The sequence below is a fragment of the Cupressus sempervirens genome, chromosome 10 (assembly GCF_028749045.1).
Source record: "Cupressus sempervirens isolate cs-2001-9-10 chromosome 10, ASM2874904v1, whole genome shotgun sequence".
NCBI lineage: Eukaryota > Viridiplantae > Streptophyta > Pinopsida > Cupressales > Cupressaceae > Cupressus > Cupressus sempervirens.
The window spans coordinates 472,781,114-472,853,202 of record NC_143127.1 but is presented as its reverse complement, the minus strand read 5'-3'; the positions used below and the strand labels follow the sequence as shown (position 1 = coordinate 472,853,202).

The 72,089-nt window shown below is 32.0% G+C and overlaps 1 pseudogene; it reads left to right on the top strand.

The window, feature by feature from the left end:
• Positions 1 to 28,596: 28,596 nt before the first annotated feature.
• On the top strand, positions 28,597 to 52,052 carry LOC149534743 (DNA topoisomerase 2-like; annotated as a pseudogene).
• The last annotated feature ends 20,037 nt before the right edge of the window (positions 52,053 to 72,089 follow it).

Below are 72,089 nucleotides of genomic sequence, written 5' to 3'. Positions count from 1 at the left end.
CTAACATGGTAAAGCTAAATCCGACCCCCTATATTCTCTCCATATGTTTCCCAATTGCTTTCAGCCTTAAAGACCATGATGAGGAAAAAATATGACTCACTTGATTCCTTTTGCATTAATAATAGAAAAATATCCAGACTTATAATTATGTCATTTAAATATTTCTCTTTACATTAACATTTATGCAAAAGGAAAATAAATAAATAAAATAATGTTCTTGTTATTTTGCATTTTTAGAATTAAGAAAATAATATTAAATGATTAGAATCAATCATTTTAATATCATTTCTTTGTTATAGTTATGCAAAAAAAAGTAACATTATAAACCCTTTTTTAAAAAAGAAAACTTCTAAGACATCAAGAATTAAATCCCCTTACTCATCTCAAACACAAATTTTTTCAAAAAGATATAAAATCCCAAGAAAAGCCACAGACTCCAAATAGAAATACAATGTGGAAAAGAGTGTGGATATTTTGAATACCCTAAAATGAGTTCATTTCATCATTTTACTTTGTTTGTTTGGAGTTTTGGAAGATAGAGGATGAGGGTTTCAAGTCTAAAGAAGTCTTCGTATTTGGATTTACCAAAGAAGGAAAAGCTTAAATATGAAAGAGTCTCACTGATTTTGAAATGCCACCATGAAATCATCTACTAGAGATATGTAGGTTGAATGCCTCCCTATTGTCCTTCAATGATCTTTGTTGTTCCTTGTATTTTCTGGAAATAGAGACAAAGCTCAGATTTCTTCGTTCTTTTAGCAAAAATCCATGAGCATACGAGGTTTTCCTTCTTTGACATGCTTATTTCAGATGCCATGGTTGCTTGAAGGTATGTTTTAAAGACATTCTCCATGAAAGCCATTTCTTGCTGGGTGTTATACTGTTTCTTCAATATCAATAATATAGTGATTTTTCCTTTTTTCTTCTTTTTCACATGATTGGGACTCCTGTTGTAACTTGATATTTTAAAACCCGAATTGGGTTTGTTGTTTCTCTCGATGAATTTGCAAGTGTTTTTAATAAAAGCCTGAATGGGCTCTGTTGCTTGCCTCCATATTCTAGTTGTCTGATGACCCACTGTGCGGCCTCCATGTAGATTCATTGCTATTACATTTTTTGGGTTTTCTGAACACTTGCTCTAGTGTGAGGTTGCATCATTTTTGAGTTCATTAGTGTTATATTTCCTTTTTCCCACATACTATATTGCTACATATAACATCCATTTATATTTTTTTTCTAGTTACATTTTTGAACAGATTCTCTAAGAAACCTAGATGGGTTTATTGTTTGCCATCATGTGACCATTTTATCTCTGCTGGTAGTAAAAGGAAATTGTTCTGGGTATGCTTGGATTTTATTTGCTTTGACTAGAAACTGCAAGTCCTTTGTTGTGGAAATTTGGTTAATAACCTCTATATCATTACTTGATGCTTTTTCATCACTAGAAGCTTCATTCTATTGAATATGCAGATATTCACTTATTCTTTCTTGAAAGTAATTATTATACCGATTTTGTACCATTATCTCTCTCTAGATCAATATCTTTGCCTGTCTTAGAAGTCAATACTTCATCTGATATTTGGACATCAAGATGTCGAACAACACGTCTCATGCTGTCAATTTCACGAGAGATTGGATCTATTGTGACAATGGTGGTAGCACTTAAATTTGATGCTATTTCTGGATCTTTTGAATTTCCCAATTTCTGTTCCTAAGATCTGAATGTATTTGTTGTTGCTGGAATAACTTCAGACAATTTTTCACTCGTCATTCCTGATGACTCTATATATTCCACATTTAGAGACTTTGAAGCTTGCTGAAGTTGTTCTGTCCATGTTTGTTTTAGTGCCTGACACATTTCGTAACCTGCATTTACAATTTTTGTAGTTTTAAGTTCTACTTGATCATTTCCCACTGTGAATTCTGTCCATACTTCAGATTTTTTTGGAAATTTCAATGCCTACATCTTCAATATTATGGTCCTTTGGATTTTCATTCATATTTAGGATCCTTGTCTCCTTGATTGAATTTGATAGAGTTACACCATGACTAATGCTGTCCTTGTAAATTGATTTTTCATCAGCCAACTCTATGTTAGAAATTACTGCACTATAATGAGTGTTAGTGGTTGTCTTGTTAATGATTGATGTATCTTTAGTCCTAGAATTGTCTATTTATGTGCAAAGATGAATTGAATTCTTTGGCAGTCCTTCAAAACTCTCATTATTTGGGGTCTCATGATTTACAGTATTTCAAGATCAGTGGATTTGATGAAGTATATCTTTCTGAAAGTTACTCTAGGTGACTCTTTGTATGCTGCTTCCTGTATTGAGCATTCTTGTTTCTTGAAACTTTAGATGTTGGAATTCATTTGAATACTCACTGCCTTTGCACGCTATTTTTATGATGTCTAAACTCTGATCTTTTAATGATATATAAATTGTACTACATGAGGTTCGAGCATGGGCTTGTGACACTCATAAATGACCTTTATATCTTTCAGCTTCTTGTCTTTCATAGTGAAATGCATCAACAGATAGAGTATGTGTAGTGGTAGAAATAGGCAGTTATTTCTTAGATCCTTCGGGATCTAACATCAATTGCTTTTATATTTTTTGCACATGCTGGATATCATGGAGCTCGGAGCTGGATTCTACTACGTCAAGGAAAGAGTTCATAACCAGTCAAAGCAATAGGAAATGACTGGTTATCTCTACTCTTTATTTCTTTCATTCGTATATATATCTATTTGTGTATTTCCTTATGAAATAAATTTAGTACAGTGAGCTATACTCACAGCTTGTGTGAGATTTATTCCTGTTTAGCATATCAATTCATTTCATTTTTTGAAAACATCAATGTATATTTGAAGATAAATAAATACAAGGACTTTTCTATTGTTTGAATAAATTGAACAACACTTCTATACTTTTATTGCAAGTATGCTTAAAATTTTACACATGTGCAAAATTTTAGTAACATTTTTTGGTGACTTCTGTTGTATGTCTGCCTACTTGACATTTGACGAGTTGTTCTTATTTATTGGGCACAGAGTTTGATTATGCATTCCTAGCACCTAAACCTGACACAAAGTGAATTCTAAAGTTGCTATTTTAGTTTTGAATGTATGTTTGTGAGTTTAGTAAGATTGGAAATTCTTATTAAATTGACAGGTATGCAGGATCAGAACTCAAGTATCAACTTTAGGAGTTGAACCATCATAGTTGACCATTTGGTTGGCATATGTGTGGATGTATGGATTTGAATGAATGCATGTATGCAACGTATGCATGGATATGCAGATATGTATGGTTGATAGCCAGACATATTTAGTGTCAGTGATATGTATGTGTATGTTGGATATGTGCATGCATTTTAGCACACATATCTATACATGCGTGAATGAAATGGGCGGATATGACTGCTAAACAACATAAACTAGCAACTTGACTAAACTAAACTACAAAACAAAACAAGACAAAAAACAAAACAAAACAAAATGTAGACACATTTATTGAAAACAAGGGAAACTAACCTAATATGTACAAAGTAGGTCTGAAACTCATACCTCAAAGCATGGTTTGAGGTGGATCCCATTCACAGGGATCGGTAGTATGTCTCCTTCCATGGTAGCAAGCTGGTAAGCATTATGCTATTTACAGTCAGCAATTTGAAATAGCCTAGCTCACATGTGATCAAATTTATTGTGCTAGCTTGGCCTGCTTTTCAAAACATCCCATTTCAGTACCATGTCACCAACATGGAATTATTGAGTTTGAGCTCTTTTATCATAGCTCTACTTTATTTGCAGTTGTTGATACTCCATGGTTTCCATGGCCCTTTTCCTGGTTTCTTCCAACTCCATCAACTGAGCACACTGTACTAAAATAGGGTCACCTTCCTCAAACAAAACTAGTTGTGAAGCAAGATCAAGCATGGGTAATTCTGTCTCAATGGATAATCTGGTCTCTTTCCCATATACAAGCCTATAAGGCGAATTTCCAATAACGTGCTTTGGAGTAATCCTATCAACCCATAAGGAAACTTTCAGCTTTGAATGCCAATCTCTCTAATTTTCTTACAAATTGTGCTTGATGATTCTTATGAGGTTCTTGTTAGAAGAATCCACCAATCCATTACCCTGTGGGTAATAATTAGAACTGGTGCTAAGATATATCCCATGATTAAAGGCCCAATCAGTGACTTTCATTCCAATGAAAGCAAGCACATTATCAGAGATAATGGAATTAGGTACTCCAAACTTGTTCATAGTATCATCATAAAAACTTAGGACTACTGCTTCATTTTCATCCTTTAACGCTGTTGCCTTAGTCCAACATGTGAAATAATCAGTGGCTGTGATAATCCACTTATGATTTGCGCTTGATGGAGGGTTAATGGGCCCTATAAAATCAATGCCCCACTTCTGAAAAGGCTAGTCTGTCTTAATTGGCTGCAAAGGCAAAGCTAGTAGCCTTTCTTTTCCTACATAGTACATTTAGCACATTTTTGACATGTGCATGACAGTCTTTAAACAAATTAGGCTAGTAATAGCTTGCTCTTAGAATCTTATAAGCTGTTGTTCTAGGAGAAAAATGTCCTCTTGAATGCCCATCATGAAATTCGTGCTATATTTGAGCAATCTAATATGAATCTACACATCTGAGAAGGACTCCATTGAAGTCTTTTTGGTATAGAATGTCATTAATCACCACAAAAGGAATCGACTGCAAGCGATAATATCTTCGCTTTGTTTGATCTAATGTGGCTGGACATTGACTGGTTTTCAAAAACTGTATCATATCTTGCAACCAACTTGTTGTTCCATTATCGTTTCCAGCAACTCCAATCAAAAAAATTGTGTTTGCTTGTTCCTCAAGCTCTGAAATATCCTTATCTACGATTTGCTCACATAATCCCTTTCCTCTAACCAACTTGGTTATCTGAATATCTACATCATACTCCATGACACGTGTAATCCAGCTAGCTTTCTTCTCATTCAGGTCCTTACTTAGGAGGAACTCCTTGACACTTGGGTGTGTGACACACAAAATAACCTTATTATGTGTCAATAAATGCCTAAATTTCTTAAGGCTTTTAATCACATCAAGGACATGTTTTTCCACAAAATTGTAATGTTGTTCATACTCCTCTAGTCCTTTGTTGAAGAATGCTATTGGCTATTCCAATCCCTCTTCATTTTGCTGTACCAGCATGGCTGAAATCATGTCATAGCCCCCATATGCATAAAGAATGAAATCCTTACTAAAATTAGGATTGATTAGGACAGGTGCTGATGCTAATGCATTTTTTATGGCCTGAAAATTATCTTTGGCCTCCTTTGTCCATGCAAAAATGGAATTCTTTTTAAGCATAGCTATTAATGGCTTGAGAAGTGTTGCAATATTAGGCAAAAATCTTCGCACGAAATTGATGCGGCCAATGAAACTTTGAAGGACTTTCTTGTGCTGTAGTAAAGGTAGCTCCAGAATTGCTGCAACTCTTTCAGGGTCCACCATGATGCTTGACTTAGATACAATGTATCCAAGTAATTTCCCCTCATGTACAAAAAAATACTCTTTTTTGGGTTTAATGAGATGCCAAATTCTTTACAGCACTCAAAAATTTGCCTTAAGTGATCAATATGATCTGTTATTTTCTGTGAGTAAACTGTGATATCATCTAAATAAACCAAGATGAACTTGTACATCAAATTGCTGAAAGCCATCTCCATGGCTTTTTGAAATGTAGCTCTAGCATTAGATAATCCAAATGGCATTCTTTTGTATGCCATTGTTCCCCATTTTTTTGTAAATGCTATTTTATATTGGTCCTCTTCTTTTACCAGTATTTGATTATAACCCAAATAACCATCTAATAAAGAAAACCTTTCAGCCCCTGATACACTTTGCAAAATTTGTTCCATGGCTAGAAGCGGGTGCTTATCTTTCAGTGAGACTCGATTCAAGTCTCTGAAATCTACACACAACCGTAATTCCCCATTCTTCTTCCTTACCGGGACCAAATTAGCAACCCAACTTGTGTGTTTAATAGGGAAAATAACTTTGCTCTTGATCAGTCTGAGAACTTCTTTCTACATCAAGGGTTCTAGCTTTGGATTAATAGACCTTTGCTTTTGCCGCACTGGTTTAGCTGCTGGTTCCAACTCTATTGTATGTTGTGCAAGTTTTGGATTAAATCCTTTCAAATCATTGTATTGCCAAGAAAGCACATCGTTGAATTCTTGGAACAAATGAAGAAAAGCTTCTTTTTCTTCAGCTGAATTTACTTTGCCAAATTTCAAGCATTTACCTGGTGCAATTTCTAGGTCTGCATACTAGTTTTCTTTAACCAACAAATTAGCCTTTCCAGATTTGAGCTGATCATCTGAATTGAAAATGCTTTCCAGTGTTACTAAACCCTTTGGCAACTTGTTTTTTAACTGTATTACCTAATCACCATACTAATCCTTATACCTCTGCTGGTTAACATTAGCAAAAACATCTTCTTCCAGCAAAAACTGTAAAATTTGTTCATCGCTGTCAAAAACTTTCCAATTAGTATTATTATTAGGAACTGAAGGCTTGGTAATGATTTTGATATGCTGTTGATCAGTATGTGCGGACACGCTGTTAACAATATCATGGGCTCCTATAGCTGCTAGCTTATCAACATGTTGGTTTTTGTTTTTGGGAACAACCAGTATGTTAAATGCATCAAAATCTTCAAGTAAATTCCAAACACAATGTCTATAAGATTTTAAAATATCATTTTTTATAGCATTCAGACATTTGATTTGATTTACTACTAACTCAGACAATCTTGATCAAATTTATTCATCTGTTGTGAATCTCTCATGTGAATGACTTTAAATTACACATCATGTACTACCATTGCCAATTTGCAAGAAATGAAGATCCTTATCAGTTACAAAAATAAATTTTTGTACTTGCCTTGAAGAATAAAGGCCATAGTCATTATAGTTGCCAAAGTACACAACACTAAGCTCATGACATCTACATAATCAACCCATGAATTTAATCATTTACAATACGAAATAATTAAAACCAAACCAATTCTTTTGTGCGGCCATCATGAAGTAATAAAGGGAAAATTGAACTGGTATTAAATTTTTTAAAATTATTAATGATCTTAAATAAAAAAGAAAACCAAAAATACAATTTTTTTCATTATGTAGGAAAAGGAAGAATGACAACGACAAAGAGTGGAATAACTATTACAATGGAAAAAAAAAAGATTAATGAGAACAAAGGGCTAGGAATCACTACACAGTATAGGATAGGGCAATAGATTTGGAGTTTTTTTTATTTAGTTCATCTCTAGAGCTACATCTATGCAAGCCACCATTTGTACAAAGCAACAATGGTGTGAGAGCTACACATCTATTATTGAAAATGAGAGGATCGTATAGTTCTAAATGGATGTTTTCATGTCATGGTTGCAGAGAATTCATTAATAAAGGTAATATCCATTGTAGTTTTCAAAGTTTCTATTCATCTTCATTGATAAATTATAAGGTTTTCTTATTTCATTGGTTATGAAAATTGAAAATCATTGAAGGGCATTCTTTCATTCCCCATGGTTGACAGAACTATGTGCCTTCCAAATCAACTATGCCTTACAAGGAAAGAACTATGCAAGTGAAGCACGAGAAGGATCTACATATGATATTTAATTTACCATTGTTGTTGGTGGATCTACTATTATGTGTAAAGTGTTGCAATCGAAAAATTTGGATTTCAATCTCAATTGTCACATTTGCTTGGTAAGTCTTAGAAATCTTCTATTTTGGGTTTTCATCTCTTGTTTAAGTTATGCCCTATTTATTAGGTCCTTTTATAATTCTAAATTAATATTAATGTAGAGTTATATTGAGATTATCTTCTAGGACACTACATTCGAGCCAATTACTTTGGGATTTGGACATATTTTCTATAATAGTTGTGCATGTACTAGGTAAATTAAGGTCCAACTACTAGATAAATAAATGTATATTTTCATGTTAGAAAGAATATCTCTTTATAGAAATTTGATATGTAGAATTTGAGGCTAGTTGTAGAAATAAAAATGATGATTATGTATTATGAAATTTAGATTAAATTTGTATTTGTGGTGACTTAAAATGTGTGATCTAAACATCATATGTGGCATTAAATTGAGAATCCTTAGAATTTTGATATTTGCAATAAATTCTTGTCAGTAGGGTATTTGTAAATTGAAAAGTTAGTGATACTAAAAATCATTATTAGAGCTTGCTAAAGTTTGGTGTGAAAGTCAAGTAAGTCCCTTCTAACACCTTGGTCAAATGGTGTTGATCAACTGGTGTTGAACTGGGTCATAAGCAATGAGTTGCCTTCTCTAGCACATGATAGAGCAACTTCTAAAGAACAATATTAAATTCAAAAATAATAAATTTTCGTCAAACTAGGTAGATCACCAAAATACTCCTATCCACCAAGGGTCTCATCAATTACTTGTTCCTCCAATGTATATTTACTTGCCATGAAACTTAACTCCTTTCTACACATAATAACACTCATTGTGATTTCATTAAACTATGATCATAGTCCAACCAACATTCCCTATTTTCGATTATCTTAATTCAATACTTTCCCCCTCGTTTCTCATATATCTTGCTCTAGATTCTTGGTTTAGGTCAACCACCTTGGACTCTCAATATCCCATCCACAAGGAACCCCTATTACTTCATGCCAAATTTTCCCATCCAATAGAAATCATGACTATCTATATATTCCCCCTATCTCCTTTTCTTGTAGATTTTCCCACACCCACCTTAGTTATTTGGTAGTCCCTATCTTCATGTCATTCCTTTTTCAATCTCTTATTAATTATCAATTTCTATACCTATTTCCTTCATCATCTATGGGCATAGAGATCATGTTGATTTTCTTGGGTTGTTGCATAGAGGTAAGGAAATATGCCATGACTTGGGGGTCTTTTATGATAGGCTTGGTCATCCATGGTCCCTCTAATGTCCGTAGTTTGATTTATTCAAATGCAAAGACTTCTTTCTATCTATATTTTTCACCTAGTGATTGTTATATAATTAGAATACTTGATGGATTATTCTACCATGAAATGACATCATCACTTGCTATGTAGTTTTGAGAATTTTATGGGTGTATATTTGATTTATACACAAACTTCCATGAAAATGTGTTAGTCTAGGTTCCATTGGTGAATGATGGATAGGGGCACAATTGATAATGAATTCCTTTGTATGCTCTATATAAGATTTATTTTAGTGTCATTGATAATAAAGAGCTTATAGCTTATAAGGACTATAATATTTATAACTAATCTATAAGAAATTATTATATGAGTATCAATGTTTTAGGAATCATGCCATTAGATTGAATTTTTTAATGTTTCAAACAAATATTTAAAAATTTCATGCATTAATAAATTTATCCTCTAAATCACTTGTACAAATACTTTTGTATTAAGTATAAAAATGATAAATACGTAAGCCTTCTCCTTTGTAAAATAGATATACACAAAACAATAACAATAATTAAGATTCTATTTTATTTTATAGTTTAAATAAAAAACCCATCTAATAGATCATAAGAATAAGAATAATGATTCCACATTTCTTAGAGGACAAGCTTATAGAGAGTCCTCTTTATTAAGTCATTCTCTTTGTCACATTTCTTTGTAGAAAACATTCACATTGCCCTAGTCATGTTGAAAAGAGTAAGATCTAGTTGGGAATGTCTTCATGCATCTAAATTCAATAGTTAAATCTAGTTCTACATAATTTAGGGATTTTTTTGGTGCCTTCTAGATGACCTTTGTAACCTTGCACCCTAATTGCCTCTCATTTTCACCCTAATTTTTTCTTGTTTGCACACTACCATGGGAAAGGTTTTCACTCAATTTGAAGTAGTTTAAATCCACTTTGTACATGCCGTGTGGAATAATAACTATAATTTGGACGTTGTCTGTGACCTTGGAGGGCCTATCATTCACAGGTATTTAGCCAAATCGCCAAAAATAACAAACAATAACTATTGAATTTGGTTTCATATGACTTGTATATATATATTCATGTACATTAATTACTTTGATAAAATTCATATATATTAATTACTTTGATAAAATTCATATATAGAAAGCCATGTATTGTGATTTTTTAGCTGATAGGCTATCATAGGTGAGCATTTCAGAAAAACCTGTCTATTCAAACAGATACCATTAACTATTTTAGTCTCAATTGAAATTACTTTTGCAATCTCATCAAACAGATACCATTAACTATTTTAGTCTCAATTGAAATTACTTTTGCAATCTCATATAAAATCAACCACATTAAAGTTAAAAATTTCAACGAATCTATGCATGATCCTTGAAATCTTCTGATGGATTGCCTTTTAGGAAGATATTTCTAATTAGTCGATATATTGGCTATTAGAGTTGGGGATTTCACTCAAGACCTGTCCGTTCAAACCAAATAGTTTAATCTTTGCTGAAAACTACTCATCCAATAATAATTGAAGGCATTGGAGGCCCTCTGGCGACGTTTGTTACACAGATTTATTGACAAGGATATTATAGGAAACTCCCAGTTGAAAGAATTTGGATGCATAAACAAAGCATGTGATATGTTCGGAAGAATGCTTCAAGAATGTGTAATTTGGTGCATACCTTTCAGTCCCATGGATGATATAGAAAATAAAAATGCTGAGACATTTTCTCTCAATGTAATCATTTTTAGTCCATAGTTTATTATAGGTGTGTACCGTTTAAACATTACATACTTTGTTTCATTGCAAGACTATGTAAAGGTTTTCAAACATCAGGTTTGCATGCAGGCGGACTACAACCTGCCATTTTCAAATTGATTCAATTCATCATATTTTTATCTCTAAGTCATTTCTTGAAACTGCAGCAATGCAAATATACCACAAGACAATAACTATCTGGATGCCCAGGCTAAATTTTGACATTGACGTTTGTAAGTGGCTTAAATGCAATGAGTACCATGCAATATAGCACAGCCACCCATTTTCCTTTAATGCAATTGGCTCTGCTTGGTGATTGTTTGTTTAAACTGTTTCTTGGTGTACGTTCTTTGTAATCCTCATTATCGCTGACAGGGCAAATTTGTAGATTTTCCATCAGCATTTTCTTCTCCGGCTTACGAAATAGAAGAATGTAAAAGTTGAAAAACTAAATTAAATCAATGAGTCTTTTATATTGTTCTCCAATGGCGAGAGCACAATACTAGAGGATACAAAGTTTCAATTTAGACTTTGTATAAAGTTTAACTCCATTCATATTTAACTTTTCATAAACGTTAGTATTTGAATTTACCAATCCCATCTATGTTCTTGTTAGATCAAAATGTTCTTCCCATAAATGTTACAATTTGCCTTCATGCATATAATCACTTGTTAGTTATTTTTCTTTAATTCCAAATATCATGACTTGACAATAACATGATAAGTCACTTTACATGGAAATCATTATTAACTGGTATTCACTCTTGACATTAACATCCAACAATCATGGAAGTTATTATTAATACGTATTCAATTTGGACATTCACATCCAAATATCTCTTAGTCTAAGTTCTTATAGTGCTATTCAATATTTTATCCATGTCACTTGACTCATTCTTAGGCCTTGGTAGTTTTGCTTGGCTGAAAACATGATATCTCTAAATGTTATCACAAATTAAGACAATTGAGACTACTTAAGGCAACCAGATCTATTGTCAATACAATTCCATATGAACTTGTTAGCTAGTGCACATGCTAACATTAAACATTTGTTATATACATGTATCATATACATGTGTTATATATTGATTCAAATCTAACCACTTGACAAATTTCAGTATATAAATTGTCAATTTTCTAAAATACAATGACTGATTGGGTAACAATTGTATCTTCATGGAAAATTAAAAAATAACTTCAATTTAACAACTTTAACTTCTTTTTAGCATATATAATAAATTAATTATATGTTTATTTATTTCTTTATTCATTATTCAATTCTTCGCATATGCTATGATTTTCAAATATTATGTTCAAGTTATCTATTGATTTGAATGTAACACTAAATTATAAAATACTCATAATGTGTTGATGAGTTACTCATCTAGATAAAGATATTTGCACTCTAGCTCATCAAATTTGTGATATTACAACTATAGGATTGCTCCAAAAAATGTGGTGTATTTTATTTCCATCATCTATATTTGATTCATGCCTTTTATATTCCATTCTCATACTTGAGAATTTTATTTTTCTACACAACTTTCTACCATTACTTCCCTCTCCTTTCTTCCATTGATTCTCACTTTATTATTTACTATCTTAGATATTCTTGGACATTAATATAACTTTTTCTATTCACTTCAATATTTTTTAGCATTGCTTATATCACACTACTACCTCTAAATGTCAGATTCTTTGATGCATCTAACAAATATGAACCCTACTAATAAAGGCTTTTCTAAGTTTTTTTTTCTTGTCAGTACTTGCCGGTAGGCTCAGTACTATTGTGATGCTTTTTGAATTTTATATCTTAACTAGTGATTAAATTTCTTGGTTTCTATAGAGTTAGTATTAATCATTTAAAAATTTTCTTATGAGTAGGGATATCAACATCTTTAGAGTGAGAAACATGACCAAGGTTACCAATAGGCCCATGCATAGTTGGGAAAGGATAAATATCTTAGACATGAGCACTTGAATTTTGATGGTACTTATTCTTATGCAATGGCTTAAGATGAATAGGGGATTTATGAGATGGATAAGAAGAAGTAGATCAAGGCAATGAGGGAATACTTTAATCTTGACAAGGATCTTTGGATAGCATAGGAAGAGAAATTTTCCCACAGTTTTCTATAAGTTCAATTGAAGTGATATCTTGATCTTGCTTGGGAGATGGACAAGACATATGACCCTAGAGGGATATTTTTTCTTGAGATGGAGAAATGATAGCTTGGAAGGATACAAAGGGATCTTTATCTTGATCTTTCTTGATAATAAATTTTCTTCATCAATTTGATAGTCCTCTTGACATGAAGCCAGCTCTAATGACAAGGGAGTATCTTGGGGTTGCATAATAATCCTTTGAAGAGGCAATGAATGATTTCTTGAAGTAGACATGATAGGTGTGTTAATACATAAAGGTTTAGGATCTTTGATATTAGAAGCATTGAAAAGGTTTGAAGCCAAATGCAGATTCGCTTGGGCTTCTTTTAGAGGTGGCCCTTGAGGGTACACATAGTCCATAGGAAAACCATCAGGTTTTTTGTTTCATGGATCCATGATGGAAAGCCTTGATGTTTTGGGAGATGCATGAATATTGGAATAAGTGGAGGTTGCAAGGGAACTACTACTAGACATAAGTCCAACACTTTGAATTCACTCAAGAATAACATCATCATCACATCATTCTATAGTACCATACCAATTAGATAAGTCTTTAGAGGTTTCAACATAAACTATCCCATCATCAATACTATCTTGGACTTTATGCTTTAATTCTATGCAATTTTTAGTTTTATGACCTTTGTTTCTATGGTAGTCATAATAGTGATCATTGTTCTGTTACTTAGATTTTACCTCGAGTTCATAATGTTTAGAGATGTCTAGTAAAGTGATGATATTTTTTGTAACTAAGGTTTCTAGCACCACATCATATGAGTCTCACAAAGGTGTGAAGTTAGACTTAGGTTTAGACACCCAATTAGATTTTCCTATGGAGAAATTTTATTTATTTGATTCACTAGCCTTGGAAGCCTCTTTTTTTTCATCATAATCTTGATCAAAGATACTTGTTCATCATGATATTGTGACAAACTCATCAAAGGAGGAATCACTTTTTTTTCTCTATGATATTTTGATTTTTGTAGGGATTTAGAGCATTTAGGCCTAGAGGAAGAAAATGAATGATGTTTTGAAGAGATGGGGAAAGTAGACCTAGAATAAGATACAATTTTTTTCTTGAATATTTCTTTGAATTCATGAATCATGTTGTCTTTAGCTTCATTGTATGATCCAACATACCACTATTCAAAAAATATTTCTTACCCTCTTTATGAATTGATTCTAGCTTAGTAGGGAAATCAAGGATACCCTAATATACTTCTCATAATGACCTATGTATTCAAAAAAAATGATCAAGGTTGCACTTTTACCCTTTTGTAATTTAGAAATTAGCAGCTTTAGAGCCACTAAAAATTAGTTTCTTACAAGTAAAAATTTCCATGAAGAGATTGAGGCTATCATTAATTGCCTTATTTTTCTTTTCTTTTCATGTGAGAGAGAGGCTAGAGATTATCAAATTCTCAATCTAGATGCTAGATGGTGTGAATATATTGACCTTTCCCTCAACCTCTAATTATTGAATTCCTCCTATTCCAAAATTCCCAATGCATGGATTTGGAATGAAAAAAGAACCTTCATGAAAACATATATTTAAGAACATACAAATAATTATGTAGCAAGTGATTTAGCTTTTCCAACTCCTCAAAGTAAGAGTTCCTTTGTGGAGCCTATGGGCCAAAGTGTGATATGAGATGCATTACACTATGTTCAACAACAAAGTAGTCAAATAATCCTCTTCTATAAAATACAATTCAATTGTATTCTTAGTCACAAGAAAAAAATTACATCCTAAGATCATAATTTCATAATCAAGAACATGATAGTTTAGGCATTCATTGTATAATTGAATTGTTATCAGCAAGATAGACAACATTTTACCTATAGTAGAGACCAAAATCCCTTGGTCCATGACTCTTTCCTTTATGACAGTTGCATCTTTATCATGTAATAGTTATTATCATATCTTCAATAAATCTCATTGTCATTCAAAATCTTAACTAGAATAATCTAGGATATGTAGAAATTGACACCTTAATAGATACATCCTTGTATTAAATTATGTGCCTACAATTATTGGGTTCAATATGGATGGGGGTAATTGATAGAAAATCCATAGAATATGATATTTGGACTCATTTTCAATCTGACATGTGTTTTGTCTCAGGTACTTTGGTGGCTCAAGAAGAAATGTTAATTATTACATACTAGTCACTATTTTACTCTTTTTGTGTGCCCTTTTGTAAGATCGATACTTTCTCTTTGAATGTTCATCCTTTCCACAAAATCAACACTTTACATGTTTGCCTCTTGACTTTGATCTCTTTGCAAATCCAGATTATCTCTAGTTATGGGACAAGTTTTCAAAAATCTATGTAAAATTGAATAGATTGTTTTTTAAATCAACTATAAATATATTGTATCAATGTGGATCACACCAAACAATCCATCAATAAGAAGCAAGTGAAGAATAAGATTGTAGACATGGTTTATAAAGAAGCAAGATGTAAGACATAAGGACTCTAAGATCAAGGGACAAAGGAGAGGAAGAGTGGGTGAAGGAGAATAAAATCAAGGAAAATGAATGATTTAGAACAATACTAAAACAAAGTAATTTAAAAATTTAAACCTAATAAATAAATATGTTGAATATTATTTCAAGGCAAAATATCACAATTTTATTGATTTGGTGAATATTACTACCATTAGAGTTGACCTTGATTCCAAGTTGGACTAGCAGTAGGCATAAGTATTGAATTAACATGTTCAAAGTTATTTTTTTCCTTATCTAAAATACTTGTTAAAAATTAAGTAGAAACAAATGATTAAACTGAAGATTTTCATAATATCATGTCGAAAGGGTAATTTTTTGAAAAGTTGTTTTATTAATTGTATGATATCTATGGGGCTTATGAGTGTGTTATCCCAATTAAGTGTGTGGTTGTGTCTAGGGATTCTCCAAGTACAAAAATGAATCTGACAAAAAAATTATGTAATATTAGATTATATTTTTAGACCCACCTTAGAACCAAGATAACTCAATTTTTTTACCTATTACACCTATATCTTTGGGATAGTGTAGGAAAATACCACTATCCATGACATGGGCACTCACCATACATAAATCTCAAAGATTAACACTTCAGAAAACAACAATTGAAATTAGTAACATAGAACATGACAATGTTTGAATTTTATGGCTATATCAAGAGTTAAGTCATTAAAAAAACTTCATATAGAACCACCATTCTCCTTTTATCGATATGTAATCTAATGAAAAATAAATCCACATACAATTATTAGGCAAAATGAAGAGTCACAATTGAAGCAACTATCACTGTAGTGTAAAAGGATACAAAATATCATTCTTTCCCTTCTGATATATGACTTTATGTGTGTTCCCTTCATCACTTTTTAATTGGCTACATTTAGCTTGCCTTTTCAGGTCATCTTTCCCTTTTGAGTAAAGTTTTTCTATTACATGTATGGTGAAAAGATTCTCATTGTCGTAAAGTAAATCACATTTTTTAAGAATTCATTTCTTTTTGTTCAAGAAACAACCTAGTCATTTCATTTTACTTCATTCATTATATTAAACCTGTAAACAAAAAGTAGTTATAAGAATAGAATATTTTTTGTCTAATTTAGTTTAGTTTGTGAGCAAAACATATACCAATCAAACTATCTTTGTGTTTTGTATACCTCTTCTACATTTATTTTAGTTTTATGATTATTTATGTATATGAATAAATGATTAATTTATTTTTCAAACTTTAAAGTTTCCTTTCATTTTATATTAAATGTTTAACAAAAACAATAATATGTAGACAACCATCTTATATAGATGTGCACCTTTTGCCACTATTGGCATACCCCTTGCTCCTTTGGGTGCAAGTGCTAGTTTAGTTCTTCAAACTCATTTGTTTCCATGGATTGAGTTCACAGTGCCCTATCTTTTCTTGATTTGGGTATTTTTTCATCATTTATGTGTTTTTTTTGCATCTTCATATTCTTTATAACATTAGACATATTATCTTCTATGAATTCTCAGTATTGCAAACTACAAAATGACAGGTTTCTTAAATATATACAATTTTTTTTATTACCTTGCAATATATTAAGGATTTTATGAATCTCTTTCATTGTGGATCATTGACTTGTGTTATTTTTGGTTTTTGATATTGTCAAAAGAAACATAGCAAATTGGATAAAGCTAATGTTTATGGATGAGTTTGTATCTAAATGTGTTTCAGCTAGGAGGAACAAGCAATAGTTGGGAATTCTTAAGCTAGATAAGGCTTTCTTAGATGTCTAATTATATGAAATGATGGATTTTTTATTAGAATTTTGTAAAAATATCCTCATTCATTTCTGATATACTTCCTCAAATGTTAGGAATGTGAAGTATGGATCCTATCCTAGGATGTGTATGTTATAATTATAAATTTTGAGGAATTTTGAAAAGAAATAATGATTTCTAGGATTGGAAGTTTGATACTAAAAGATGCACTGACTTCTACCTCCACTGCTACACAATACAAGTGTGACATTTTAAAGAGACTAGTTCCTCTCATAATGTATTTCAGAATATCCTAAAATCATAAAATAATAAAGCATGTAGGATTGATTACTCCTGTAACAAATGATATAGAGAAGGCAATAATATTTTATCATTAATTAGACTAGCACCTTAATCTAGTAGAATAGTTAATGCTTCCTAGTTGCAAGAGTTTGGTATAATTATTTTAATTACATTTTAGGTTCTCAAATTAAAATAGTTTCTACAAAATTACACCTATAGAATATTCAAGAGCCTCAAATCAAAAACAAAGAAATTTAACCCCTTTTAGAAAACCCAATTCCATGTATGTCTTAAACTTGTTGGAATCAAACTTTAATTTTGACTTTATGGACAAAATAACCCTTCTTACTAGCTTGATGCCCATAGGAAACTTGCACAAATCTAGCTACAACCCACTTCCAATTTAAAATAATTAGGACAAGAGTTGGATAAGTAATCTATGCACATTGGGCACAAGAGAGAGAGTACATAATTACATTGGAGAAAAAGATAAATTCTATTGTCAACTCTTTAGTGGAAAACATTTGCCAAGCCAGAAAGACATAGCGACATATATTGTAATCCATCACAATTTTTTTTAACAGATAGACATCTAATAGCAAGTTCAAATTTTCAAATCATCACCCAAGCAGCTTATCTTAAAAATAAGCATCAAAGATTAAGTTTCATAACAAGAAATGAGCATGGTTGCCTATGTTTTTTGGTGCAATAAGGATATCTACCATATAAGAAGTATTCCTTTAGAATTAACTTACTACTATAAGACAAATATTCCATACCTATGATCTAAGATATCATGAATAAGATATTACCTACAATTTTTAGTCATCAAAAACATTGAACAATAAAAGATTTTTGTCCAGAAGAAAACAAATGCTAAGCATGTTGTAACTATTTATTTATTTATTTAGCAAATATTACTCACTACTTTACTCATTGTGGATCCATATTAGGATCAACTAGTTTTCCAAGTTAGGAGTTAGTGACCTCCAAATTTGAATTTGTGGCATTATATGCATCTTGTTCTTGTGGCTCTTCCTCTAAAATTGCACACATTATATCATTATCAGTATCTTGTGTGAGTGATGATGTTCCCAAGTTTGTAGTTTTATGATTCTCCCTTGTAGAGACTTCCCATCTTCTAATAGGTGGATTTTTTGTCTTTTCCTCATAAGAGTTAGATGCCTAATTCTCCTTATCAAATCTATTAAAATTTGAAGAGCTCCATGAAGGTAGAGATGATATTTTGTTCATATCAAACTCCTCTTCTGCAATGTTTTCTATTCTTGAAGATGCAATAGGAACTTCAAAAAAGATAGTTGAATCACTTGTAAAACATCAATGTAAACTCTTCTTGACCTTCGTTTCAGGTTCATTTATTAGATCATCAAGCTAGAAAGGCTTCTCTTCAATGAGAAAACATTTTGAAGAAGTTTGTTGATGTTGTTTATATCATCAAGTTCCATGTGGGAAGCATGACTAGGACCATACTCTACAAAACTAGGCTCCATTCTTGGGGAGGGACTCTTGGGAGGAAGTGTTGGAAATTTGATTGAAAAGATCATGATTCATTGTTGAAGATCAAGAGGGAGATTTTTGCAAAGGAGGAAGTTGGTTGATAAAGAGTGTTTTCAATCATTGTTTTGCCATTGATGTCAAACCTTCTATTTGTAGGAATGACAATTGCTTATAATATCCTAGCACTATCACTTAGTTGATTGATGAAGAGGATTTAATCAACAAGATGTAACAAAAGCACCTAAGGGAAAGGTTGAGTTATGGTTTTTAATGAAGTGCAAGGATCAGTTAAGACAATGGTAAGATGATGTATTGGTAACATACTATAAGATACAAATGTTGGCCACACTTAGAAACATTGGAGAAGTAAGTTGTAATAAGGTTGGTTGTAAAGCTTAAATAAGTTCATCAGTGAATGCCGAGCAAGCTAGTTCAAGCTGAGAAAATTTTTAGTTGGAGCTAAGCAAATGCAAAACCTAGTGTGTGCTGAGTAAACTTTAGGTACCGAGTGATATAGAAGAAGCCAAGTGTCAAAAAATCTTAGTGGGTGCCAAGTGAACTTTAGGTGCTAAGCATCAGTAAAATGTAGTTGATGCCGAGTAACACAGTGTGTGTCGAGCACCAGAATTTCAATAGTGCCGAGCTACTGCATTATTTTAAAAGTCAAAGATTCACTAGATTTGAGTCGACATAGTTGTTACCTAGAATTTTTTGAACTAGTTGGAAGATAAGGATGATGAGCTAGTAGCATAGAATTCTATGTGAACCATTTTTGTGCGATTTCAAGAGGATTCTTCAAGATGTTTCTAGATGAAACAAAATGTGGGTTAGATTCAATGAATCCTACCTAATGCATTCAAACCAAAATCAAAGGAGAAAAGAATTGAGTGGGAAAAGCAATTGCAAACTTCTATTTAAGAAGTCACAGACCAAGAAGCAAGAGTTGTTGGTGTGCCAAATTGTGAAGTGGTTGAAGGGTGTCAAGGAGAAGGAAGAATAGAGTACAGAGACTCTACTTTGATAAGAGGTTAGAGAGAGATGATTACACTAGTACATTGAGCATGGAGACTCAAGGAGAAAAAGCTTGAAAGGAGGGCAAGCTATTAGAATTGGAGAAGATTGAAAGGTAGGCAATGTTATGAGTTGAAGAGTGATCTAAAATCTACAAGATAAGTTGTATACTTTAATAAGATCAAAACCCCTTATTGTTACTCTCTAGCAATTGTATCAGTTAGGGTAAAGGAAAATCCTATGGACTTAGGTTGGTTTAATAGCCATTTGTAAATCCTTTAACAGGGTGGCATTCCAAGTGAATGTTCTAAAGTCCTCTAACCAGGCCCACTTCTAACAGGGTGGATAAATCCTTTAACCAGGTCACATTTAACAGTGTGTTGTAGCCTTTAATAGGACATGCCTTTCACAGGGTATCACTTCAGTAGAGTGAGAATTGAGTAGCATGTTACTGATGGTTTTTCTCAAATTGGGTTTCCACATAAATCATTGTGTTTTGTGTTGATTCTTTATGTGTTATGCTTGCATGTCCCCCCCTCTCAGTTATTCTAAAAACATTTCTAACAATTGGTATTAGAGCCCTTTGCTGATTTAGTTTAAAGGTACTAGAAGCATGGAGATCAAGATGTCCAAGAGAGAAGTTCCCAAGCTCAATAGAGACAAATTTTTTGCATGGAAAAGCCTAATGAAGTGGCACCTTGGATCAATAGGTGACTATGCAAAAACCTCAATTGGAGTGGAACATGTAGATCCAACTGGACCCCTCTCTGCAGATGATTTAAACAAAAGGAAGGAGCACAATCAGGCAATGCTGGAGATTACCTCTGTACTCAACTATGTTGAATTTGATGACATCAAAGAATGTGACATTGCATTCAAAATGTGGAAAGCCCTAATAGATATCTATGGAGGAGATCAGAATGTTCAGAGAGCAAAAAGAGAAAGCCTTAGAGGAAAGTTTGATGACATGGAAACAGAGGAAGCTAAAAATGCTGCTCAATATGGTTCCAAAATGAAAGAGGTGGTAAGTGCAATAAGAAATTTGGGTGCTCAGTTGGAAGAAGAGATTGTCAATAGCAAATACTTAAGGACCCTACTCCCCATCTATGCTATTAGAGTTTCAACCATCCAAGAGCTAAGGTGTGTACAAGGAAACACACTAACCTTTGAAGGAATATTGGGAAGACTTATTGCATTTGAGTTATCCAACTTTGATAACTACAGACGTGAGAACCTTGAATCTACTTTCAAGGCCAAGCTGACATTGAAAGACACTGAGGAGGTGAAATCAAAGAAGATGAGTAGAAAAAGGAAACATGTATCCAGTGATAGCAACATAGATGAGGAAGATGTGGAACAGTTGGAAGCACTACTGGAAAGAAGATTCCACAGAGGCAAAGGTAAATTCGAAGGTAAGCTGCCTATTATTTGTTTTAATTGCAATGAAGTAGGACATATTTCTGCAAGATGCACATAGAAGAAAAACTACAAAGAATGAAACAAGTACAAGAGCAAGAGAGAAGATGATAGCAAAGATTACAAGGACAAAATCAAAAGATGCTACATTGTTGAAGAAGATTCTGATGAGAATAATGATGAAGTAGTCTATGTAGCCATGAAGGAAGAATTAGATGAAGATGAAGCAACATCATTATTAACCTATGTGAACAAGAATGACAAGTGGATCATAGACAATGGATGCTTACATCACATGACAGGAGATAACAGTAAGTTTATTACCTTTACTCAATATGATGGAAATAGTGTAAGATTTGGAAATGATGCTCCATGCCAAATCAAAGGAAAATGTTCAATTAAACTTATAGAGAAAATTTCATTTGATAATGCATACTATGTTGAAGGATTGAACTATAATTTGCTAAGTGTATCACAGTTAGGCAATGTAGGTTGCAAAGTAGAATTTGGAAATAAATCTGCCAAAATCTATGACATTGATGGAAATCTAATAGGAAAAGGTGAGTAAACTAGGAGTAACCTATTTTATCTAGATATGGAAGATGTAACCTATCTTGTTGTTAGACTTGATGATGTGTGGTTATGGCATAAAAGATTGTGTCATGTCAATTTTGGCAATCTAATTAGCATCAGCAAAAAGAAGAAAGTCAGAGGTTTGCCAAAACTAAAGAAACCTGAAAAGACAATGTGCAAACAATGTAAGCTAGGAAAGACGACTAAATCTAGTTTCAAAAAGAAAAATCTACACTTTTGAAGAAGTACTAGAACTAGTCCATACAAACTTATGTGGTCCAATAGAAGCACAAAACTACCAAGGAGACAGATACATTATGCTATTTGTGGATGACTATTCCAAGATGATGACTGCCATATTTTTGAAGCAAAATTTGATGCATTTCAATGTTTAAGTGGTATTTGGCTAGAGTTGAGAAGGAAATAAGAAAGAGTTTGAAGTGCCTAAGGTTAGACAAAGGAGGAGAGTTTACATCAAAAGAATTTGAGATATTCTGTAATGATAAAGGAATCAAGAGACAAACATTAGCACTGAGAACTCCACCTCAAAATGGTATGGCTGAAAGAAGAAATAGATTAGTGATAGACTATGCTAGAACCTTGATGATGGAGAAAAATGTTACTCTCAAGTACTAGAGAGAAGCTGTAAGCACTGTTGTTTACACTTTGAATGGATTTCAACTCAAGAAAGGTACAAGTGCAACACCTTTTGAACTATGATATGGTCACTCACCTAATGTAAAAAATTTCAAAGTATTTGGTTGTAAATTCTATATTATTAAAGATACTAGAAATGGAAAGTTTGATGCAAAGAGTGATGAAGGCATATTCCTTGGATACTCCACTATAAGTAAAGCATATAAGTGTTTGAATACTAATATTAACAAGATTGTGGAGAGTGCGAATGTAAATTTTGATGAGCATGTAGAAGTCCAGGTTGATGAAGCAAGGAAATCAAAAGATTATAGATCTTTTGTATACTTCTATGAAGGAATGACTTTTGAAGATAATGCTACAAATCAAGTTGGGAATCAACAACAAATCTCAGTATTAGCCGAGTCACAACCAGTGAATGCCAAGCTACATTTAAAAGCTGATTTGTAGAATGAAGAAATTGCACATTCTGATTATGAAATTAGTACACATGGAAGAGTTGATGAAATACTAGAGGGTGAAGTGCAAAGTGACTCTAAAGCTAAAGGACCAAACATGGAAAGAAGGATAGAACCAAGATTAGCCAAGTATGTGAGAAGACATCATCCTGCAGAACAAATTATTGGTGACAAGGATGCTAGACCAATGACAAGGAAAAAACTAAGAAATGAATCATGTCTGATGAGTAAGATTGAACCTAAAATAGTGAAAGATGCACTACAAGATGATGACTAGTAAAATTCATGAAAGAGGAGATAGACTAGATTGAAAAGAACAAAACTTGGACCCTAGTCCCTAGACTAGCTGATAAGAATATAATTGGTACCAAATGGGTGTTTAGGAACAAACTTGATGAGAATGGTGAGATAACAAGAAACAAGTCCAGACTAGTTTGCAAAGGATATACACAAGAAGAAGAATTGGATTATGGGGAAACATTTTCCCTTGTTGCAAGAATGGAAGGAGTAAGAACACTACTTGCATATGCTACTTACAAAGGTTTCAAAGTTTACCAAATGGATGTAAATTCTACTTTTTTGAATGGAATACTAGAAGAGGAAGTCTACATAGAACAACTAGAGGGATTTTTTGATGACAAGAACAAGGATATGGTTTGAAAACTACAGAAGGCACTCTATGGTCTAAAGCAAGCACCTAGAGCATGGTATGAGAGATTGCAAAAATATCTTGTGAAGATTGGATTTGAGAGAACATATGACAACAACAACCTACACATCAAAGCAGAAAAAGGTAAAGAAATTTTGATATCTGAAATCTTTGTTGATGATATAATATTTGGAGGAAAAGATGTCTTATGCAAAGATTTTTTTGATCAAATGAAACATGAGTTTGAAATGTCAATGTTTGGAGAAATAAAATTCTTTGTTGGATTGCAAGTTCATCAATTGAAGCATGGCATATTTGTGACTCAATTAAAATATATCAAAGAGATACTCAAGAAATTTGGATTAGAAGACTCAAAATTAGTCAGCACACCAATGGTAACAAGACATAAGTTATCCAAGAATGATGAGTTTGCTGAAGTGAACCAAACAATGTATAGATCAATGATTGGAAAGTTGCATTATGTTGTACATAGTAGACTAGACATTGCATTAGCTGTTGGAATAGTAGCAAGATTTTTTGCAAATCCAAGACAAAATCACCTGATGGTAGTAAAGAGAATACTGAGGTTCCTAAAAGGAACTGATGACTTTGGTTTGTACTACAAGAGGAGTGAAAAGTTTGAGCTAAGAGCCTACACTGATGTAGATTGGGGAGGTAACATTGATGATAGAAAAAACACCAGTGGAGGAGCACTTTTCTTAGGTAGAAGGTTGATCACTTGGACCAGCAAAAAGCAAAGTTGTACATCACAATCTATAGTAGAAGCTAAATATGTTGCAGCTGCTATCAATTGCACCAACATTGTATGGATCAAACATCTATTTCAAGAAATGAAGGAAGAGGTAATTGAACCCATGATACTTTATTGTGATAATACAATTGCTATCAACATATCAAAGAACCCTGTAATGCATGTCAAAACCAAGAATATTGCAATTAAGTATCACTATGTAAGAGAATTGCTAGAAGATAAGCAAGTGAAGATGGGATATGTTAGCTCAAAGGAACAGATTGCTGACATCTTCACAAAAACACTACCTAAAGATGCTTTTGAGTATCTTAGAGGTAAGTTAGGGGTAATACCCCTAGCTAAGGCTACTTAAACAACAACAAAGATTGCCCTACATCAAATGAGTTAATCATTGACATATTGTGAATTGATGCAGAGGATACTTAGTTTAGGATTCATGCCCGAAGTAATCAAAGTGTAGAAGTTACAAATCAGTCACAAGCAAGTTGACAGAGGGAGAAAGTGGAAGTTTTAGAAAATGTTATACTTGCATGATAAGATGTTGAAATAATGTGTCTTTCACATCGTTGTCAAAGAGGGAGAAGTAGCTAGAAATTGATCAACAAAATTCAATTGGATAAAGGGAGAAGGTAAAGAATGAAAAAGAATGAAGATTGAGGGAGAGAGTGTAGAAATTGATCAACAGACAAAGAGGGAGAAATATACCTAATCACTAGTATTCAGTTGAATAAAGAAGTAGAGGGAGAAGTGAGTAGAACTAATCAATAGAAAAGTATGGAAAAAGAGGAAAGGATACAATAGCTGAGAAGGAGAAGAAAAAGTAAAGCAATCAAGATGCATATCACAAAGGGAGAAGTAAAAAATGATGGTAACATAGATTTCTTTTTGGTATTTGACTTACTGTTTTAACCTAGTTAGCATTTTGAGAACTTGGTTGAATAGTTTGGTCTGATGATGGATCAGTTTGATTTGCCATCAATGCCAAAGAGAGAGATTATTGGAAATCTGATTGAAAAGATCATTGTTGAAGATCAAAGAGGGATATTGTTGCAAAGGAGGAAGTTGGTTGATAAAGAGTTTTTTCAATCATTATTTTGTCATTGATGTCAAACCTGCTATTTGTAAAGATGACAATTTCTTATAAGATCCTATCACTATCACTTAGTTGATTGATGAAGATGATTTAATCAACAAGATGTAACAAAAGCACTTAAGGGAAAGGTTGAGTTATGGTTTTGTAATGAAGTGCAAGGATCAATTAAGACAATGGTAAGATGATGTATTGGTAACATACTTGAAGATACAAATATTGGCCACACTTGGAAATATTGGAGAAGTAATTTGTAACAACATTGACTACAATGCTTAACTAAGTTCATCAGTGAGTGCCGAGCAAGCTAGTTCAAGCTGAGCAAATTTTTAGTTGGAGTTGAGAAAATGCAAAACCTAGTGTGTGTCAAGTAAACTTTAGGTGTCGAGTTAAGTTCAAGTGTTGAGTGATATAGAAGGAGCCGAGTGTCAAAACATCTTAGTGGGTGCTAAGTGAACTTTAGGTGTCGAGCATCAGTAAAACATAGTTGATGCTGAGTAACACAGTGTGTGCCAAGCACCAAAATTTCAATAGTGCCGAGCTACTACATTATTTTAAAATTCAAAGATTTGCTAGATCTAAGCTAATATAGTTGTTACCTAGAATTTTGTGAACTAGTTAGAAGATAAGGATGATGAGATGGTGGCACAAAATTCTATGTAAACCATTTTTGAGTGATTTCAAAAGGATTCTTCAAGATGTTTCTAGATGAAACAAAATGTGGGTTAGATTGAATGAATCCTACCTAATCATTTCAAACCAAAATCAAAGGAGAAAAGAATTGAGCAGGAAAAGCAATTCCAAACTTCTATTTAAAAATTCATAGACCAAGGAGCAAGAGCTATTGGTGTGCCAAATTGCAAAGTCGTTGAAGGGTGTCAAGGAGAAGACATCAAGGAGAAGGAAGAACAAAGCATAGAGACTATGCTTTGATAAGTGGTCAGAGAGAGAGATGATTTCACAAGTACATTGAGCATGGAGACTCAAGGAGACAAAGCTTGAAAGGAGGGCAAGCTATCAAAACTAGAGAAGACTGAAAGCTAGGCAATGTTATGAGCTAAAGAGTGATCTAAAATCTACAAGAGAAGTTGTATACTATAATCAAATCAAAACCCCTTATTGTTACTCTCTAAAAATTATATCAGTTAGGGTAAAGGAAAATCCTATGTACTTAGGTTGGTTTAATAGCCATTTGCAAATCCTTTAACAAGGTGGCATTCCAAGTGAATGTTCTAAAGTCCTTTAACCAGGCCCACGTCTAATAGGGTGGATAAATTCTTTAACCAGGTCACATTTAATAGTGTGTTGCAGCCTTTAACAAGGTAGGCCTTTCATACAATATCACTTCAAAAGAGTGAGAATTGAGTAGCATGTTACTGGTAGTTTTTCACAAATTGGGTTTCCACGTAAATCATTGTGTTTTGTGTTGATTCTTTATGTGTTATGCTTGCATGTTGATTTACAGTAACTTGTTAAGTATGAAAGTTTAAAGCTTGGATAAATGAATAGTTTTATGGGCATACTTTACTTGATGAAAAGTTTGATTTGGAAATTTGGACCTTGAATAACTGATTCACACCCCCCCCCCCCTCTCAGTTAATCTAAAAGCATTTCTAATAGGAAGATGGGCTTGGCTTGGTGCATAAGTTTGGTTTACAAGTTGTGTTTTACCTTTCACATGACTCCCCATTGTTTATGTATGTTTCTCCTATTCAACCAAATTAAAAGAACAACATGTTAGTCCAATATTATCAATAAAAACCGGCCTTCACAATATTTTCAAAAACATCATCCTTCAACATCATACAATATAATAAAAATGAACTTAAAAGAGATGTATCATAATTAAAATAGAAATTCACTATCATTTATCTTTCCTTTGTTTTAATACCCAACATCAATGGAATTTCCATGGTATGCAATTACCCACCCCAAAATATTATAATCCATTTATATCAATAAAAGATACAAAAAAATATTCATATACCTCTCATGTGCACACATGGTACTATTAAACATTACAAGAAAATCTAGAAAAAAGTATATGAAGGACATAATTAAAATAACAAACATATACAAATAGGATGGAAACATTTGTATCTAACAAATAGAGCATATCTAATACACATAACATCTATATTTTTCAACCTTGATATGGTGTCATCTTCCTCCACCTACCACTCCCCCACCACACACACAAATCAAATAACTTATATTCTCGCAAGGTAATGCAAGTCTTTCTGGTTTGAATTGTTATATAATTAAAATCTAAATTAATAAGGGACACTTACATTGGAAACACCTTTTGAAGGACAAGTTAGCATCAATGTAAATGACATCATATCCATAGAGAGTTCTTTAATAGGAAAGGAAATAAGAAAATAATTCCTCTAATTTTTCATATAAAGAGAACTTATCACAAGACCGATGAAGTGATTTTTAAGGGACACCCAATAGTAATGGTCTCAAAAAATAATCTTGTCAAAAAAATATAACAACACACAAAAAATAAGGAATGATTGAACAACCTAATATAAATGGTATAGTTGTATAAGGACTAGACATGTATGTACATCCTAATACAAATGGTACTATTGTATAAGAAGCATCACCAATGATGCCAAAAACCAATCCATAAACACCACAAACATAAATATGTTGCTTGTACATGGGTAGGAAAAAAAGAGTGGGAATTTAAAAAAAAAACACCACAAACATGATCAATGGAGGCATTCAGAAACTTTGTACAGATTAAATACATCAGAATTCATGTGACAATGCTAGCTAGCCTTGATGGCCCTACACCTCATTGATTTGCTTTGTCCTACTTTTTGTTTGTTGATTTTTTGTCTTTCATATCGTTCATGATTTTTAACTTTTTTTTTTGCATTTATCTTGCCATTAGGTTATGTGTGGTTTTTCTTCTTTGCCCATTTAGTTAGGCTATTTGGCTCCTTCGTTGGCTTATGCATGTGACATAGAGCAGATGGGTGGTAATGATGAGGCTGCGACAAGTGAACTGTCAGATGGAATTCCATTTTGTAAAAATGATGATAAAATGGTGGAGGAAAGCACTTTAGGCAATGATAAACCAAAGAATTTTGGTAATGATGGAAAGGAAGGTTTCAATGAAGATATCATGGGCACTACTAGCTTTGAGAAAAAGAGTGAGAAGCCTTCCTGTAAAGTAGTTCTTATTGATATTTTAGTACCAGTTTGTCTTGAGTAAGCTTATTTTGAGAGTAAGTTTGAAAGGAAATTAGTTTTAGAGTGTTCTAATGGAGTGGGAAGAACCACAACCCATGGAGATAGATGAGATGTTAGAGATGGTGGTGGAGTCACTCCTAGACAAGAAGATGGTAGGAACCCTTCTGATGATTTGAAAACCCTAACCTTGTCTCCCAATGAGGATATGGTTAAAGTTGTTAGAGCAGAGAAGAGTTGGTTAAGAAATATTTCCATTTTCTTTGTTTCCTTAGATGTTAATGCTTTACCTTCACATAAATTTCTTGATGAATGGTTAAATTCTATTTGGGTAAAGAAATTTGGTTTACATGTTAGTTTTTGTAGAATGCTTCAAAAAGGGTTCTTTTTTATTTAAAAAAAAAAACCATAATATGTAGGAGAGAATCCTAAAAAAAGGGTTTTTGAATGTTGATCATTCTTTATTTAGAGCATATGCATGGTCATTAAATAGTAATTCTGAAAAAGTCATAAAAAGATCCATGCTGAATTGGGTGGAAATTAAAAATTTCCTAGCTGAATTTTGGCCATTTATTTTGCATATCTTAAATCCCTCAGGGTCTGTTTTGTAGATTGAAGAATCTAGAGTTACTCTCCGCCATTTGAATGCACATGTTCTTGTGGCCCTTGATCTCAATTTAGTTATTCCTAATATTATTTCTCTAGACCTAGAAGGAGAGAATTTCTCATGGGAGGTTTATTTGTTAGGTAATTTGCATGCTTGTTTTCATTGTAAGCTTAATAGACATATAAAGAAAAAATTTCCAGCTCTTAAAGTGCATTTTGATAAAGATAAGATGAAAGTTAACAATGTTAAAGAATTAGTTCCAGAAATGGTCAATAATGTTGAGGCCATGGCTAAGGATGGTTTACCATTTACCCCCAATGAAAAATTGGATAACTGTATGTCTAATCACTCTTTGTCATCAAAAATTTCTTCTGAAGCTGATTCATTGGAGTGTGGTGGGTTTATTTCCTTAGATAATCCTTTATATGATAAAGAGTTTGAGGTGATCTTGGCTATCCATGCCATACATCTTCTTGGTAAAGTTCATCCCATGACCCTCACTATGACCTCTCTAGGTGATTCTGTTGAGATTAGCCTTGGTGAGATCCTTGCCAGATTGAATGCTCAATAGCTTACCATCAGATCCATTAAGGAGAAGGAATAAGTTATTAGAAGTAAGGTTTGTAAACCTAAGGAGGTTAGTACTCCCTCACTTGTGATTTAGAAGACTTTAGAAGAAGATCTATGGGGTAATTCATTGATGTTGTTAAGAAAAAAAGAAAGACATATGAGAAGAGTTCTATCTTTGGTAGTGTTGGTGGCAAGAATGCTATCCTGAATTATTTTAATAGACTTTATAAGGCTCCAAAGCCTCCCTCTAATTAATCCCCCTCATGATCATTAATATTCATAGTTGGAATTTTAGAGGACTTGAAATGATAGGAAGGAAATATATCGTTAGAAAATGGTGTAATAAGTTTAAAGACAAGGAAATCATGTCTCAAAGAAATTAAAGTTGTCAATTTTCAAGCATCTTGTATGAGAAAATTTCTATGGGACAAAGCTATAGGGTTTCATTCTGAACATGAAAAAGGATAAGGTGGAGTGGCCATTTTGATTGGTCCCAATTAGGCTGACTCCATCTTGCAACATGGTTGCTCATGATATCAAAGAGTACTTTGGGTGACATTTAAACATGAGGAGGAAATAATAGGGATATGAAACATATATGTTGCAAATGATTATAGAGAAAGAGCTATTTTATGGGATTGGTGTTCATATAAATTTCCTAAAGCATACTAGATTTTTATAGGGGACTTTAACATGGTGGAAGATGGATGTGATAAACAAGGTGGATTGAAACATTCTTGGAAAGTTAATGAACAATACTTTTGGTTAAAATTCAAAAGATGTTTTAATTTGATTGACCCTCTAGAAAATAATAGGGAGAATTTCAAAGACATTTGGTTCACCTGGTGCAATAATCAATGACGGTAGAACAAAGTCTATTGTAGATTGGACAAGGTATACTATGAATCTTCTATTTTCTCATTTTAGACTAAAGAGGGTCATTCTCCAATAATTGTGTCACCTTCTACAATGTCAGATCATTCTCCTATTTTTGTGAGGATTCTGATAAATAAAGATGAAATTATTAGTAGTAAGAGTAATAGATGCAAAGTATTTAAGTTAAATACCTCGTTACTCAAGGACCCTGATAATAAAGAGGCTATTAGAATGGTGATATTCTTGTTAAAAATGTGTAATCAATCTTTAAGGCTAGTTAAACAATGGTGCCAACTAGTGGAATCTTGGAAAAAAATCTATCAAATTATTGGAAAAAAAAGTGGCCAAGGATTGAAATGAAGAAGAGAATGACCTTCAAATCAAATTAAATGAAGCAAAATTTGCTATCTAGAATAAACTAGATGACCCATTGCTTTTGAATGACTTGGTTTATATTAAGCATCAATTAGGTTTTCTTCATAGATATAAGATCCAAGGGCAAAGGATTCAGGCAAAAATGAATTGGCTAAGAGAGGGAGATATATGATTGAGATTTTTTTAACATCATTAGGGCTAAGAAAAAGGCAAAAAAGATAGAATATATTTAGGTGGAGGGTGGCAAAACAAATGATCCAAAAGTTATTAAGGAGTTTTTTTCAATTTCTATTCTAAATTGTTCTCTTCAGAGTTTGTTCAAGATCAACATAAAGAGTTGAAATAATGCTTGAAGATGATCCCTAAGAAGGTTTCTAAAATTGAAAGTGATAATATTAATAGAATAATCTCTTTAGAGGAGATTCAATAGGCTATCAAAGCTATGGATAATGACAAATCTCTAGGACAGGATGGATTGCTTGTCAAATTTTATAAAGATAATATAGAATGGATTGGGGAAGAGATTTTTCTATATTACAATGATGCCTTTGAATTTGGTTCTTTGGGTAGTATTGTGAATAGTGGGGTCATTAAGTTGCTCCCTAAAGTTGGGGATAGATCCCTAGTCAAGAATTGGAGGCACATCACCCTGCTTAATTTATCCTATAAAATTATTGCTAAAGTGCTAGCTAGAAGAATTGCAGAGATTATGAAAAATACCATTTTAGTCACTCAAATTAGTTTCATAAAGGGAGGATAGATTTTGGAGAATCTTATCACTAGTTGGGAAGCTATGAATTTGGCTAAGGCTAGTGGGCAGGATGTGGCTATGATCCTTCTTGATTTTGAGAAGGCTTATGATAGAGTTGAGTGGCCTTTTGTAATTGGAATGTTGAAATCTTTTGGCTTTCCTCCTTACTTCTACAAATGGATTGAAATTCTATTTCAAGATTCATCTACTATTATTGAGGTGAATGGGGAATTATCAAACCCTATGATCCTACAGAGGTCTATCAGACAAGGTTGTCCTATTGCACCCTCCTTATTTGTGATTTCTGCTAATGTTCTTTTTTTTGTACTAAGGGATTCTTCTTTAGGGCATCCTGTTAAGGGCATCACTCTCCCTAATGCAGAGGAATTGATCAATGCTCAGTTCATGTATGACATTGCTCTTTATTTGGAACTATCTGAAGATAACTTATATGTGGCTCTCAATAGACTTAATTTTTTTTGCATTATTTCTAGAGGCAAAGTGCCCCCCACAAGTCATCTATTATGGGATGGAAGGATGTATATGTGTTGGAAATGGAATGGGCCTCATACTATTACTAGATATTTGGGTATTCCATTTTCTCTAGAACCTCCCTTTCCTGATATGTGGGAGTGGATGTTCAAGAATATTAATAGAAAACATATTAGATGGCAAACTCACTCCCTTTCATTGGCTGGGAGAGTTTAGGTTGTGCAGAAGGTCCTTTCTTCCCATCATGTTTATTTTTCTTTGACTTGGTTGTTTACTAAATCTCATTTTGGTATGCTTTAAAAAATTCTTAGAGACTTTTTGTGGTTGGATGGCTTGGGATCCAAGAAGAGACATTGTGTTACATGGGAGTGGTGTTGCCTCCCTAAACAATTTGGGGATTTGGTATTAAAGATATTAGAATTCAAGGTATCTCTCTTGTGGATAAATGGATATTCAAATCTTTTTGGGGGAATGAAGCTTGGAAGGTTCTTGTGAGAAACAATGTTGAACAACTTGTAATTAAAAAAGGTAGACACTGGGCTAGCATTCTATTTTGGGATATTATCATGGGAGACTTTAAGATGAAGATGTTTGGGTCTAAAGTGTTTAACTCCCTATGGCTTGCATGGTCACAAGTGAGGGAGTTCATCTCCTATAGGAATGTCAATGGGGGACCTCCTAAATATATTGTTATTGGTAGATCAATCTGGTGGGGTTTGTATTTGAATAATAAGCCTCTTTCTTTTACTCAAAATTTCTCTGCAAAAAAATGGAATGAGAAAGGTATTTCTATGATTAGTGATTTAATGGTGAATAATAGGCTTGGGTCATGGGATGAGATATCTAGTAAGTTTGATATCCCAAAATCTCAAAGGAAGACCTATACTCTTCTGTCCAAAGTGATAAGCAAGGAGAAAATTGGAAAAATCATGGATAGTGATACTTTTATCAAAAATATAAAATGGAATGATGACACTATTATTGACAACACTTCTACTAAATAGATCTATGGAATGTTTAAAATTGATCACTCTGTGTTATGGCATATAGTTAATTGTTGGGGTTTAGATTGTCCTTTCTCAAACTAGCATTTTTTCTTTGATTATTTTTGGAAGGGACCCTATGACCCTAAGGTTATTCATTTTAGATGGTTGTTGTTGATTAAGAAGCTTTATGTTGGGTTAGTGCTATCATCTATTAATGTTGAGCTAGTGACCTGCAAAGTGTGTAATAAACCTAAAAGTTTTGAGCATGTTTTTTTTTATTGTATTTATGCAATTAAAGCCTAGGCCATTTTATTTGGATCTCCAATTGATTGGAATAATATTATTGGTTTCTCTTGGTGTGAAATTTTGGTTGGTTATGTGAGATCTTTTGACTTATCTTTTAAGAGATTTTGGTTTTCTCTTACTGGTGAAGTACTGTTGTTTCTTTGGAAGGAAACAAACAAGGAGATATTTCAAAATGTTAGAAGGTGCCTCGCTAAGTCTAATCTTAAACTCATACATGTTTACATCATGTCATAGGTATCCTTATACTTGGAGATTCCAAAGTCTAGATTCATGAAGCTGATGCATGATGGAGTTCTGCAAATCTACAAAGATGAAGTCAAGGCAATACAATACATTGAGAAATATCAAAGTTTTCTTACACAAACAAAAATTGATGAGCTTAGCATTCTTCTTGAAAAATTTCATCTAGATATTGATAAGGGGGAGAATACATGTATTATATCTGTAACAACACCTATTGGTACTATTGTTCAGCCAGAGCATGGTTATCAAAAGTCCTAGTTTTTAATTCTTTTCTTGCTAATGTCGAGCTTTTTGAATCTAATGCTATTTTCGATGCTCATGTAAAAAAAGAGTATGTGTAGTCCCTTCTAGGTTATTGTCCTTTGATAGTTAAAACACCTCCCTTCATTTTTGTATATTAATGTTGATTTCAAGTTGAAAGATATCTATATTGTTGATTAAACTTATTCAATATAAAAAAAACAACAAAAAGATATATATGTTGCTTGTACATGGGTACTTAGAATTTTTAAATCATAAGTTGGATTTCTATGATATTTTTGGGTTTGGCTAAGTATGTGAGTAAAGAGATTAAAGTTAAAGTTTTAGTTTTGTAGTATTTACAAAACCCTTGTAGAGATCATTCAAAATTAAGTGGTCAAAAAGTGACATTTTCAAAAGTGTCACCTGATAACTATTATGTTTTACATCATAGTTATTTACTTAAAAATGTCAGTTTGTAGCCAAATGTCACAGTGGTTTTTATAAAATGTTTCAATAGGGTTGCACAATTTTTAAACATATACAATAAATAATGAGCTAAATTTTGAGCCACCACATTTTTAAAGAGGATTCATATTATTACACACATTTTACATGTTGATATTATTTGCTAAATATAATAATAATAGTACTAAGATGTTGCATTTCCAGAATTGATTATAAGATGTGTCAACTATAATAGAGAACATTACTTCAAGCTCACCATATTCTTGATCTTATACCTTGATCTTTAATTTATTTGGATGGCTTATGAGATTTCTAAGATTTCATATATATATATATATATATATATATATATATATATATATATATATATATAAAATTAGGTTTTCATAATTTGATCTTTCATTTATCTATCTAATTCAAAAGATTTCATACGACTTCTTTTCTTGGAAAAATTCATCACATTATATTGAATTATATAAAATTATATATTCAAATATCAGAGCCTGTGTTTCAACACTAGGAACCTTAAACCATTGTGCTTCCTAAACTTAAACTAAACATTAAATTGTGTAGGATGTCTCCTGTTACTCGAAGCAACTGACGAGGTAGAGGTTGTAGGGTGGGAGGTGGTAGAGTAGGACAGGAGGATGGACCACCTCCACCACCACCACCTCCACCTCCACCACCACCAAACCCAAACCAGGACATTTTGGATGCACTTTAGACATTGATCAATGTAGTTCAGCAGAGAGTAGTACCTGTGGTTCAGCCAGGTCAGTAGATTCCTGTAGTGGAAGCAGAAGGTCTTGAAGGAGGTGGGCCTAGAGGCAAAGAGAGGACTAGGAGTCCCCCACTGAGACAGTTAGAGGGGCAGGATGAGCATGAAGGTGAGTCAATACACCAAAGAAGACCCCCACTTGACAGACCTCCTAGACATGTAGGAGATGATATCAGGGAATTGATTCGACTTGGGCCACCATTGTTTACTGGTTCCATCAAGGGAATAGTAGTAGAGGCATGGTTACAGAGCCTACAGTAGTGCTTTGGGTTATGCCCTTATGGGAGTAATCTAAAGGCATGCCTAGCAGTTCATTAGTTGAGAGGAGATGCCTCCAATTGGTGGCATGAGGAGGAGATCATAGGTGGAGTGAGGATGGATACCCTCACATGGGAGTCTTTCCTAGAAAGATTCTGAGAGAGGTACTTTTCAGAGCCTTTCCGACAGAAATAGATAGAGGAGTTTCATTCTCTTTATCAGAGAGGTCTTACAGTGGCTCAGTATGAGAGCAGGTTTCTCAAGTTCCTTCCTTATGTGGAATACATGAAGGACGAGAAACTGCGAGTGCATCAATTTATTATGGGTTTGAATTTCTCACTTCAGGGTCTAGTTTGGATGGCCTTCCCTACCACCTTTAGACAGGTAGTGGAGATAGCACTAGTGGTAGAGGATACTTGAGGTAGACAAGAATCACGGGATCGGTCTCAAAACTGAAACTCTACTCGGCAGAGACCCCCTTGGAAAGGGAATCAGAACTATACACTAGGGTCCTCTAAGGGCCAATAGTCTCAGCGGCAGCAACAAGAACCTTCACAAGGTTATCAAGGCTCTAAGCCCAAGTAGTGGCATTCACAGTAGGATCAGAAAGTAGATACCCCACAGTCATAGTCAATGCAGACTCAGCAGTCTTCCATGGGTGGATATAGTGGGTCTAGTAGGTCAGGAGGCCCACAACAGTTAGGATCACAAGATACATGATCTTATACCTGAGGGCCATGCTACACTTGTGATGGCATGGGTCATATAGCTAGAGAGTGTTCGCAAGGATAGTCATCCAGTGGTCAGAGAGGGGCTTTTTCAGAGCCAACAGTTGGAGACATGGGCAGGTCCCACAAAGTTTTCACAGTGGTTAACAACCGCCAGATTGAGCATCAAGCTACAGTTATGGAGGCTACAGGTGGAGTTGGTTGGCCAGTTAGTGCTAGAGCCTATCCATGTTATTGCTCGATAGACCCTAGCTCCTCGAGGTCGAGAGCTAGACCAAGTTAGGGTTTAGTGGGAATGTTATGATGAGGTCACGATTTCTTGGGAGGATGTAGCACAGATGCAATCTCAATACCCTTATCTTTTGATGAACTCTAGGAGGAAGTTCATGCCTAGTGGGGGAGGATGTGAGGCCTTGCACTGACCCTTTGTAGCCTTAGTTGTTACACTATTATTTTGATACTCACGACTCAAGATGTCGAGACATTATCTGATGCTTAGAACATATTATATTATTTCATGCTGTGTGATGTTACTTCCCAATATTTGATGTTTGTCATTTAAGGTTTTAGGTATAAGTATGTTGATGAATTAAGTAAAATGTAGGATTAACACATTGATTTTGGAATCTTTATGATTAAGGATATAAGTAGGATCAAAGAAACCCAGATTGATGTATGTTTCAATTTATGTGAATTTCTGATACGTATATATATATATGTACATGTGATTTTACGGGACTACTGATGTGTGCAATCAGTGTACAGATATATTAGCTGAGAAACTCGACGGAGGAATAGAACTGACCTCTATGTGCTAATTTTGGAAACCTTGTTGTTCGTAATTCAAGTATTGTATTGTGAGATGTATGTCTATGATTAGTAAATGTTAACGTTCGTAAACTATGTTCTTATAGTGTCACTTGACACTCATGAATTGTGTATGTTCTTCAGCATGCTAGTTAGGGTTAGATGTGTAACCTTTGGACCTAAGTTGGTTTAAGTTAGTGTCAGTTGCTAATTTGGTTCTTAATCGAGTTTAGTCATTCCTATCTGGATTAGTACTTAATTTGCTTTGTTAGAGTTGTTAGATGGTCCTATTTATTTCCTAGCCTTTGTTTAGCTCTAAACCTATTCCTAAGGCTTAAGACAAGAAATATTTATACCCAAGGGGTATGGGTATGGGTTGGGGGTCTTTTCCAACCCCTAAGCCCCTTTTATTGACTTTTGAGGCCACTCAAAAAGTCTCTTTTTGCTTTTGTGCGAAAATTGACTATGGCTACCATGAGTTGTCTCACCTCACCTCCACTTAGTGGTTAACCATAGTATGGGTTGATTTAGGAGCTTCTAGATTTGTAGGTGGGTGGGAGAAGTTAGTGATTCCTTTGGTGGTTGAGTTGGAGGCTTATTTAGAGGCCCTTCTTGGACTAGTGGAGGTTGTTACCCAATCTCTACATTTAGAGAGAAGTCTTGGAAGATTGGAGAAAGGAAGGGAAAAGCTCTACTCAAACTTATTCATTTTCCATTACCTCTTTGTGAAGTTAGGAATTCTCATCTCCCTTGTTCATATTTTCATGTTTGTTTCATGCTTATGTTACCTTGTTGTTGTTTGAATGCTTGTATGATTGTGGGTATGTTGGGAAGGTTTGAAAACCATGCTTTTTGAATGTTTTCCTTTCATGTTTATGTTTGAAATTTTGAGATGTTCTTGCATTGGTGTTTTGGCATTACTCACCCTTGGAGAGGGCAGAAGTGGCCAATTTTGGGAAAGGTCATTTTAGTTGGACTCCAATAGTGTAGAGTCTCTTCTCAGGATGAGAAGAGGGAGAGAGGGTAGGGTGTTATGGGCCCCTACCTGTCAGCACAAACCATGTATGAGTTTTGGCATGTAAGAATGGAAGAATGAAAGTTCTTGATTTTTAGCCCCGATTGGGCACCTAGTTTGGTGTTGTGTCTGACATCTCTTGTTGGAAAAATCCACCTTTCCCTAGTTTTGATTCATTGTGAATCCTATTGTGAAAGCCTTGTATGTATATGCATGTTTGAATTGTTCTTGGTCATGCTTGTGGTCACCTGATCAGATTCTATTCCCTCCTTGGTTTTTAGAAATGTGTTGCAGAAATTGTTATGAATCCCTTGATGAGGGTCATGAAGAAAATTCAATTAAAATTGATGAAATTTGGGATTGATATCCTATGTAATTTGTATTTCAAATTTTGTTGTAATGGAAATGAAGTCGAGTTTTCTTCCTGGTTCTTTCCCGGCTGAGCCTTTGAATTAGGTTTGCCAATAAAATTGGTGTTTGAGTATATTAAAAAAAAAAAAAGAAAAAAGAAAAAAGAAAAAAAATGTGTGTTTTGCCCACGTAGTTTGGGCATGACATCAAAATGGAAGATGTTGTGTAGAAGAAACAAATCAGATTGAAAGAGAGGAGTAAATAGACTTAAAAATTGTATGGATTGATTGCACATAAAAGGTTTTGAATTGAACTTAAGACGTATCTGGTACAAATATATACAAGACAATTGGATGTCTTAGGGGATATTAGATTCACTAATCTAGCAGAAACATTATTGACTCTTCGGAATGCATAAATGAAATTAATACTAAACTCACTATTAAAAAGGTGTCAAAAACTCTAAACAAAAATAAACGCTAAAATGTTGCCTTGTGATGATATGTTCTAAACTATTTAAAAAATATGCTACTACTATAACAATGTGTTCAAACAACCAAGTAACTAGGTCAAAATAGTAAATGGAAAACCCACAAAATGATCATTTTATTAATTAGTGCACTATCTTATTCAAACACACATAGTACATAGAGGCTCTACTTGATCATTTCTTTTAAAAAATTGAAAACAACAAAATCCTTGACTAGATAGAGGCCTCACTCCCTCCATTTCACTTGTTCCTTAAACTAACACATTAGTTGATGCAATTTGATAACATTTTTTATTATAAAAGTATTCCCACTTGAAATTTATGTAGGATTGCTGAATTTCTAATTATCTAATGTGGAAAATCGTTCTCTATAAGTTTTGAACATTTTAACAATATTGGTTTAAACTATTGTTAGACCAAATCCATGATAAAAAAGTGGGAAAATGAGCCATTTCTAGATATATTGAATCATTGGTAACCAAATCTAACTTCTAACTTGTTCTTGTCATTGTTGGAACATATAGTGCAGGATATTTTATAATAAACTTCTATAACCCCAGACCGTCAAATATTTAAAAATCTTGGTTGTAGAATACAAGCTACACACATTCTCAAGGCTTTGAATTTTTTTTAGCAAAATCGTTTAATAAAAAAAATTGACTCATGTTTCACATTCAAGCCTCAAAAATAAATTCTCAAAAGAAATTACATCTGAAACAAAAATCTTAGAATTAACTTTACAGGAGAAGTTAAAATTTCACAGATTTGGCTGACCAAAATTATTTTCTGTTTAAAAAATAGTGTTATTTAGTGAGGCCAAATGCCTATTTTCTGAGCTTTCTAACATTTACTTACAAATTTTTATGTGTTCAAAACCTTGCAACTACAACCTTGCTACATAAGTTTCCATTTATCTTCAAGGCACACTTCATAATTTTTTCACTTTCTACATGCTACATTCATGTAAATGAGAAAAGTGAAATCTAAAATGTAGCTCTTTAAGTAGAATAGTCCTCCCCTTCTAGCTGGTGCGTACTCTTTTTTCTACTTCTTGCTTTCTCCACTATGTTCATCTTTCAACTCTTCCTTCAGTTTGGCATGTCTTCAAACCAACATGTAAGGGAAGTTAAATTTATGTGTTCCAGTGATGTTTCAAATTTCCTACTAGCTCTCTTTCTCTAGCTAACAAAAAGTTAGTTGTAAATATAAAATGTATCTTTTAAATATTTCCATCTCACAGTTTTTAGTTTTGCAATGAAAGATATTATATGAACCTTTTGATTGTATGATCAATGTTAAGTTAGCTAAATAATCAATTAAATGATGGACAATAATTGCGTAAAGATAAAATCCACCACATTATTTTCTCATTAACAATTGTCAATAATAATTTTCCTTCTAAAAACTATTCAAAATATTTTTAAAAAGACCTTTTATAATTATTTTTTAATAATCACTCATTAAAATATGCATTTACACTAACCACAAGTTTCATCCATAAAAAAATAGAGTTAAAAATAGTAAAAAAATAATTGCAAAGAAAATGTTAGTATGATTTTATGAAATTACATTTTTAAAATACAAGATGTTTTGTAAAGAAAAAAAAATCAAAGTAAAAGAAATGAATAAATAGATTTAAAAATAGTAAAACTATAATAGTAAAAATATAATGGTAAAAACATGATTACAAAGAAAATATATATGTTTTGTAAAAGAAAACATTAGACTAATAAAAAGAGGAAATTAACTTAAAAAGAGTAAAAATAAAACTACAAATAAAAATTTTAGTAAATTTTTTTATTAAAATAGTTAAAACATTACAAAGAAAATATAGATGTTTTGTAACAAAAAAATTAGATTAAAAGAAAGGAGTACATAGACTTAAAAATAGTAAAAACAACGTATAAATAAAATAGTAGTGTGAATTTTTAGTAATATCTTTTTTATAAAAATATTAATAATTAAATTATTTTTTCATATATTCTTATTTTAAAAATTAAATAATTATCATAGATTAAAATCTCATAATTATTATATTATGTAGTATTAAAAAACTATGTGAATTATATTAGAATAATTAAAAATAATTAATGGATTATCTTTTAGAAGAGTTGGAAGAACTCTTTTATATAATATAGTTTGTGGAGGTAATATATAGTATTGTCATGTAGTTTTAAATTTTTTTTTTAATGAAAGTAAGGTATGATATCTTTTAAAATTTAAATTTTTCATATTTTAGAATTGTTTGATACATTTTTTTTTGTCTTGCTTTTATTTCTTTAAACTCTTTTAGGTTAATCAAAATTAAACATGATAATTAAAAATTTTTTCCCCTTAAAATGTAGAGAACTATGTAACACCAAAACTTATCAAAACACAATTATTCTTATTGACTAAGCTTAAAGCTGACAAAGTTGTAAATATATCTCATGACTTAAAGTAAATTTGTCTTATTTAGGCATCTTCTCTATTGGTGTTTATGTAAATTATGATATTTTAATTTATATTTTTATAGGAATTTATTGATTACTTGAACTAGTAGGTAGTGGTGACATTTCTTGATTTGTCAAATGGGGCTACTAGTTGGGAATTAGCTCTAGTTACTACTTCAAATTCTAGTCCAAGTGTCTAAGTAGAAAGCAAACTCGTAATGTCAGTTTTTCTTATTAATGGTTTTTGTAGTTTCTTGGATGGAGATAGGACTTAACCTTTGATCTAATTGTTTTTTGTTATGCTTTTGCAAATTCTCAAATAAAGAGTTCAATGAAAATATCTAGCTATTTAGCTAATCAATGCTTAGCAAATTCATACAGTGGATAAGAAGAGATGACTTGATGAAAGCTAATCTTTATTGTTTAAAAAAAAGCTACATTTACAACCTTCAAAACTTTCAATGTAGATCAGTTATAAGCCTTTGAATTACACTACTCTCAAGGATTACAATTCAAATCTTGTACTAATTATCCATGACTTCTAACTAAAGAAAACTTCTAGAATAGTTCCTCTATCTCCAACTTGATCCTGTAATTGGGGTTATCAATAGGTGAAGAATAGCCATTGCCTACCAGACCTTACTAGTCCATTATTTCCTTTTGTTATAGGTTATTTTAAGCAACTTATCATAAACATATTATTTATTTCTTTGTTATATTTATGAACTGGTACCACTTTCCCTATTACTAGGAATAACTTAATTATAGATCATTAATAAAAACTTTCTTTTCATGTTGCTTAGTTTTATCAAATTCCTATTTTTATGTTGTTTGAGACTAAGGTTCAATAAATGTCAACATCAGGTATAATATTGAACACTTTTACCCACTTGAGCATAACGAAGAGGAAATATTTGATCCTTTAGCACCTCGATATGTTAAAAAGTGAGTATTTCAATTAATTGTGTTTTGTAGTTTTTAATAGATGTGATTTTTAATGGGGTTTGATGTTTTTATTTAATACAAAGGTATATTTTCTTGACATAAATTGCATAATCATTTGTTTATTTTCCTGAGAAGTTAGCACAAGAAACAATACTTGTGTGTGACCAAAGTGCTCCGAATTATATTTTATAGGAGTCTATCACTACAATAATTTAGGGAACTATAATTGACATGAAATATAATTTTAAACTACTTGAAAAAAAGAATTTAAAATTGTTGAATTGTTATTGATAAAGATTTAGATTATTGTTTTTCATAATAAGTAAAATTTATGTTCTTTGAGAAGAGTATATCATGTTATAGTGACCATGATCATGGTAGATCTAATGTTGGGAAGACAACTTTGTTAAATTTTTGCGTTATTCTTTAAAGGGTACTAGCTCAATGGAAGAGCACCTACTTTATAAGTAGGAGGATAATGGTTCAATTCTATAGTGCCTTAATATGACTAAATTAATGATTAAATAAAATACCAAATATATTACCAAATATACTACCAAATATACTACCAAATAAACTACCAAATATACTACCCAAAAAATGCCAAATATACTATCAAATCAACTGCCAAATATACTACCAAATCAATTACCAAATATACTACCCAAAAATTACCAAATATACCACCAAATAAACTACAAAGTAAACTACCAAAATTATCAAATAAACTACTGCATAAACTATCAAGTAACAACAATAAATGACTAAATCAATGACCTAATCAATGATTTAAATAGTTTAGTCATAAATTTGGTTGGGAGATAAATGTCTGACAATAAACTACCATTGGTCATGTGATCAAGATTAGTCACATATTTACAATTTTTAGTAGTTTATTTAGTAATATATTGTTGTTTTTGTACCAGTGAATTCAAATATGAGGACCTATTAAACCCATTATTCTTTGGAAACAAACTTTACAAAGAGTATTGTCAACTAATTATACCAATGTTCTATATACTTCTATACAATATAAAACATGCGTCTATTCTTTACAAGAAGAGTCAAGCCAATATGACTAAAATTTGTGTAGACTGTTATACATTCTAAAACATGTGTCTATTCTTAACTACACAATTTGCATGCAACACACTTGTGTTAACCTAACTTTGACATTTTTGTTAATGCTTACAATTCCTTGTAGCATAGTTTGAAGAAGACAATTAGTTTTTGGGAAGTGATATGCAATTACAAGGGACACCAATGTTGATGATTGTGATGGAGGAGAGCTCTAACATAATACAAGTGGTTTCAAATTTCCAATCTTATAGTTTTGAGAATGCAACATTTTTAATGATTGTGAGTGTTGTAGGAGAACTTTTGGGGCTTTTGCCTATTCTTACATGGTTGCCTCACAAAGAAATTTGATAATCATGACGTCTAATCTTGAGGTGACAAGACATGCTTGGTTTGGAGTTGAATGTCTTGCAAATCTGAGAATGGAGTGTTTCTCCTAGTTTGTGAGAGTTGTAGGATAGTGTGTGGGTATTTTGTACATGATTATTTTATCAAAGACATGGGGCAAAGCATCTCCTTATATGTAATTTTCACATGATTATTTTATCAAAGGCATAGGGCAAAGTGTTTGCTTATAAGTAATTAAAACAAAGTGCAGATATCATGTTCTCTTCATCCAATACTTTTTCATGTAAGGGATTGTCTATGTCTTTGAAAGTCCCAAGTCTTTCACTTTAACTTTACAACTAATTTTAACATGGGCTCATTGAACACTATCAGACTCTATTTATTCAAGTGGTAAGTGGAAATCTCTGAATGATTCTTTGTAATAATAGATTAAAAGTGGGATGAACTTTTAGGGGAGGTAAAGTTCTACATCAAACTCCCATTATTTTGGCAGTGTGTATGCATAGACATGACATGTAGCTCAGGGTCAAAGGATATAGTAAATGAATATATGAATGCCTTGGAATGGGCGTGATATAGAGATGGAGTAGGGGATTGTGTTTGTCTTGTAACTTAGTGCTATCAAGAAGTCATGCTTAAATGCGACACAGGTTACAATGTTCTTAAAGGCATAACTAATGGTGTTTTTGCATAATATTTTTTGTGGTCTCAAGGGGTACACATATTATTTCTGTACAGATTTTCTTTCAATCCTTGATAAGCATGAGAGGAAAAAATATTTTTGGACTATATGGGTGTCCTTGTGATAATTAAAAAGGCTGGGAGAAGAAGAAGAAAATGAAGAAACAACAAAGTAGATTAGAATCTTCTTTTGAGAAAGTACACTGTTTGATGTTATTATTATCATTTTATTTGTTGTTGTTTTCTTCTAGGGCTTTATAAGTAGTACTACTTGAGATTGGTAGGGTAAGGCCCTAGAATCTCAAAAATTAGCTAGGATAATTTTGTTTTACTCATCATAATAACTATAGTTGTTGATCATATAGTCTCCAAGTATCTCCTTGGCTTCAGAGTATTTTGAATTCCTAGTGTGCTCTTTCCCTCTTGTTTTCTGCATAATTAGAAAGGACCTATAGACTATTGCAAAAAATAAATTACATTCATTCAAGAAGAGTACTACAAAACTTAAGAAAAAGTCAATTTTGATTTATGTAGTGAAGAATTATGGCTTTAACAGAGTGATAGATGGAGATTCTTAATTTATAAATTTGTGAGCTATATAGTATGGAGAAATGCATAGTGATCTATTTATGTGCAGACTTGTAAGGATCCTCATTTCATATGTTTATAGATAAATACAATGTTTGAGATAGTATTCTAAAATTCTATAGAGGATGCACACAACTATTGAAATAAAAATATATAGAAAATAAAAGTAACACCATAATGATAAAGCATAGGGAAATTGTGGCATTAAAAATCTTAGTTTAGGAAGTATTGGAAAAAATAATATGGAAGTACTTCTAGGAAAAGTAGTTTATTTTGGACACAAGAATTTCCATTTTCCCTATCTCTATTTCTTTTATCCGCATTCCCCACCATGTTTCTCTTTGGAAATAGAAATGCTAACTACAATGATGCAATAAATTTAAAATGAACATTTTGAGTTATGGGTGTAAAAGATTAGTCCTCTAAAATTAATGAAAGATGAACAACATAAAAAAACTTAAAGAACAATATTAAAAATTGACCACCATACTGCATCATCAGGGATTGCATATGAGTTTAGTTTATTTTGATGTAATAAATGATGTGTAAAGGCATTGTCCATGTCTTTACAAAATATGGTTTGTAGAAAAAGGCACACATGCTTAGCATCGTGTCTTCTAGTTTGGGGCTTTGAATCACTCTTTCATGTTTTTTTGGATGTAGCTAGATTTTATCACCAACCATTATGACTTAAGAAATGTCAATCATGTCATTTTTTCCCCTTCTTATAGTAGAATTTGTTAAACTTGCCTATGAAACTAGTGAATGTGCTACTATAAAAGTCATCGCCTTATCATTTTTTTATCTTGTGTACATTACTAGGTGCTTTTGAATGTGTGACTATGTGCATGTAAGTATATGGAAGACTAACCAAGCACCAATAACATCTCTCAAATAGATTGTACTCTATATAACCTAAGCTACTAGAATCATTTAGGCTTAGGTCCAAGCACAATAACATGATATGGAGGTTTACTTTGTGATTTTATATAATCCCTTTGGTACTATTTGTAGAGGTTCAAATTCCAATCTAAAGAGATATTGAGTCTTAAATAAAATTTTGAAACTAAACTTGTAATCCTCCTCTTCCTCATATTTTCACATCTTCCTTTAATTCCCCACACCCTTATAATCCTACTCTTTTCCTTTGGCATCTCCAAAGCCTAATCCCCCCTCTTTCATTGGGCATCTCCAAAGCCTAATTTTTGAAGTGAAATTATTTCTCTACTTCTCTACCTATCTGGGCCCTAAGGCCTTTTATTGTGTCCCCAACCTTCAATTTTAGACTTCAAAAACTAAATAACAACATTCCTTGCTTGCAAAGCCAAATGTAGTTATGAGATAGAATGAAGCTCCTACTGTAATGCTTTCATGAAAGAAGGAATGAGCATCAATCTTCAAAGGAAAAGTCAAATGCCAAAGAAAAATGAATTTAGAGTATGTAATATATATATATATATATATGTTTAACTGACCACCTCTATCTTTTGTCTTAGTAATAACTGTTGAATGTTCAATATACTAGAGTAGTTATTGATAGATTTATCAAGAGATTGTGAACTCGTGGAAGGACTATGTCAGTTGTCTTAAAAAACACCCCTAACATGACATATCTAGTTAGAATGGTTCATATTGAAATCACTTCATATCTCTCTGATATGTACCCTAAAGTGGAAATTAAATCTCTATTTAAACTAATAATAGATGAGCTAGATAGTTGCATAGAAAGTTACTTTGCATTTCATTAGGATCATTGTATGTTTATGATTAATCAAGTATTCACATTCCATAGAGAAAAATAATTCCCTTTTTTGAGTGCATTAAGTTCTTTAAGTTTGTGTACACTAGCTCATGTATCCAAGAAATTGTTACCAATTTTGTAGGTTATCCAGATTTATTCTTCTCAGAATAAACTTCAATCTATTGTGTATAGTGCTACCAGGTGAATCATGTATTAATATTCACATATGTATTTGGTTGACATTTTGAACCTAATTTTTTTTAGATTTTATTATTATTTGTTTGGGATTCTATTCTTTGTTACTATCAAATTATTTTTATGAATCATATTTTGTAAATAATAGTTCACAAGAACTGTCCTTCCACAAAATTGAATATTTTTCATCTATAAAATCATTTTTATGATCCATATTTCAAGAATAATAGCTCACAAGAACACTCCTCTTGAATGCTTATCACTTATAAAATCTAGGTAAATTTGAAATTCCAACTAAATCACCAACAACAGTAGTGATCTTATTGAACTATGCTAAGAGTTTCCCCTACATTTAAGTCCACTTCATTTACTACCACATATGAAAAATATTCATCATTCATTGTAGATCTCCTTAGCTTGTTAATTTTATAAATTTGACATTATACCATATCATTTTCCATTTTTCTAGCATCCATGCTTTTCTCCCAAGGTTACCAATCATTTTTCAGAACTGATATGTACCAAAAAAAATATTGAAAGGAAGAAAGTATTAAACAAGTTGTAAAGAATCTCAAGATAAAAAATGTCTTTTCTACTCTATTACAAGAGTTTGAAGCTATTGGCCACTATCCTCATGTTCCTAGTGGGGCAAGTGTAGTTGTTCCAGTGAATGCTAATGATAGAAGCCCTGTGCTACTTCTAATTGGAGGTGGGATGGGTGTTGGAAAGAGTACAATGGTCAAAGACATAATGAAAAGGTATTATTTGATTTTGTAATCATTTTTCATGGGAGTGTTCAATATCCATTGTGGTTATCTAATTCAGAAAACTCCATAGTATATATTTCCAGTTAAATGTTTCATTGGTCATGAAACACCATATTCACTTTTAACATGGACCATGTTTTTCTCAGATGCATCAAGAATGGAAAGAAGCATCTAGAAAATAAGTCTTTGGAATATGTGGAAAATATGTTCCCCGCACTGAAAATGTGAACTGGTTAAATTTTTTTTTGATTATTCTAGTTTGGTGCAAAGAGGGAGAAAACTGGACAAAGATTACCTTCAAACTTGATTTGGCTAAGTTTAGCATGAATGACCTAGAACTTGATGTGGTTTCTTTGATGAAGATTAAGAGAGTACTTGATCTTGTTGGATGACTTGGAAAGGGAGTCAAAGTTGAACTCAATGGAATTTTTTAACCAATAAAGAGATTTGAAGACTATGTGGATCTCTACCTAAATCTAGTTAAAGATTCTAATTCTAAGAGAGGTTTTAAACTAATAAGACCTACAAAATTTGTAAAAAATGTCTTGTAACTACTTTATGCTATCTTTATAATAAATCTAATGCTTTTCTTGGCTCTTTCAAACATTTTATAGAAGTAAATGATAGATGGAAAGTTAATGTGACTGCAAGTGATGGGCAATTTCAATAGACAAGATGAATTATCTCATGTTTATGTTCTACTTTCTTTGAATTTTATTGAATTCCCTTGAAACTATTGAAGTTGTTGCCATTAAATTACTATATTCTTTAAGAGCTTCACTAGGTTACTATTGTTATCACACAATTGTGGTTTGTGGCATCCCTTAACATTATTTAATGACTTCTTGTTCATGTCATCTTTGTAAATGGGATCACTACTATTAAGGGTGGATCACATGTAGACTATATAGAAATTCAAATAGCCACCTATTTATTAAACATTGTAAAGAAGAAGAATAAAAATGCTTCTGCTTCTCTAAAACCACATGCTATCAAGAGTTGTCTATGGGTCTTCATCAATGCTAAGATTGACAATCCTACTTTTGAATCCCAAAAAAAGGACACCCTGACAACTTGTCAGAATAGTTTTGGTTCAATGTATAAGCTTATTGATAAATAGTTAAAACAAGGCAGGTTTAATTTTTGTCATGGATTACACATCTTTAAGCACATGTAATTTTTACATAGGGTCTAATTTAGATGTTATATGACTTGATGACTATAGTATCAAACTATGCACTTGAAAGTATACTAGCATGGGTAGATTTCAAACAAAGAAAAGAACTTAAGAAAACTAATGGAACTAAGAAACAATATTACCATGACATCCCCAAACTTAAATATGAGAATAAAGTAGGTGGAAAGGAATCTGAAAAGTGCACTTTAATTTTAATAGAGGGTGACTCAGCCAAGGCTCTTGCTGTAAGTGCATGTTCTTTGTTTGAAAAATGAGTTGTATTATGACTTGTTTCCATCAATCTATAAATTGGAATTTCTTAATCCTAGGGCTTTTTTTTAATATCAGTTAGTAGGAATAACTGTTATTAGTCAAGATCATTATGGTGTATTCCCTCTTAGAGGTAAGCTACTTAATGTGAGGGAAGCCTCACATAAATAGATTGTAGAAAATGAGGAAATAGAAAAAAAAAAAAAATCATTGGTCTTAAACATGATAAAGTATATGAAAAAATTAAATCTTTAAGATATGGCCATTTGATGATAATGATAGATCAAGTACATTTTCTATGTCCAAGACTGCATATCTTATGCTTAAATATGATAGAACCTATCTGAGTGAGGATCTTTTTTAATTTGTTCTTTGATTGATGTAGGATCATGATGGTTCCCACATCAAGGGATTGCTTATCAACTTCATACACCACAATTGGTTTTTTTTGCTCAAAATTCCTTCATTTCTTGTGGAATTTATCAGTCCTATTGTTAGGGTAAATGGTACTACTATACTTACTCTAATATATATTCCTTGTATCTATTGCAACAATTTGTGAGCATAATATTCTACATCCCCAAACATTCATCTTTTTGATATAGGAAACACACAAAAATGGAAATGTACTATCCTTTTACACCCTTCCTGAGTATGAATCTTGGAGAGAGTCAGTAAGTGGATCAATATTAGGTTGGACCATAAAGTACTATAAGGTAATTTTGGATTTTTTTTGTTTTATGTTCTGAATTTTGGCTCTTTAATTAGATGTCTTACTAAAATTTTACTTGCTCCATGGATTACATAGGGTCTGGGTACTAGTACATCTAAAGAGAGTAAGGAATATTTTAGTAATGTGGAAAAGCAAATTTTTTTTTTATATGGGTTAATGAGCAAGATGGAGATGCAATTGAATTGACCTTTAGTAAGAAGAAGACTAAGGCTAGAGAAAAATGGTTTAGACAACTTGAGGTGATGAAGGAAGTGTTGAGCTATTGGGATTAAAATTTTAACTAAATGATATTATTTTTTTCATAATACTAATAGTGAGTTTACCACATTGTTAGCTTGGGATGTATTTGGATTAGAGTGAAAAACTTATCTCTTATAAGGATTTTGTGAACAAGTAGCTCATCCTATTTTTGAGAGATGATATGAAAAGATCTATTCCATCAATGGTTGATGGCTTGAAGCCAGGGTAAAGGAATTTTTTTTTTTGTTGTTTCAAGAGGAATTTTTTCAAACAAGCAAAGGTTGCTCTTGTAGCACATGTTTCACTTGTCTTCTATGTACTGACTGACACTTAGTTTTTCACATGACATTTTTATTTCTTGTGTAGGTTGCCTAGTTCTCTAGATATCTCTTAGAGCATTCTGCTTACCATCATGGTGAGTAGAGCCTTGCAAGCACAATTATTGGAATGACACAAGACTTTGTTGGAAGTAACACCATCAAACTTTTTCTTCCGGTTAGTCAATTTGGAAATAGGAATGTGGTAAGAATTTAAAAAATAATAAATGCATCTTTTTATTGTGAACAAAAAATGACTAATTATGATTCAATGCTTTTATTTTTAAGAGGGTGGTAGGGATGCAACAAGTCCTTGGTATGTGTATACATGCTTGTCATCTATAACATGCTTCTGGTTCCCAAAAGAAGATGATTTTCGCATGGATTATTTGGAAGAAGATGGAAAATCTATTGAATCGATATGGTAATGATTATTTATTTTTATCCTTCTGTCTTTATTTTGATTATTCTTTTGTACATCTAGAGGTTTTCTGTCATGGCAACAAGGCATAGAGTGCTTTTTGTCCTCTTATTTAACTTCATCTTATCATTTGTAGACTTTGTTTAATTGCTATTTCCTTTATTGTTTAGGTATGTTCAAATCGTACCAATGGTACTTGTGAATGGAAGTGAACGGATTGTAATAGGTTGGAGTACCTTTGTGCCAAATTATAATCCAAAAGATGTTGTTGCAAATGTAAGACACTTGCTTAATGATGAACCAATGCAGCGAATGAAGCCTTGGTACAAGGGTTTCTAGGTAATGTGCATTCCATATGCTATTTGAGATTTTGCTGGTTTGTTTAGACTTGTATTTTGTTGAGAAATTGGATCTATTTTGTCACTGTTATGCTTTTAGGGAAAGATTGAACAAACAACTACAAAGGAGAATGGTGTGACCTATACAATTAGTGGTATTATAGAGTAGATTAAGAACACCACATTGAGAATTATTGAATTACCTGTTCACAAGTGGACTGATGATTACAAGAGATTTTTGATGAGTATGATTACCAATAAATATAAAGATCTGTTAATAATGGTATACTAATTAAAATCATATATTAATACACTATGCCTAACAAGGATAATTTTATTAGTTTTAACATGAGAATATCTATCTTCCAGGAACTTGATAATCATAGTATAGATACCAAGGTCCATTTTAAGGTAGCATTATCAAAGGATAAGATGAAAAATGCTCTTCAAGAGGGCCTATCAAAGAAATTTAAGCTAACCACTATTATTAGTATCAACAAAATGCATCTCTTTGATGCAAATGGTGGGGAGGAGGAGGTGGAGACCAGTGGAGAGAAGCCCATGTCCAAGAATGCTTTTCTCAAGGAACAAATATTGTTGTTTATGGAGGTGAAGTCAATTGAGTGATTTGGGTCATATTGGTGCTGGGGACTTTGTCAACGTTATGTTTTTTCATGACATTGAAACATTAGAGCAGAGTAATGTCCTTAATGATGCTGATGATAGAGAGGGAAAGCCTCATCTTTGACCTCATGGATGATGCCAACTGAGCAATGACAACAACAACTTGACATGTTGGTTAATGAGACATCTGGATGATTTACTTGTGCATGTTGTTCAAAAAACATGATTATAGACATATGTTCATGATTCACTCTAGAGAAGAACACTTTTCTTATGAGAATATTTCTTCATACCTATTAAAAGCATTCAAGAAGATCATCTTTTATTATTCAAAGGATATGGAACCATCAAATTATGTAAAATCACCATAAGTGCAATAAGGAGACTAGTAGACTCGTTTCCTCAATTTTGATCTCATAGCTAGCAAATTATTTGAGGATTTAAGGAAGTTCATGTTGTAATGGGAATCTACCTCTATATATGGAGGAATTTAGAAGGATCTTGTGCACTTGGAGTACCTCTATCCTTGAGGAAAAAATGTTGATAGATGAGTTGCCTACACAATTGGGAAACTCCACTTAGTTGAGATCTTCTTTCTCAAATATAATATTGACAAGTACTGGAGTAGATATTAATAGGCTTTAGGGAACTCAATTATTGTAGGATGTGTTCAATATTCAACATAATATAGATAATTCTTTGGAGTTATTGGAACCTTATTTGAATATTCTCTTCCTTTAGAGCACAACATAACCTTCCTTGCTGACCTACATTAGAAATAAAGGATCTCAAAGTGAGAGTCATTGGTGGATATCTTGATTCATACTTAGATGGAACATTGTCCCTATGCTTGGGCTAGTCTCAACTAATAAGGAGATAGGAACATGATCATGATCAGATGTTATCACTTTGAAATGTTGTGGCCAATGATAAGGATAATATTGATGCCACAACTTGAGTTTCAAAGGGAGAACATCATGTAGAGATTGTGAGGCCTCGCCCCAACCCATCATAGCATAGTTGATACATTATTATTTTGATACTAATGACTCAATATGTCGAGACACTGACAGATACATTGAACATTATTATGTTATCTTATGTTGTGTGATTTTTTACTTTTAGATGTTTAATTATGTTATTTAATATTTTATGAACATGTATACTGATGTAGTAGTGTAGAAAGTGAATGCATAATTAACACTATGGTTATGCAATGTTAATGATTAAGAATATGAGTAGAAATGAGATAAACAACTAGATATTTGAAAGATGGATGTTTTAATTTATGTGATTTCCCTGATAAGATATATATGTATGTATGTATGTATGTGATTTTCTTAAGCTAATGATGTGTGCAAGATATTTTAGCCAAAAAATCTAATGGAGAAATGGAACTAAACCCTATGTACCAATTGTGGAAACCAAGGTTGAGTCCAACAAGAGACGCAAACCTCGTTGTTCGTATTTTATTTGTATTGTGGATTTACTGAATGTATCATTTTGTAATATTTAAGTGTTAATGTTTTGTAACAGTGATTTTTTAGTGTTGCTTGACACTTGTGAATTGTATATGCATTCCAACATGATAGTTAGCATTAACCAAGTGACTTAAAGATCTAAGTTGGATTAGGTTAGTGACCTTTTTGCTGATTAGTTAGTAATCGAGATTAAGTACCCTAATCAAGATTAGTGAGTAATCTACATTTTTTGAAGGTTGTTGGAAAGTCCTAAAATTTTCTAGCTTTTGATAGGTCCCTAATTAGTCCTAAAGACCAAAAATCATGAAATCTAAGTATTTAAGGGGTATGGGTATGGGTTGGGGGCATTTTCCACCCCCCTAGCCCCTTTTGTTGACTTTTATGGTCACCCAAAAACCTCAATTTTGCTTTATTGCGAAAATTGAATGTTTTAATCATGAGTTGGATAACTTTAACTCCATCTTGAGGTTAGCCTTATGTCTAGTTGAGTTAGAAGACTCTAGAAATTTTAGGCAAGTGGGGGAGTTATTACATTTTGAAGGTAGTTGAGTTTAGGATCTTATTTAGAGGTAAATTTGAGAGGGTTTAAGTGTTCACCCAACCTCTAGTTTTAGAGAGAAATTTAGGATTGAAGGAGAAGGAGAGGAAAGCAAGCTCATCTCAATTTTTTTCAATTGCCATAACCTTATTGTGAAGGTAGGAACCCTTCAGGCTCTTTTGGTTCATGCTGTGTTTCATGCTTAAGTCTTTTTGTTTGCATATGTATGTTCAAATGTTTGTTGAATATGTTTGGGAGGGATTGAAATAGTTTTTCTTAAATGTTTTTCCTTGTTTTTTTGCTTTGAATATCAAAGGGATTGTATGGGTTGTATTGGAATTACTCACCCTCAGATAGGGAGAAAGTGGCCATGTATAGGAGGAGGTCTTTAGTTGGACTCCAATAGTGCAAAGTCTCTTCTCAAGATGAGAAGAGGGAGAGAGAGTAGGGTGTTATGGGCCTCTACTTGTTATCACAAACCATGGTCCATTTTTTGAGATTTGAAATGTAAGAATGGAAGAAAAAAATTTCTTGAATTTATAGCCCCAAAAGGGAACTTGTTATGGTGTTGTGTCTGACGTCTCCTATTGGAAAAATCCACCTTCTCTCTAGTCTAGTTCAATGTTGAACCTATTTTGCAAACCTGGATGGGAGTGAATGTTTGAATTTTTTTTTATGTTAAGTTTGGTTGTCTCCTAGTTAGTTTTTGTTCTCTCTGTGATCACCATGATGCATTGCATACTTCGTAATGGTTTCCCTATTGAGGATCCAATAAGGAAGTTTAGGATTGTTTTTGAACTCCAAATATGTTGGGAGATTTCTCTTTGAGATATTAATCCTGTGTAAAAATGTTATATTTTTAAACTTATTGTTGAAGTGGCAATGATGTTGGGTTTTCTTTATGGTTCTTTCCCGGTGGAGCCTTTGAATCAGGTGGTTCAATAAAAAAAAATAGATTGAGTAATATTCTTGCATATGAGATTTTTGTATTTCAGTTTTTGCATATGTTCACTTGAAATTCTATGTAATGATGTTTTGTATACATTGAAATCACATTCACTTGATTAATGTTAATTGGATAAAATGATGGCATATAATTAAGCAATTTAAATTCAAAATTATGTCTAGTAAATTTGAAGTTACAAGAATGAAAATCACATCTCGCATTTTTTGTATTTTGACTGAATGGAAAGTAATCCTATGTTATTGTTTAGACAAAATATTAAACTCGATGATTATAATTAACATTAGAAGAAAAAAAAAATTCCCCTTTGGCAAATTTATACAACCTAGAAAATCCACACTTAGACAAAAATAGGCTTGAAAAAAAAAAACCTCCTAGAGCAAAAAAGCCCTTTGGAGTTTGTATGAGGGGAAAAAAAATATTTCCCTTGTGATAACAGAGAATATTCTCTGTTGATAATTTTAAAAAAAAAATTAAATTCAAAAAAAAATAGAAGAAATATATATATATATATAATCCGAAATATCCTAAAAAGTTCTATCTACTTAACTTTATAACATAACTATCCTTCTTACCAAGAAAACTTTTAAACATGAATTCTATCCTCCTTTATTCCTTGTTGGGCATTGACAAGGCCTTGGTTAAATGGAGCCTCAGGTAACCCCACGCTAGTCTTGTCACCATGTCAAATGATAGAAATGGGGCAATTTTACAAAAGTGCAAATTTGTTTTATAAAGTATGTTTCACATTTCTTTTCACCCTTCCTCAAACCTGCATACCTTTCTTACTCCTTTTGGGCTACTTTTTTTAGACCCGTGGGCTGCGTGAATAGGCTTGGGCCCTTGTGCTCATGTGGGGAAGGAAGATAAAGGGAGTTAGTGGGGTGGGTGATAGGATGTATAGGGATTCAGGATTGTAGTAAATGTTATAGGTGTGGGTTAGAATTTTTATTGGTTGAATTATAATTTAGTTTAGGTTAGTTAGTATTTTAAACTAAAGTATTTAAATTTAGTTAAGTTTTATGTTTAGTAATTTTATTATTATGTTTTTAAATATTAGTTTATTTTAATATTAGAATTTAATTCTGCTTTAGTTAGAATGTAGTATTAGTAAAATTAGTGTTATTTTAGTTTTAGATATTTTTAAAAATTAGTATTAATGAATGTTAGATTTTTAAATAGTGTTAGTTAAAAGGTCAATTTAGTATAATTTGGTTTTAGTTTAAGTGTGTCTTTTGTAATATTTTGTTTTAAATTAGATTTTAGTAATTTTTAAATTAGAGAATGTTTATTGCATTAAAGTTAATAATGGTTTAGATATTTTAAAAGTTAGTTGTATATTAAATGTTAGAAGGATTAGATAGTATTTAGAGTTATGTTATAGTTAAAATTTTAGATTAAAAAAGTTTAAATTTGTTTATTTAATTATATTAAAGCTTAGAGTTAGATGCTGAATTTGTTATGTTGTTTAAGTTATTAAGATAAGGTTAGTAGTTAGTGAGAGAACATTTATTTTTAATTATTATTAATTTAGTATGAGTTGAAAAATACTATGTAATAATAGTTAGATTTATCTTTACTTATATTGTTATTTGAATAATTTTAAATTTATTGTTTTAAAATGAATGTAAAATGAAAGAAATGTCGAAATTGATTTGATAACGAAATGTTTTAATTTAATGATCTAGTCCTACACATTGATTTTGAACCTAAATGGAATGTCAAGGTATTGATAGGAAAGCTTGTTGCTACCTTACAATTTACCTATGCCTTAACTGAATTAAACATATCAAACTTAGAGGTATTTTTTAATCTCTAAAAAAAAATTATGTGGGTTTTTTGCCTCGTATTTTGGGCATAATAGAGATGACTTCTCTAATTGATGAGGAAAATGTAACAATAAAGGAGAAGTATATAGTAGATATATAATACATGGTTGTGTCATTCTTGGCACCTTGAAATAGGAAGGTATAAAAGAAAAGAACCTTACTACAATCTTCTGACCCAATTGTATCAATATAAGAGATAAGTATTTCACACCCTTGAATAATGCTCATTAGCTCATGCTATAAAATTGGGATGAGAAATCTTGTATTCTTTTATGATCAAAACATTTCCCTTCAAGATAGTTAAGTTTTATTAACTATTTGGAACTAGAGAAAGCTACCTTGCAATACATATAGTTTGGGAAATGATTGTTGTCTAATAGACTTCACATAGTTAGATAGACAATACTTGCTACTCTTGATGGTCATGAATCACACCTAGCTAAGTTTTGACACTTATAACTTGCTTATTGAGGCTACAGACACTCACACATAGCTAATTTTGACTCAAGACTCTGAAGAATCTACAATTGAGACCACAAACTAGTTGAGCTTGAATTGAATTTGGGTTTGTTATGCCTCACAAAGTTTCACTTTTAGTCTACTAGTCTATTATGGTCATCTTACTTGGTATCATAAACAAGGTCTTAAGGTTGAGCCTTTTGGAGTGTGATGGCTTTGACATCCTGACTTTATAATGTCCCCACTCCTTGGGAGAATTTTACCTATATAAATCATTAGCAACATAGACTATTAAGTCCAATTCTAGTGCTTAATATCTCATAATTCTAGCTAGGAAATGTCACTATTTGTACACATCCTTAAGGATTCCTTTATTCAAGCTTCCTAACCCTCTAGGAGGATCCTCTCTATCCCTAGGAATGATCCTTGATTAGTTAATCTTCCTCCGTGAAACTACCTTTCAAGTCAAACTTCATAATCCTTTGGGAGGATCCTTTATGTTCCATAGGACGACCCTCAGTTAGTTGGCCATCTTCTTAGGGTCACCTTAAAGATCTACGAGATTTGTCTATCTAATCTTCTACATTTAATCTCATCATAATCAACCATTATTTCTTATAATCCTCAATCTCAATAATCTAATTTTATTTATTTATCTGATCTACTTTCTTATTATAATATAAAAATTACTAAATATTCCTAATGAATTTAAGAATCTTCACATTTTGAATTATAAAATAGATTAATAATTATTATTACTATGTACTAGTACTATTATAAAATAGCTAATGAAAACTCACATAACTAATAAATATTACTACCTAAACTAAATATTCCTCACATAAATAATAAATAACTAAATATGTCTACACTCTGAATATACATACTTACCTACTTACCTTAGCTTAGATGACGTGGGCCTCCTCGAATCCTCTATCTTCAATGTTGATTCATGGCTCAAGTGGTATATATGTGGGGATTACTCTCCAAGCTCATATGCCCTTAAACTCCTCGAATTCCTATCGATCTGTTAGCACTAACTACTATCGTTGACTATGGTGATGAGCCTAACCCTAATTTGATGTGTCTTCCTTGGGTTTGAATCCTTTCCAATGTGTCTTTGATGTCCTTTTCTATGGTGATGTGGAGTACCTGTTGTGATTGTCCATTTTTTTTTTCCATGTATCATACTTCTCCTTCCTCTTTTCATTAATATATGTCATGTTGAGTGGCTCATGCCCCTTCAACTTATTGAGTCATGACCTACGGTCTAGGGGTTCCATTTTTAATTATTTATTTTCTACACTTTTGTATATTAATATTCAATATTAATTGAGATAATATATGTGTTTCTTAAAATAATCTATTTGTGAATTGATTATAATAAACTACTAATGTTAACATTACTATTTAGTTTTGATGTTGTTATTATTTCATATTAACCATAAGGAAGATAATATTATTTTATGGCATATTTATCATTAGATAAATAATCTATACAATATCCATGTTTTGATTACAATTGACTGGGCTCATGACAGTCCACCCTTCCTAAATTTTCTTTTCCTCTAGCATTTATTTTGAGTTTAGCACCTTAGAATAGCTTCCTCCTATTATACATAGGAATAACCCTATATCTATTATCTCACAATGTTTTCATAAGTTGATCACATATTATGTTCTTGTTCATCAATCTTTATTCTTTTACTAGGAATTTCATCATCATGACTTTCGTCTATTTGATTCATTTTGTCTCTTTTGCATTGATGATCATAACGCTAAGGCCCCTTACATTTGAAACATAGTTTTTTCTTTAATAGTTCATCTCTCTACTAGCATCAATGTTCCCTACTCCACGGTTCATGCCATATGTAACATGGTCTTCCTTGATTACTTTTATTTGATGTTGCACTTTGTTGGGATATTATTGTTAGGAGACCATTGGGTCTTTCCTTTATTGTATTTGACTCAACTTTTCTTTTCTTTTCTAATGGCTTCTTCTAGATTTTGGGGCTCAAAGAGTTTCACTTGTGCTTTAATGGATTCTTTAAGTCCTATGAATAAATGAGTGATTTGACCTAGAGATATATTTGGACCCATTATAGAAAGATCTTCTAATTTATTTGCACATTTTTCTACTAACCTTGATTTTTTTAGGTGAGTTAGCTATTGAAAGTACCATTCAAGATCCCTTAGATCAAATCTACTCATCAGTCTTTGAGTGAATTCACTATAGGAGGTTATTTTTTTGAGCCCCAGGAAAATTTGGCCATAGTGCCACCATTTGTGGGCTAATCCTCTTAGATGAAGTATAGCAAACTTGACAACACCTTTTTCTATCATAGGACTATAGGATAGATATGTATCTAATTTTTGGACCCATGATTGAGAAATTTCTTCTCTTGACCCATCAAAACATAGTAATTTTACCTTATTTACCTTCTTCTAAAGGTCTTCATCTACATGATGTTTCTTTCTATTTTCTATGAGTTTAGATTCATAGTATTCTTTAAAGGGAATAATTTGTTGAAGATTAGGATCCAAACTGGCATACATTTGCACAATTTCTTCCATGCTATAAGTGGTCATTCCAATATCTGCAATAGGTTCTTCTCTTAGAATGAATGAAGGGAATGTTTCTCATGGGACTCAACTATGTGATGAGGGCTCATTTTCCTCATGAGTGGAATGATGATCCCTCTATGAGTTAAGTCTTTCATTTTAGTTATTATTACTGCTTAATTTTTGTATAGCTTCTAGTAGTACCTTGTTGGAGTTTTCTATCCTTTCAAATCTCTGATTTGTTTGATCTAGAAAGTTCCTTACTTCTTGGGCTAGTTCCCTAGCCATCGTTCTTTAAGGTGTGGTGATGTGTGGACTAACCAATTTCATAGGATGATAGGATTATGATTTAATACCACTATAATGTCCCCACTCCTTGGGACAATTTTACCTATAGAAATCATTAGCAACATAGACTGTTAAGTCCAATTCTAGCACTTAATATCTCATAATTCCAGCTAGGAATTGTCACTATTTGCACACATCCTTAAGGATTCCTTTAATCAAGCTTCCTAACCCTCTAGGAGGATCCTCTATGTCCCTATGAATGATCCTTGATTAGTCAGTATTCCTCCTTGAAACTACCTTTCAAGTCAAACTTCATAATCCTCTAGGAGGATACTCCATGTTCCGTAGGATAAACCTCAATTAGTTAGCCATCTTCTAAAGGGTTACCTTAAAGATCTATGAGATTTGTATATCTAATCTTTAACATTTAATCTCATTGTAATCAACCATTATTTCTTATAATCCTCAATCTCAATAATCTAATTTTATTTATTTATCTTATCTACTTTCTTGTTTTAATATAACAATTACTAAACATTCCTAATGAACTTAAGAATCTTCACATTTTAAATTATAAAATAGATTTATAATTATTATTACTATGTACTAGTACTATTATAAAATAACTAAACACAACTCACATAACTAATAAATATTTCTACCTAAACTAAATATTCCTCACATAAATAATAAATAACTAAATATGTCTACACTCCCATTATACATACTTACCTACTTACCTTAGCTTAGATGACACAGGCCTCCTTGAATCCTCTATTCTCAATGTTGATTTGTGGCTCAAGTGACATGTACATTGGGATTACTCTCCAAGTCTGTATGCCCTTAAACCCCTTGAATTCCTATTGATCTGTTGGCACTGGCTACTATCATTGACTATGGTGAATGGGCCTAACTCTGATTCAGTGTGTCTTCCTTGGGTTCAAGTCCTTTCTAATGTGTCTTTGATGTCCTTTGCTATGGTGATCTACTCTTCCTATTATGATTGTCCATTTACTTTTTTACTGTGTATCATACTTCTTCTTCTTCCTTTCATTAATATATATCACGTTGAGTGGCTCATGCCCCTTTGACTTATTGAGTCACAACCTATGGTCTAGGGTTCCCATTTTTAATTATTTATTTTTTGCACTTTCATATATTAATATTCAATATTAATTGAGATAATATATGTGTGTCTTAAAATAATCTATTTGTGAATTGATTATATTTAAACTACTAATGTTAGCATTACTATTTATTATTGATGTTGTTAATTTTCATATTAACCATAAGTAAGACTACATTATCTTATGGCATATTTATCATTAGATAAATAATCTATACATTATCCATGTTTTGATTACAATTGATTTGGGCTCATGACAGACTTAAATTTTGTGGTGGTGCATATTTATGATGGGCATGTACCTAGTTTTAGGGCTCACCCATGATTAGGTAGCCATGTGTGAATGTTGTTGGCTTGTTCTATTACTATGGTGGGATGGAAACCCCACTCTTTAGGCCATCGGGCATAATTCACTATTAGTTTGGGCTTTTTTCATAGTGTTTTCCTTGCTATGTCCCCTCTTGTTTAAGTATAATTAGTATAAAGTAATAAAATTAAAAATAATGAGAGAAAAATATAAATATTTGTATGATGGTCCTCCTATACCAAGTGATGGAAGTGAGGATCCGATGGTGGTTAGGGGTACATAAATAAAAGGGCTACAATAATCATGATAGCATTGAGAAGATAGTGAAAATAAGAATAAAAGCACAGTATCACCCGAGAAGCTTGAAAAGAAAAGGAGATGATATTTTGAAGAAGAATGTGTTGGGAAAACCTAATCCAAATCAAGAGTTGTTGCAAACTACAAAGCTGCTAGAGATAGCTCAAGGTTCCAAAATTGTTAGAAGAGAGTGATGGAGTCCAAAAAAAAGCAAGAGATTCTCCCAATTCAAAAAGTTTGATTTCAAAAATGAGAGGAGGCAAGAATAAGCTCCTTGATTGATGAGCCACTTGGATTTGTATGAGACCATTTCTAGCACTAACTTGGGACATGAAAAATAGTGAAATGTCTATTTTTTGTCACAGGATAATAGTTTGTATGAATTCCCATACATTACATGGGAAAGAAAAAGGCCATTCCAAAGAAACACTAAAAAATGAACACCAAAGTGAGCACAAAACATAGAGTGAAATTGTAAGGGCTTGAAATTTTCATTGTTATAGCTTTGTCCATGATTCATGTCTATACTTGAGAGTGCTAGATCCATTTTCAAAAAAAAACAAGCAATGCTCTAAAATGTGGTCCTACCTTTCCTTGCCACACATGCCTATGTGTAAACCAAACTTTCATATAGATATTAAGATGCAACTAGGATTCTCCAAGGTCTTTCCACTAAGGAGTTTATGAGTCTACCATAATATATGAATCAGACTAGTTATTTGCTTATGTTCATCTCTAGCTTAGCTTCCTCCTATTATGATTTAGTAAAATGTTACTCTAATGATGCTGAGAAAGAAAAAGTTTCTAATATTGTAGTACAATTAAATGTCTCCATCTAATTGTAAACTTGATAGACTAGAAATCAATGTTTTGAAACAATCTTTGCAAGGAGTTGTAGATCTAAATATGTATTAGGTTCAGGATGTATTTAGCCTCAATAAGAAAGTTGTGAGTGTCAAAATTTGGCTAAGTGTGAGTTGTGACAATCGAGAGTAGCAAGTATTTCCTATTTGACTACGTGAAGTCTGTCAGACAAAAATCATTTCCCAAACTATATGTATATCAAGGTAGCTTCCTCAATTCTAATTTTGTGGAATATTTTTCTCATGATGCTTAGAGAAAATATCTTCAATATTGTCTAGTTGCCATTTATAAACCAGTGCATTAAAAGTGAAACTTTGCAAGGAATCAAAGACCCAAATTCAATTTAGGCTTAGCTAGTTTGTGGTCTCAATTGTAGTTGTTTTAGAGCCTTGAGTCAAAATCAGCTAAGTGTGAGTGTCTATAGCCTCAATAAGCAAGTTGTGAGTGTCAAAACTCAGCTAAGTGTGAGTCATGACAACTGAGAGTAGAAAGTATTATCTATCTGACTATGTGAAGTTTGTTAGATAGTAGTCATTTCCCAAACTATATGTATGTCAAGGTAGCTTCCTCTAGTTCATTTTATAAGTTTGGTGAAGATACAAATTTTATAAAGGAATTCACACTAGTTGCAAGTGATACACCTTTGTTGCATGTGGGGTATTTTTTAGTATTGGATTTGTTGCTGTATAACTAAAACTCATCCTCCTAGTAATCATTTAATCACCAACCTTCAATGAAAAGTAACTCAATCAATTTACTCATAGAATTCTATTGTTGTGTAACATGTTGATGCTAAGATCACCCACATAACTTCAATAGATTGATCACACTGCTTCAATATGTTGAAATGAAGGTTCTTGAGAGTAAGAATAGAATATTTTCATATATGTTCTATTGTTAATGCTTTCTTATTGTCTATTATAACTTCTCCATTAAAATCACTGTAAAAATTTTTATATGTGCATGTAAGTTAAAGAGGTTTGCATGTTTCACATATATATAAAATTAGTCTTTAAATGCTACTAGCTACCAAGATATTAGAGCAGTAATAGTAGTCTTGTGCATACATTATCTACTATTGTAATGCTATGACTTCCCCTTTCCAATATTATAGACTTGGTGGAACTTGTTGTAGTGATAGGAACAAGAAACTAGTACCATTTTGGACCTCCATGGGAATAACATGGCATTAGAAATGAGCATTCAAATGGGTACATGTGTATGCATGTTTTCTTTTCTAATATTGAAGCACTATGTAATCCATAGAGGAATCACAAGTTTGAATCCAAGTGAATGTGGCGTATTGTACCCAATATTATGGGGTTTGATATTTTTTGGTCTCATGGTCAATTCAAATGCATGTATGTTGAAATCAATGTTTTGGAAATTTTGTTAGATGAGGCTAGAAGAAGCTTGGTAGAGCTTGTGGTAAGAATGGAACCTAATACTCTAGAATAGGTACATGCAAATTTTATCAAGGGTTTCCAAATGAAAAGATGTTATCTCAAACATTAATGCTGCCTTGTATGGCTTGAAAGCATTGTTGGAAATTTTACAAGATGTTGTACATTCTCTAAAGCGTGTCTCAAAAGTTGTGGCATTCACTTGCCAATTGCTTCTCATCATGGGTAAGACACTAATAATACCATATTAATTGGTCTTAATATTTTACCTATATGAATTTGAAGATGATTTCTAATTTTTCATTTTGGTAGAATTTTAGCATTATTTTGTTTCTTGATTCAAAAAAGTACCAACAGATTCATTACTTATAGTCAACATTGCTAAAGTTTTCTATTATCAAATTTCTATATTCTACAACATAGCCATATCAACAAGGTATGAATTTTTTGTTTGTCAACATTCCTTTCATTGCTTGTTATTTAGTTTTGATAATCATTCTTGGTTTTTCACTATTACTATATGAATTATTATGTGGTAACTACTTATAATGTCTCTCCATTTTTTTGGCTGAATTCTATTTCTTTTTATTGGGGTTATTAAGAGTGGCATGTGATCTTTGTCACATTCATCCATCACCATGTCTTTGGTATACATCTTAATTATTTAATCTCATGGTATGAGTACCGTGACAACTTTTCCATTCTCTAAATCCCCTATTTTTTTTCCTTATCAAAATGGCTATTTCTACTCATAGAACAAATAATTTCTAATAGTAAAAGTTTTTATGCTGGTTAGATATGTGGAAGAATCCCAAAATCCTTTATTCAACATACCATGACAACAAGGGAGTAACTTGGTGCTTCATTTACCTATTCCTCCCATCCCCCATTTATATACTAGAATAAAGAAACATCATTAGTAAATATTGGGTTTTCTTTCCCTTCACTAGTCTCAACGGATACTTATTGAGTTGTTCCCTTCCCACTTCTAATTCTTGGAATGATGTCAGTTGTTGTTATTCCAAATATATGGAGAGGACTATAACTATTACCTACGATGGGTCATACAAAATCTTCCAACTTCTTGTGAATTTTATGATTATTGATACAAGAATAGTGAGAAGAGATATGTCTATTTCTTGAGTTCTTTTGATTTTTTACAATAGCTTACACTAATTATATATAGAAACTAGGTATAAATAACTAAAGAAATGATTGGGATGAACTCAAAAGATAGAAACCAAGACAATGTAGAAAATTACACATTGTATGATCATTTTTTAAAGGGTGCTAGCTCAATGGAAGAGCACCTTCTTTACAAGAAGATAGATGGTGGTTCGATTCCATTGTGCCCTATTATGAGTGTAACTCCCCACCAGGGAACCCAAAATAAATTAACCTAAAGTTTCACTAAGTTTCCCAAATATTTTTTTTGAAAGATAATAAACAACAAAAATTATAAAATAGAAGGAGAAATAACAATAAGAGATAAAATAATAGTGGAAGCATTAACTCACATACATAACAATCATCATAAACAGATTACATCTCTTAGGGTTCCGTGACGTTGAATCACATTTAAGTTTTATTAATATTAAATCTAACACATAACAATTCCACATCATGGAATAACTACAAGTATGAACCCATTTAAATAATATACAATTACATGATGCTACTTGGCAATAAACATAATGCACAATCATCGACTGTACAAGTTGCAGGGTATGAGAGGTTGAAATAATATACATCATAAAAATAGATTACATCATCTCATAAGATCTATGAAATCAAATACAATACACTTAGAGTATAATCATTCATCATAGAAATACAAGATCATATAAAAAGGAACATTTGCACAAACACATCCAATAATGACATTCAATGGTCAGATCTCAATGGCATAAGAAAATGCACTACCACCCAACCTCATAGAGCTAAATAGCCCACTCTAACCATGCTGAGGAGATAAACTCAAGTCCCAAATAGGATAACAAACTAAAAAGTCAAAACCAACATCTATGTTTAAGAAATCACCTGAAAGCGAACTATCTTAAAGGGTACCAAGACACAAGTATCAACTAATCCCAAAGGCAACACAAACACATAGGAAATCTACTATGCAAGTGGTTAAGTATCATCACGAGAACCAACTCTAATGTTACTCTAGTAGCCACTACAGACTCCAAACCCCCTAGTGTCTCTATGTGGCATTAATATCCTTTTGGATAGGCAAGGCATACTAACAAGTCAAATCTAAGGATACTCTGGTAGTCTTTTAATACTCTAGACCTCCTAGTGACTTTATATGGCACCAATATCTTATTAATTCATTTAAAACCCATTTAATAAAATGTTATCACTTATTAAAATAACCTAAAATGGGTTACTCGCTAGCCTCTTTAAGGCCTCAACCTCCATTGCAAGCCACTTCTCAACATGACATACAGATAACCTACCCTAAGCTCAGCAAAAGAAAAAGTTCTTAAATGACTATAAATTGCACATTAGTTCTTAAACAAGAAACTAGAAAGATATAGAAAACATCATTGATCCAAATCACAGATTTCACCAATATGATCATCCTAATAGGATTGATCCAAAACAAGTACACATAAACCAAATCCATGTCATAACATGACATCACCAAAAAAAATATTTTAATCACCTCAGTCCTATACAAGCAACTAGGAAGAAATCAAGGATAACTAATCAAAAACTCAAAGGTTATATTAGGAAAGACACATCATCCACCTCAGTTTTACACAAGAACTAGAAAGCACATCAAAATCTCTGATCAAACTCATCATAGCACACACATGACACATTATCATGGTTGGGTATAAAATATTGTACACAAAACATCATAATGACATCACAGAACAAGCTCCCATCCTGACTAGCCAAAGCTAAGTCAAACTTAAAAATCCCAACACCAATAAATCACACATCACATAAAGTACATACAAATAGTAACTTTTCATAATTCATTAGGTTTGAAAACATAAACGTTCAATTTTCACTATATGTTTCAAGCTTTCATTTTCATTTCCAAATATTACAGTTCATAATGTTTTCGATCTCAAATAGGGTTTTAGTTTCCATTTCTCTAGTTACCAAATTCACTATGGTTTTTGAGTTCACTAGAATTCTAGACAATTCAATTGATTCATCTAAAGTTTTTTAAACATAGTTTCATAGTTCAATTTGTTATTGAAACATAAGAGTTCAGTAAACCTACCATAACAAATTTTGTCTTTTTAAAGTATGTTAATTACTAAGGTTTTTGAATAAGAAAATTTCTCTAGCAATAAAAATCATTTTCATAAAAAAAACAAACCATCAAACACAACCCAAGTTTACTCAAGATAACCATTTTTCCTAATTTACAATTCACAATAAACTTGTACACATACATTTTAATAATAAATTAATTAAAAACTTTAATCAAATATTATTAAAATTCAATAAAAAATATTAAAATATTAATGATTATAATCATCTATTAATATTTTATTTTAAATTATTAATAAAATAGTTACCAAGGTTTCATTTTCGTTTTAAGTCTTAGACTTATCAAAGTTGACAAATTTTCCCTTAACATATAAATGATTATTTACTTATATCACTAATAAATTTAAAAATAAATAATCCCAATAGACCCGATTGATAATGAAAGCTAAAATCCATTATCTAGAAACTTGCAATTTAATAACTAATATGATAATCTCAAATTTATCTTAACAAAAGAAAACAATTAATATTAACTATTATAATAATTATTAATAAATAATTTTAAATTTATTAATAATCCCATTACTAAAACTAATAGAATAATATTAACATACCTTTTAATTTAATTAATAAAAATTTAATTAGTTTAATTTAAATTAATTTAAATTAATCATAAACTAAATTTTAAATATAATTATAAATTTGAAAAATTAATAAATTAAATTAAAAAAACAAAATCACATTATCAAATTTTGAAAGACATTTTAGGCTCCCTAGCCATCCAAAGGGCTGCCACAATAGAGTACTGTTGCATCAGCTATACCTACTATTGTCGTAGTATTACTGCTGTAGCAACAGTAATTGCCATCGGCGATATAAGAAAGTGGGAGGGAGAAAGGGGGGTGCAGGTGTGGCCCCTGCCCACCGTTAAATTAATTTTTTTAAACCTTTTGTTTAAAAAAAAAAAAAACAAAACATGCCCCTCCCCATTAAAATTTTCTATTTTTTTAATATTTAATAATGTGATTATATATAAAGTAATGTAATTACATAGTAATATATATATATATATATATATATATATATATATATATATATATATATATATATATATATATATATATATATATTGATAAATTTTCCAACACAAACCTAGTATTGAAACTCAACTCAAATAGTCAAAATTTATAAAAAAAACTTGGTTTTCATTTTAAAACCCACATCCCAATTTTAACAAATCCATTACAAATCACCCAATTTAAATCCAACAAGGGTTTTGTAATTTTCAACTAAAATACATATTATCTCAAAATAAAAAACAATAATACCACGAACAAGGGTTTTAGATTAAATTCATAAACATAGGTTTGTCAAATGAAGAATGATAAAATCACATACAAGGGTTTTCAAATTCAATTCAATTTTGAAAATAGGTTTGCAAACATGGAGAAGACAAAGAATTCAAGAACGAGCAACTACTGTACAAATCCACAAGATCCTACCTGGATATGATGCTAAATGACAGACACAAAAAACTTGCGAACAATTCCCTTCCCTTTTGAAACCCTCTTTTTCAAAATTTGGCTCCTTCAAACCTGATTCCTGAAAAATGAACTCTAGATCTCCGATAAAGAGTTATCCCCTAAATTTAGGGCTTCAATTGTGCAATCACGTGAGAAGACTCGTTGATCTTTAACTGTAATTATTTTATTACATTTTAAATATTTGTGCACAACCTTTTTGTCATTTAATTAAAATAAACTTTATTAAATAAATTTTCTTTCTCTCTTTAATTAATTTATTATATTTTAATTTCACGCATAAGCTTTATGCAATTTAATTAAAATAAACTTTATTAAATTTATGTTTTCTCTCTCTAGTTAATTACGAGATGTTTTAATAATATATTTATTAATTCAACTAATAATATTATTAAAAATATAACTCCTAAATAACTATTATTAAATTAAATAAATATAAATACACCTAAATTAGAACTTTAATAAAATCTCTTAAATTTAATTATTTAATTTAATTAATTTCTCAATTAATTAAATATAATTAAATATTGAATTTTATTTATTAATTTTTCATTACATTAAATCATTAAATTATCTTTTAATTTTATTTAATTACAATATAAAATCATCATAGACTCACAAAACTAAATACGACAACTCAACTGAAAGACAAGGCACATAATCAAACTCTAGGGTCAAAATCATGAATTTACATCACTTGACGAATTCAAAAAGATGAAACTGACTTAGATACTTGTCCTATTTTCTAGGACAATTGGCTTAGGATTAGGATTTAGACTCACAAGTTATCTCCCCACTTATACCATTGAAATACTGCGATAGGGTATGCTCATCTTGGCAATTCAGGGAAGTCGATACCTGGTAACTACAATCTGCATAAAATCCATGCATGTACAAACACATATATTGTAAACTAAATAGGCAATGGTAGGAAGTGGTACATTGTGTAGATCCTGACTAGCAAGTGACTATGATTCCCTCCCTCAACCACATTAGGAACATCAATCATAAAGTAAAACATACATGTACACTACACATGCAAGTATGGGGTAAGTAACCATAGAAACTACATACAAATCATTCCTCTAACTAACATCATGAAATAACTAAAATTCATTAAATGAACACATATATCATCATTGAAATAATCCTAAAATAACTAAAATCACTTAGTAACTCATCATATATATCAACTGAGTATGAAATAATATTTAATGAAATTCGGTAGCCAAGTATCGATGATCATAAACATTAACATAAAACAAGCCTAAATGAATTCAACAATACAATAAGAAAAGTCAACTAGGGGTAGGCATTACAATGACCAAATACACTATTAAATATGCTACTAAATATTTGATCAAATATACTAGTAGATATGCTACTAAATACATTGCTAAACATGTGACTAAATATACTAAATATGCGACCAAATATATGATTAAATATGCTACTACATATACTACTAAAAATGTGACTAAATCAACTATCAAATAGACAACTAAATATGTGATTAATATACTACTAAGTATGTGACTAGCCACATGATTAAATATACTACTAAATCAATTACTAAATATACTACTAAATATACCACTGAATCAATGATCAAAATTAGTGATCAAATACATGAGTAAAATTTCTTAGTAATAAATTTAGCAGTACTATAAATGATTGGATATTAACTACTATTTATCACATGACTAAGTTTAGTCACATATATACAGCTTTTAGTGATTTTTCTAGTCATATATTGTTGTTTTTGTACTAGTGAAACACGTGGTAGGAGTCGACTCCTAACTGCACAAGATGCTATAATCAACCAAAATTGCAACAATTGGAACAACACAATATGCAAGGTAGAAACAATAGGAAAATAAAACCACAAAGAACTTGAGGAATATAGAACATAAAAATTTGCACACTTAGGACAAGGATCTAGGATAGCTCCTTGACATTATGACAACTACACATAACATGAAAACAAAAGAAACAATAGCTACTTCACAAACAACAAAGTGGTACAAAAAAAAGATATATTTTTGGTTGATGCAAGATTGCTCAAAAACCCAAGATGCTCCTGCATCAAATCCCTAGGGTTAATAAAAAATTGATGTCCACATCAAGCATGACTAATATTCTAACCCAAATCATAGAGATCCAACTTAGCTTGCGTAATCCATGAACTATCTTCAATTAGCTTGTCTTTCTACTAAACTAGGTATTCCATGTAGTCTTTTCTTCTGGTGATTTTACTTATCTAACTACTCAAGATCTTCTTAATGCTATTTATTTTGTTCTTAGGGTAATCCAAGTTACCTTTCATCTTATCATCTAATTCAAAATACTCAAAGATATTTGCAATGTTGAATATATGCAAAATATCCATGTCTTCTGGCAATTCAACTTCAAAGGCATTTCCACTATCAAACTTTCTCAAAATCTTACAAGGACCAAACTTTTCCTTTATCTTACTATAGGTACCCACTAGAAATCTATTTTTCTTCAAGTGAATCATTACCTCATCACCAACTTAATTTTTTTTATGTTTCCTCATATTATCTTCTCTCTATTTGTATTCTAGATTACTGTCTTCCAGGTTCCATTTAACTTCCTCATTTAAAGCCTTCATGAAATGTGCAAATTCTTTAGCTTCAATACTTCTCCTTTTCTCAAGGTTCAGCCATCTCAATTCAGTAGTTCCTTTAGAATTCATTTGAGTAAAAATCTCATAAGGTGCCTTCTTAGTGCTTCTATTCACATAATTATTGTATGCAAAATCTGCTTGTGCCAAAATCAAGTCCTAACTATTAGGATTATCTCCAACAAAACATCTCAATAGGTTAGCCAAACTTATGTTCACAACTTTAGTTTGTCCATCTATTTGTGGATGAAATGTAGAACTAAACTTCAACTCTATGCTCATCTTCTTATAAAGTGTCCTTTAGAAATAACCAATGAATTTAGTATCCTTGTCTGAAATAATAGTTGTAGGACATCCATGCAATCTTGCCACTTAAAGAATAATTCTTCTACATGTACAACATTAGATGTCTTATTATAAGGCATCTATTTAAGAAGACATCTAATAAATGGTCATTAGTCTTAAAATAAGTTTTCCATTCATCCCCTTCTCTAATTCTA